Source organism: Lonchura striata, chromosome 32 (genome assembly GCF_050655825.1).
Source record: "Lonchura striata isolate lonStrDom1 chromosome 32, ASM5065582v1, whole genome shotgun sequence".
Classification (NCBI taxonomy): Eukaryota; Metazoa; Chordata; class Aves; order Passeriformes; family Estrildidae; genus Lonchura; species Lonchura striata.
The window spans coordinates 915,934-987,493 of NC_140734.1; the positions used below are offsets into that span (position 1 = coordinate 915,934).

Sequence of the window (71,560 nt, forward strand, 5' to 3'; positions counted from 1 at the left end):
AGTTTAAAAGCCTGTACTGTGCAATGAATGGACAAGTGAGTTTGTGGTGAAGCTATTGCCCTCACTCTGCTGTCAAATAAACCAAATAGCCACTCTATAGGCCCTACACTATGGAGTGCTGTTTTCTGGCCTTCTTTTTGGGTGTCATAATCACAGTATGTTGCTCATCCTCTTCTTAGAACCTTCTAAGCATAAAGTGAGTAAGACAGCAAGTTGTGTATTGACAAGGTGGAAACAGGGTAAGTCAGGACAGAAGAAACATTTCCAAGTCCCCTGCTGGGAAAGGAAAAGTTGGGAAACAGTTCTGGGGAAGAGTGTCCCTGCCACAGCCCTCAGCGCTGCCACCATGCACAGGATGGCGGCTGGGGCTGAGGCAGCCTCTGGGCTCGGGGGAGGCCTTCCAACACAGAACATTGTGCTGCTCCGGCCCCCGAGCAGCACAGAGCTGGCAGAGTCCCCCCGTTCCACCGTCTGCCTCAATGGACATGGACAGACAGCCGGGGCACGGACACAACGTGGCACCTTTGGGCTGTGAGCACAAACATGCACCAGCCAGGCTGTCATGTCCGGGGGCAGTGCTTTGATGTCAAGGCAATTCAAATAGGTGAAAGCAGGAAGAAACTCCAGGGTTTGAATGCTCTAAAATAATATATTTTATTTGCCAAAAAAAGTACCAAAAGCAGAAAGCAGCATGGCAGTCTGTCTCTTCCACGCAGGAGTCATAGTGACTGTGAGGTGATGAAGATGGAGATGAGATCCATGAGATCTACTTGAAACAGGCTGTGCAGTGGGTGCTCACCTGCCATGTGCACTCCCTCAGGGTACCTATTTATTTAGAGCACTATGCAGACTACATAGGAAGGGAAAAAAACCCACAAACTGCAGCAGGAAGTCTGTAAGGGGTTTAATGAGAATATTCAAGTTGAGCACAGACTTTCTGTTCAGCAGATGCACAGGCAGGGGCTTCTTGGGCCACTGCTTTGGCACCCATGATTTTGAGTAGGGGATTGCAGGAAAAAAGAAGAGAAGCCCATCAACTACTGAAGAGAAACAGCCACTGAGAGGAACCAATGGGTTAAGAAATGTCAGGGGAAAACAGGCAGAAAACAGTAGATCAAGACAAGTTGATTTGATTTAGGGTAAATTTGGAAGAGAACTTTTAAAGGGTTTTTGTAGAAAGCAGATTCAATTAGTGGTAGTTTTTGTTAAAGGTTTTAGGCCAGAGTTTGGCTTCCGGCTGTAGAGTAGAGTACATTTTTCACATTTGGTCTTGTATTGATTGGGTTAAGGGTTATTGTTGTTTATCTGCAGACTTAGGTTCACAGTTTGGTTTAGCTATAACCTGAGTAGCTGGGCTGTTGACTGCAGCTTGAGTTACTGGGGTAGCTGCTGATTTATCTCCCTGCCCCCTGCTTCTGTCTGCTGTTCTACAGTATTTAGCAGTCTGCGATAAGCAAAGGCTAGGGCCTAGCTTATTGCAATGAGCTTTTTCTCCTTAAAGTCATCATGGTAGCTCTTTCTAGATATTTTTCCACCTCATCTGGGTTCTGAATTTGTTCATATGAAAATCCCTAGGCTGGGGGATCAGAAAATTCTTTCAGGGTTTGACTCATTCTCTCTTTCTTTCTACACTACTCAGAATTCTCCCTGCTTGGGTCTGCTTCTGGGTTAGGGGACTCATCAGCTCCACTGGACATCTTAGCCCTCAGTCTCGAGAAGCTGTAGACTATATAGAGGAAGTTTACTAGATTAAATATGAGAAAAGCGGTCTCTTTAACATTCAAGGGAAACCAAACATTTTCAAAAAGGGACGTAACAGATCCTAAGGAGAAGGAAAGGGGAAGGGGAAGGGGAAGGGGAAGGGGAAGGGGAAGGGGAAAGGGAAAGGGAAAGGGAAAGGGAAAGGAAAAGGAAAAGGAAAAGGAAAAGGAAAAGGAAAAGGAAAAGGAAAAGGAAAAGGAAAAGGAAAAGTTCATCCCTTGTTTTTCCTCAATTAAACTGTGTGTAATTTCTAATAAACCCCCAAAACATGCTACTGGAACTGGGACATAGGGTAGGATGGAGAAACTATAAACCCAATATATCTTGAACAGACTTCAGTACTTTTGTAAAATCCCTATATATTATTATTACTGCACCTAGCACAATAGCTATTCAAACCCATGCCCCTCTACTGTAAAAGCTATGTATTAGAACAATAGTAAAGCTGTTTTTGGATAAGAAAATAATCCTAGTGACTAGAAAGCTATTACAACTTCAAACAGCCTTGGGACTAGAAACACATGAAGGCCCCCACCCCGACAGACATTACCACTTCAAGTAACATGGTTACTGACAGCTTTGCACCACTACAGAGTAAGCACAACCAAAATGCAATCATTACAGGTTTTTTCTTCTTTCTCGGGCCTCACATGGGGTGCCAAAAATGGCTGGTTTAGGGTAAACGTGGGAGACAACTTTTGCAGTGGTTTTTTTAGAAAGCAGATTTAATTGGGCCATCCCCCAACTGGTATGGGAAAAAAAACTTCTTTGGAGAGAAGTGGCAATAAGAGAAGGAGTTAACAAGAATGCAACTTCTTTATTGCTAATGTTCAATACTAAATTCTGTAATCTTAGACTAACTAATCCTCTTTTTAACAAATAATCATCTACTCAATCCTAACATGAAGAATCCTAAAACCTTAACCTTCTTTTAAAATAAAATAGCCCGAGTTCATAGATGTTTCCTTGCTGAAGCAGACAACTGGTGCCAGGACTCCACTTGCTGCTTGCCAAATTCAGATACTCATTGCTGAATGTGGGACAGCTTTTTGTGGAGGTACTGGCATCTGCTCTTCATCTCAGAGTAGCTGGGGCTACCCTAGGAAGGAGAAATCAAAAGAAAATTAGGGCATGTCAACATTTCTGCAGAGTTTAGAATTTCATGACCTTTTCATTAAAATAGGCTTGAGGCAGGCTCAGAGGCTACCAAGCCAGGCCAGTCTGGTTTTATTCATGTAAAAAAATAAAATTACTCTCAGTTTGACTTTGGAGGTATTTTTCTTTGTGAGCCACCATCCTTCTGGGAAATTTGCAAACTGAGGCTGTTGTGTATTACAGACCTAAAAACAAACTCTAGACAAGTCTGAAACCACAACGACAACAACAACAACATCTCAAAGCACAGCAGCTCCTAAAGAGGGCAAAACTCATTAATGCTTAAAGCCATTGAAGGGAGTCAAACCTTCTTCAATCCCTCTCCCTCAAATCAACAGGTGTGAGGTTTATCAAGCTCATGATACAAACCCAAGATGAGGTGGCAATGAGAATAATAGATGCCACATCCCAACACTGTCACACCAAAGCTTTTGCTCCTCTGGGCCTGAAGATCTGGTTCTCTTTGCAATGACAAAAACTCATTCCACATGGGAATAAACACTTCAAACCATCCTGAGATAAATATTTACAAGGAATAAATCTTTAACAAGTTAAAATTCAGTACAAGGACAGACAACAACATATGCCAGGGATGCATCCCAGGCCAGATGCACCTGACTGGTGTGCAGGATAAGTTTGAAAATAAAACTCCAGATGCCTTTCAGCATTTTGAGAGGTTCCCGAGAAGCAGTAGCTTCGTCCACTGGCCTCTGCCCAGTGACATTTGCTAGCAAGAGCCCGAGCACAGGCCTCACTGCACTGCTGCCCTGCAGGGCCGGGCTTGCCCTCAGCCTTCCCCAGAGCATCCCTGGCTGTACCCAGCGGGGCCCAGGGCCCTGCCTGCTCCAAAGGCCACAGCTGCCCCAGAGCCCCAGAGCTGCAGGAGCCTGCCTGCCCTTGCCAACATCACTGCTCTGAGACAAGCTGGGAGCAATTCCCAGTGTTTTATACCACACACACCCACACACATTTCTCCCTCCCCTCCTGCACTGCAAATACGATGAGGGGATGCAGCAGCACTGCTGCAGCTGAGCCTGTGCAGCTGCACTGCAGGAAGGGAGGGCCCATCCGGGCCTAACCCACCTCGGTGTTCATCTCAGCACTTCTCCCCACCTGGCCCATCTCCTCCTTTAGCTTTCTACCTCCTTAGCTGACATTTACTATTAATAATCTCTGTACTATTGACTCTGGAATATGGTCTTTCTTGCACCTTGATTCATGCAGAGGCTTCTCTTAATCATCAAATCTTTACTCCATTATTATCCACACTGGAGTTAGGAAAAGCTGCACATTGGTACCTTCATTGAGATCCAAGGGACACTACTGCTTCAGCCTCCTGAATTCTCTTCACATTCTTTTTGACATGGTAGTCTTCAACACACGAGTGCTATCATTGTAGAACTCAGAAATTTGTGTCTTTCTTGAGCCTAAAGGTTGCGGGGGAAATGAAGCCGACATTTGGAGACAGGTAGGAAGTAGAATGGGATGTCACAGCCAGCACCCAAGAAGAAGAGTGGCCACCAGATGCTGGCTGGAGGTAACTGAGCTACTGCTCAATCCTCCGCTTCTTGCTCATTGCAGGACTGGTCAAGCCAGGAGCCCAAGGCCGTCTCTACAACAATAACAAAACAGTTCATTAATCTCTGACCCGGATCAGGTTTTGCTCCCATTCTACAAAAGCAGGATTTGTGAACTGGCAAAGGTTGAAAACACATGTTTTTTAAATAAAAAGACCTGTCAAACATGGAGGACCTCCAGGTAAATATCTGCTCTATTGCATTCCGGGCTTCTCAACTTAGGACTTAGCAAGTCCTTCTCCAAGTCTACTCCTAAAAGGTTTTGGGAAGTAGACACTCCCTTCAGCAGCTCCAGCAAAGCCTCCCCAAAGGGGAGGTCCAGTAAGTTTTATCTAGGTCCCAATTTCTGCTTGCACACACCAGGAAAAAACTCAGCTTTTGCTGTCAAACATCCACATGATTTACTCAAGAGGCACCTGGCTAGAGTTTTATGTGTTAAAAATGAGGTTAATGCTTCACTCTTAGACTCCAGGAGTACAGGGTGTGATGGTTGGTTGTGAATTCTCATCAGGATGAACAAAGACAGCAGCCACATGTCAAGGAACTCTTATGCTTTTAGGAGCAGCTGTCTTAAATCCAGCAGGCTACCTGCTGTGCAGACTCAAAAGCTCTTGGCTAACAAGCCCTTGAATTCGTACAAGAGTGTCACAAGTGGTTACCAACAAGCCCTCACTGTTGCTCAGTGCCCTTCAATCATCTCTCAGCTCCTCCCAAGGACCTTCTCACAGCTGCTGACTCACAAGCCACAACACAGAGCCACAAGCTCCCCACACCCACAGCAAACTTCCAAACTGAGGATGGAGCAGAACAGGACAGCCGTGTGTGCCCAGGCAGAGTGAGGGAGGAGAGAAATAGAGGCAGAGGAGGGACTGAGGAAATATCACCATTCTGTAGCTCCTGTGGTGGTGCAGCCACGTGGATAGTGCAGAGCTGGAGTCAGCAATGAGAGTGACAGACAGACAGAGGGACAAGAGAGTGAGAAGGCCCCATCTGCCCCACCCTGGTGCGGCCTCTTATTTACAGGAGATTTTTCCTGCAGAGCCAGCCCTTTGAGGCCTCCTCCAGGGAATGAGTTGAGGGTGGGGACTGAGCTCAAGTCTTCAGGCAGAGCAGAACTTTGGCTCAGGACAGTGCTGCTCCAGCCCTGCAGGATCCTCTCTTCTCATCACAGCCTTCCTGTCACAGCACTTGGAATGTCTGAGGCAAAACATGCTTAGGCCTGGCCCTGCACATTCACATCACCAGCATTTTATACCACCAGCAAGTCTGCTGAAACTTAATACAGAGTACAGAATGTTAAAAATGCACAAAATACCTGAGCAGGTCTTGCTGGAGCATCTCTCTCAGAAGGCCCAGGAGATGTTGCTTGGCTGCTGCTGGTGGGGTTCTGAGATGGAGCTGTTTTTCTGTAAGGATGGTCCAATATTTGAAGTTACAAGGCCTAAATATCAACTGTCATAGTCCTTTGCTTGCAGACCTTCAGTGCCAGGACTCAAGGAAACAGCATGAAGCCGAGTTGAGGGAGCTTTAGGCAGGATATCAGGAAAACATTCGTGCCCCAGAGGGTGCTTGAGCACTGCAACAGGCTCCCCAGGCCAGTGGTCCCTGCAGCAAGGCTTCAGGAAGTGTTTGGACAGCACTCTTGGGCACCTGGTGTGATTCTTGTGGTGTCCTGTGCAGGGCCAGGATCCTGGCAGGTCCCTGCTGCCTCAGCATATTCTAAGAACCTAGGCTTCATTTCCCAGGGCTTTCTCCTGAAAAGGCTCTTTTCCTTCCCCAAAAGACTGAACTTACCTAGAAAGTATTAACTTCAATTTCACTCTCTCAGTTTTGCTGTAGCCAGGCCAATCAGTCTGAAGGGTTTGAAACAGATGTTCCTTCAGACTGAAGGAATTATCCTTTGTATTCAGGTCAGCAACCTACAGGCAGACATTTTGGAAAACAAATGTTCATTACACCTGTATGTGCAAACTACGGAAACCTAAATGGGTTACTTCAGTTGGGATGGCAAAACGTGGCTCTCATTATATTGTGAATGTCTTCAGGGTGAAAAATCCCTGCCACTGCCCTGGGCAAACACAGCAACAGACCTCACAGGTTCAGGGAATCAGTTCCTTAAAGTCACTGTAGGATCAATTGAAAGTGTATCCATGTTGAATTTGAGTCCTTTGACTAGGTTCCAAAATGCTTTTTCCTAGCTAAAGAGGAAATATTCCTATTTGATATATTAATGCTTGCATTATTCAGCAAAAGACTATGTGGATGGGGAATATTTAAAAAGGAAGGAAGGATCTACTGCATCTTTCAATGGGTGTGCATTTTATGAAAGCTGATGAGAAAGACATCCCAGTGGAACTTAACTCGAAGGAGTATTGGAAAAGTCTCTAATTTAAACAGGTGAGGAAGTAGTAAAATTATGAGCAGCAGAATAGCATGGTGGAAGAAGTGCTGGCACAAGCTCCACAATCTCACCTCCTGAAGGATTTTTCCAAGGGAATCCTTGTCCTTTTGCCTGACTCCATCTCTCAGCAGACGAGCAAGTAACTCTGGCTCCTTGTAATCCCTCAGAGCAAGTAAATGAATCACCCTGTCCCTGTAGGGTTGGCCGTAAACAGCAGCGCAACCGCTCCAGTCAATGTCTGCAAGTCTCACAGACATCATCCTCTTCTTCTCAGGCACAGGACCTGAACTGCTTTGTTGGGCTCCTCTGACCTCTGCTTTTTCTCCTAAAGAGAGGGAAAACCAGAAACAAATAGTTCAGACTGGAGGTTTGGAGAAGGCAAGGAAGTTGATTCAAAAGAATGTACCAAGACTTTTGAGCCTCTATTTGCCCATAATTTACAGATCTCCAAGAATACAAACAGTAAAGCATTAAAAAGAAACAGTCATTAAAAGCTGGTAAAGGAGTGATACTGGATGGGAAGTTTTTATGGAAAACTATGTTTATGCATTTTGCTTTTATATGATTTCCCCAGTTGGTAAGCTCAAGCATTCAGCTATGTCTAGAATGACATTAAGTGCACCCTCAGCAAGTGCATCCTCTAGAATGGATTAGGTGCACCCTCAGCAAGTTTGCCCAAACCAGAGGCATGGGATGCCGTCTGGAAGGACCAAGAAGTGGGGTCTTTGGAACCGCATCAGATTCAACAAGGCCAAGTGCAAAGGGCTGCATCTTTGGGTTTGGGACATTCCCTGACACCAAGACAGGCTTGGAGATGAAGGTGGGGAGGACTGGGAGATGCCGGTGGATGGGAGGCTCGATATGACTAAAAAACCATACAGATATCCAGTAAAAAATGAAATGGAAGCATATCTAAAAGTGGTCCATCAGTTTAATACCCTTTGCACTTGGACTGTGTGACTCCTTTTCTGCTTGTGTCCTGCACTCTCTGCTCATCTCTTTGGCGTTGCTCATGGCAAGTATTTTATCGAAATCCAAAGGATGGGATTTTTTCACCCTGTCTAACTCTGGTTTCTCACCTTTGGAATAGGGAATCTTCCCCTGCACCCTGACAGACGCAGGGATTCCAGATGGAATCCGAATTTTATCTTTCTCTTGTAGCTGACGGGTGGATGTGGAAATGGAGCTGACACTTGGAGACAGGTTCAGAGTTGAGCAGGATGTGGAAGGCAGGTCCAAGGAAGAAGGAGAGTGGCCACCAGGTGCTGGCTGGATACCACTGGGCTCTTGGTCAGTCCTCTGCTTCTTGGTCATGACAGGATTGATAAAGGCAGAAGCCAGAGGCCGTTTCTGCAAAGATGATGCCAATTAGTTTTGCTCTGAAAAAGCAGCATTTCTGGCCTGGCAATGGTTGAACACACACCTTTCTTACCTAAAACGGCCTGTCATATAAGGAGGTGCTGCAGCTCAGTATGTTCTCTATTTCATTCCTACTTTCTCACCTGAGTATTCCATAAGTTCTCCTCCAACTCTGTAGCTAAATGGCTTTGGGAGAAAGACATTCCCTTCAGCACCTCTATCAAAGGCTTCCCCAAAATGAGGAGCTCAGGCTGGTTTTATCTTGCTCCCTATTTCTGCTTAGACACACCAGGAACACACTCAACTCTTGCTGTCACACAGCCACACGATTCACTAAAGCGGCCCCAAGAAGCCGCCGGTGCGGTGCTGATCACAGCGTGTCCAGTGCAGAGATGATAACAACAGAGAGAAGCCCCAGCCTGGCTGCAGGTCTCATTCCTGCTGTTCTCCAGAGGAAAGCCTGGATCACAGCCTCTTCCCTACCAAGCACACACTGCTCCCACCATCAGCAGCTCAGAGCAGGACTGCCAGACACAGCTCTGTGCCAGCCTGCTGACACAAGTGCTGTAGGCATGGAGGTAGGACATAAGAGGATGCTGGGCCCTGCAGCACTTCCTGCTCTGGCTGGGAAAAGAGCTAGGGAAAACCAGGGCTGTTTAAAGAAAATTCTTTAAGGTACAGAAAATATACCTTGCATGCAGTGTTTTCCAAGATTCTTTCAAAACATTTTCCTTGCCCTCTTGTATTGGCCATCTCTGGATGTTAAGCCTGGCAAGCCCAAGGTATTCCCTAATGATTCTGAGTCCCCTCCTCACACATGGGATAGCCTGAATCAAAATGGGAGCCTAAATGCTGCTTAGGACAGAAAAACAAGGTTCCTACAAATGCCTCAGTACTGGAATTTGTCCTTATGCTAGACTTCCCTAAGGTTTCTCTTCAAACAGTAGCACTGGCATTACCATGCATGATTTAGGTACTAGAGCTGCCATATCATCAAGAACCCTGCACAGACACAGCTAGGTACCAAAACCATGTCCACATCTTGTCCTTAGCAGAGTTTCCTATGCACCATGAGAAACAAATCATGGGTGCAAGCTTGTTGCAGGCTTTGACATTGTAACCGTCTTGAAAAGTATACAGGAATCCCCTTAGAAGTTACACACTTCAGGTTTATATGATGTACAGACAGCACTACTGCTTCATATCACAGCTTGGACACCAAGAACAAGTGGGATAAAACATCATATATGGTAGAGAATGTTTAAAAATTCACAAAATACCTGAGCAGTTCTCAGTGGAGTATTTCTTTCAGAAGGTCCCAGAGACAGTGACTGGCTGCTGCTGGTGGCATGTGGAGATGAGGCTGTTTTTCTGTAAGGATGGTCCAGCATTTCAGGTTACAAGGCAAAAATATCAACAGTCATTGTTCTTTCCTCAGTGCAAAAACAGACCTTCATTTCCCAGAAGGTTTTTTTGAAATGGTTGTTGTCCTGGCTGAACTTACTGAAAAAGGGTCACCTCCAATGTCTTTCTATCTCTTTCACTGTAGCCAGGCCAATCAACCTGAATGTCTTTGAAGAAATGTTCCTTCAGACTGAAAGAATTGTCATTTGCATCCAGGTTGGCTACCTATGGGCAGACATTTAAAACATCAATATTCATTACACCTAAAGGCAGACTACAGATGTAAAACTGGTAGTACAAAGCTAAAGCAAAGCTGAAAAGAAAATCATGCACCGTTTTTCCAGGACTTTTGTTTGATGTGAAGAACAAAGCAGCTGTCATGTTAGAGGCAGCAATATTAAAGAGGTGTGGTCCATTTGGGCTGTAGAAATTTGGATGTAAGTAAATGCCAAACTGCTGCAAGCATGGAGGAAATGGACACTATGAAAACCTCTCCCTGCACCAGGGATCCAGGTTTTTGCTCCTTTAACGCAGCTTTGAGAATCAAGGTACACTATGCCAGAACTCTCAGTCTTCACCATTTGAAATACATGGAGAGACCAGGTTTTTCCTTTCTGTTTTCCTTTTCTTTTGAGGAGGACCTGAACAACATCATCTCCATGAGCAAGTCCATATTTTTCCACTCTCCAGAGGACACCTGCTGCGCTCTTCTTTCACCCAGCTACATTGCCATGGCAGAACACAACCTGGACCTGTAACATGGCATGTTTTCATCATCCCATGAAGCACCACAGGATGTTGGCATTTGTCTCTGCAAACAGAACTGCTTTTCTTTCTCAGGTGTCTGCTCAGAGGAAACTACAGCTTCCTATGGAACACTTATAGGAGATAACCTACCTAGAGCTACATTTCAACAGCTTAAAAGTAGAAAAGGTACCCAGAATCAGGAATTCACTTTTTAAAAGCAGAACTAAGGCTGTGTTGGAAGAGAAGGAAGGTTGTGAATAGAAGAGCTCAGCAAGTTCTCCCTACTGGTTTTTCATGTATAGCAAAAAACAACACCACCTCCCTATGAAGTTAAGAGAAATGTGAGTAACAGTTTTCAGGATGTAGTGCTGGTCACACAGCCCTTTCAGAATGCAAACCAGTATCACCAGGCAGTTCACACTGCAAACAAGAAAATACTCCTTCAAAATCTCCTTAAACATTAACAACAATAAACAGAAAGGAGACATTTTTTTCATCTCTTACCCTCTAAGGAGCTGAGCTTTGAAATCTTATCATCACCTTTTTCGTAGCTAAAAAGGAAATATTGCTACTTGATATGTTAATGCTTGCATAATTCAGCAACAGCCTACACTGATGGGGAATATTGAAAAAGGAAGGAAACAGCCACTGCATCCTTCAGTCCATGTGAATCATATGAATGGCTGTAATAAAGAAATACCAATGGCACTAAAAGGACAACTGGAAAATTATGAAAAATAATAGGTGCCAAGGAAGTCAAAGACTCAATGCACACAACAGGAATGAAAATCTGTGTTCAAAGTTGGGCCACCATCTTTATCATGTAGGATTTGCCTGGAACACCCTTCCCTGGAAGGCAATCCCCACAGACCCCAGTAGAAGCAAATACCATTGAGAGGCCACCAAGTCCCTTCAAATGAAATACTGCCCTATGCAGCTACCAAAATTCTCTCCTCTGACACTTGTCCCAGGATATTTTAAGGACCTCAGTGAAGTGTTTCACCCAGTTGAGGGTTTCACCCTTTGAAGTTACTTCATGAAGCAGTTTACCAGTGCAAGGAAAAGAGGGAGGATTAAAATAATGCATGAGAAGCAACAAATTTACAAAGAATTTACATTGTAAGCTATTCTAGAAAAACAGCAACAAGGCCTCCAAAGTTTTGAAGATTTCTTTCTTTTTGTCACATGGACTTGCAGTTGGGTGGAAACTGGGTAAAATGGATGGAAAAATGCAAACAAAGAGCATTTCCTAAACTTCTCATTAGATTCTAATTGAAACCCTGAAGTAAGACTGCTAAGAGTTAGCATTGCTGGCAGCAGCTCCAGGATCTCACCTCCTGAAGGATCTTTCCAAGGGACTCCTTGTCCTTTTCCACAACTCCCTCTCTCTCTAAGCAGGCGAGTAGCTCTGACTTCTTGTAATTCTTCAGAGCCAGTAAATGAATCACCCTGTCTCTGATGGATCGTTGAGAAACAGCACTGAAAAGTCTCCTGATGTATTTTGCAGGGTTCATGGGCATCGTTCTCTTCCTCTCGGGCACAAGATCTGGAGAGCTGTGTGGGGCTCTCCTGAGCTCTGGTATTTTCACTTCAGTAAAGGAAAAAACAGAAAACAAATTGTCAAATGGGGAGTAGGAGGAAGCAAGGTAGTTGATGCAAAAGGATGTACCGAGACTGTTGAAACTCTATTTGTTCAGAATTTATAGATCATTACGAATCCAGACAGTAAAGCACTAGGAAGAAACAGACATTAAAAATACCATGTGAAGGAGTGGTACTGGAGGTGAGGTATTGATGAAAAACTCTTTCTATGCATGGTGGTTTTCATTTGATTTCTCCAGTTTGTAAGCTCAAGCACTAAGCTATGTCAAGAATGATATGGACAGTGGGATTAAATGCTTCTTTGGCAAGTTTGCCAACACCAGAGGCCTGGGATGCCATCCAGAGGGACATGGAGAACTTTGGCAAGTAGGGCCCTGGGTACCTCATCAGATTCAACAAGGCCAAGTGCAAAGTGCTGCATCTTTGGGGTTGGGACATGCCCTATCCCAGCTGGGCATGGGTGCTGGGATGGGATGAGGAGCCTGGGATGAAGGTGGGGAGGACTTGGGGGTGCTGGTGGATGAGAGGCTGGGCATGAGCTGGCAGCGTGTGCTGGCTGCCCAGAAAGGCAACCGTGTCCTGGGCTGCGTCAGGTGAAGCGTGGCCAGCAGGTCAAGGGAGGGGATATGACACAGCAAGCACTGTTTTGAAACCAGGAACTCCTGCTTAGTGGCTGATGGAGACTTGATGCATATTGGTGAGAAATCTGGGAGTTCTGTCTCTTCCGTCACACACACAGAGACTGACCTTTCTTGACACGCTCCTTCAGTCTTTCAATGTAGCTCAAATTTTTAATGCCCTTCTCCACTTCCTGTTCCTTGGACCATGCCTCTCTGATATTTGTCTGCAAACCTAATTGCACAAACATCACATGCTTCAATTATTTAGAACACGGTGAACATGCCAGTTGTCGAGTGTAGACACTGCTAATGTTCTGAGAAGTTCAATCCAATGTGGATAGAGAAACTTCCCACAGCATTTAAACAAAAAACCTCCTAAAACCATACCCCTGAATGACTTCTAAAGAAAATTACCTGAAGCCATAAGCAAGCATTAAGATGGAAATTAGGTAAGAGGTCTTCACCCAGAGGGTGATCAGGCATTGGGACAGGCTCCCCACAAGACTGCTCATGGTCCCAAGTCCACTAGAGCTCGGAAAACATTTGGACAAGTTCCACAGGCACCTGGTGGGATTCTTGGGGACAGAGCTGCACTTGCAAATGCTTGTGGATCCCTTCCAAGTCTGATTCTGATTCTCTGATTCTGTGACAAAGCCCAGTCCCTAACTGGTACAGCATGGAGCATGTTGCAAAGGCACCCTGTACCCTAGCAGCAACCAGACCTGTCTCACCTAAGTTTCTCTGTGCCAGCCTAAAGCCAAAGCGGTGCCAAGTTGCACAATTGTCTCACTACTGCCAGTCCCTCAGTTACCGAATGCTAAATATTCCCTTAGGATCTGTGCACACCACCACCAAGAATCACACAAATCATCATTCACATGCGAAACAGAATGTCCCCAATGAGAAATGTGAAGTTTAGTTTTGTCTCTGCAAAAAGCCACCATGGCGCTGGTTTAAAATGCTCTGCAGTAGGCTAAGGCAGAGCAAGAGCTGCACTTGCAGTGGCAGGGAAGTCCCAGCTGGCAGGTGCCTGCAGCCACAGCCAGGTGAGAGCCTGCTTTTCTCAGGGCAGCTGGCTGTACCTGGCTCAGCTCACTGCTGCAGGCAGCACCACTGAGTGCCTGTAAGGGGAATGTGCACCTCGAGTCTGCCTGAAGCCAGGCTCCTTGGGGAAACAGCATTGAGAACAGATTAATAACAAATGACATCACCTAAGTGCATTGTGCTTTGGGGGAAATGATGGAATCCGTGGGGAAGATGACATCAATATCTTCCTTTCAATTTCCTTGACAAAAACCCAACACAGTGTTGTGGCAACACTCATGTATTAATGACCGAGAGAAAAAAATTAAATCAAGCAAAGTTTCCCACACTGACCTTATGAAATTCTCTATGCAACATTCTCAAGGTTGCATAGGTTTACCCATTTAAATTTAAAGGATAATGACAGTGCCTAGATTCTCCAAAAGCAAAACCTTAGCTACCAAGGCTGTGAATTTAGGAGTAGTCTAAACCTTGACCTCAATGTTCCAAGTTGCATCCCATCAACCAATATGCCAACAAGGAAGGACTAGCAGGTTTTCACAGGGCAAAAACAAACCAGTGGCTAAGTGCAGTGACAAGAGACTGCAAGGTTGACCTGAGGGCATACCACCTCCAGTTGAGATCTCTGAACACAAGAGATCCCCTGTCCCAAGAATATGCTGCAAAAATGAATTACCAAGTTGAAAATCTTACAGACATTGAGCAAAATGTGAAAGGCAATCATACCTCCAGCTGGGTTATACAAGTTGACATTCTGTGCACTTCCATTGTGCGATGCCTCCCTGGCATTTGGCTAAAAGGAAAAAGATATTTTCTTTAAAAACTTCAGCCTTCTCTCCATTACTGCTGATTAACTAGGCCCTTTGTTTTAAACAAGAGCTGTATTTGCAAAGGTTTGCTGTCACATCACTAGAAAGGGCTGCTTTGACACAGTTCTCCCTCTGCAAGCAGCCAGCTACAGAACTGCCCTGAGAGAGCAACCCTCACCTGGCCTCTAATGCAGCCAAGTGTTCAAGTAGCAAGTCACCCTTTCCCAGTTGCTGGAATTTATAGGCACAGGCTTCCCTTGAAATCAAGCACCTGAGTAGAACTGAACTGGCCAGTGTTCAGCTAACAATCCAGGTGAGAGTGGTTCACAAAAAGATAAGAATTTTGGACACGACCTGATGCTGGGACTTATTTGGTACTAAGGAAGCACATCTTGGAGTCAGCTCCAAGAAGAATTTAATCTGCATAAGGTGAATTTTGACTTGCAATAGGCATGAAAACCCTTGCTCTTGTCCTCAGCTCTAGATGCAATTCTTGGCAGCTGTGAAATGGAAGCAGTTTATCCTAGGTTAATCAGATATAACAAAATTTGTGTTGCTTGGCCGATCTCATAATTTAATACAGATTGTATCACATTCTGCGGGAGGTTAAAAATTACTAAAATGTTCATCAGCCTAAGTACATTTTTTAACGAAAACAACTACTGCCATCCAACTGCTTCATTCTGTAGGCAAAATTGTCTGAGATAAAATCTAAAAAGCTATGATGAATGGACTGAAAGATGTGAATGAATTACCACCAGAAGGGAGACATCAATACCAAAGAGAAGATAGAATATTACTTAATTGAAGAAATTATGTAATTTGGAACCAATGAAGATTAATATTTTGTTTTCAAAAAATGCTGAAATTTCTTTGTTTGGAATAGCTGTGTAAATGGTGTGCATGTGGCTGGAGTTCTCCACTATGCATCACAGCTGAGAATAAAGAAATGGTTATTCGTAATGCTAAAAAATACTGTTAGAGAGTTTCCTTTATCCTGACATGTTTGGTGAGTGCAGTGCAAACATGGAGCAATGAGAAATCCATGCATTTTGACCAAGAGCCATGCCCAGAGCATGAATTTCCTGAGTGTCCCAGCATTGAGAACATCTGACTTTCACTGGCACCTCCTCAGTGTCATCCCTGAGAAACACATCCATCAGAGAACTTCCCCCTTCCGCTGGCACCTCTTCCATGTCATCCCTGCGAGTGGCTTCCCCCGGGCAGCTGCCTCAAAGGGGCCCTTGGAGCACCAGTGGGGCCCCAGCCCTGCCCAACAGGTCCCGCGGGGTCGACAGCACTGACACCAACACCATGGCCAAGCCCCCACCCGCTGGCAGCCCGCAGAGCCCGACACCTGCCCCTCACCTCTTGGTCCTGGCACCTCTGGGTCACCCTGACGGGCACGGCAGTGCTGTTGGGGGCCCTGCGGGACGCAGTGCAGACCGGGGCCCTGGGGAACGCTCTGGATCGTGCCCAGGCCCACAGCTCTGCCATCCTGCTCTGCCTCGGCTGCTCCAGCTCCCACACAGCCACTGGTCCTGCTGGAGAATCTGCAAAATGCAAAATGTTTGTAAGGAAAATGTGCTCTTTGATGTTTGTCCTTTGTGGCTTTCAAGGCTCATCAACAAGAAGGGAGATTATTCCCATGAAACAAGAAGTAGCCAAGGAGTGATGGCCAGGCCTTTGAAAGGCAGGTTACTTCTTGTCTGAACTGCTTGGTTGAGGTGTAGGGCTTGACAGGCTTCAGCTGCCTCAGAGACCGGGGAGGTTAGCAAGGCTTGGGAAGAAGGATGTACCACTGATGGTGGGCACAAAGAATGCAGAATTTAGGGGCACAAGGACATTTGGCAGAACCCCCAAGGAAAGGAACAAACTGATAAACCAATGCGGAAACTGTGCTGAATCACCTCCTGTGAGACAAAAGGCCATTCCAGCAGGGGCAGACCATGGCCATGCACTCAAGAAACCATTGACATAAAAGAAGGGAGAGACTGAGCATGCAGACTAATGAACATGACAAGTGAGAGGATCATTACCCAACAGCAGACAAAATACTAATTATGAAGAGAACTTGGGAACTTGCAGTCAATGAACACTAATTCCTTTCTTTGCTAAAATGTAGAAATACTAAAGACACTGTACTTCTTGTGGTGCTGGCTTGGTCAATTTGTCCCTGAGCCCCCCATTTCTGCACAGAACTGTAAATAATTACCTCCACTCAGTGTGTGGATCAGCCTCTTGACCAACGTGTGCTAGAACCAGCTAAGCTGGACCAACACTTGCTGTCGCTCTGACACCTCCGCTCTCACCGCAGCTGCCGAAGGGTCTGAGCGGTCCTGCTGTGTGCTGGTGACAATGGCCACGTGTCCTTGGAAACGGGGAGTTCCATGTTCCAGGCTGGGCGGGATGTCACTGAGGAGCGGAACGTGACACAGTCGGGGCACAGGGAGTTCAAATGTGCACACGTGGGGAATGCCCTGCCTTAGCCCATGACTGACTCAGCTCATTTCCAAGTGCAGAAAGGGCTGCTCTGGCCACACCAGTTGCTGCAGTAGCTTTGCAAACCAGGGCTAATGAAGTGTTTCTGCACAAAAGTGCTGCACTTGGCTCTCTCTGAGGCAAAGGAGCAACTTAACACCCCTAACCAGGGCAGCAAGGTGCTGTCTCCCCAGCACTGGGCCATCCTGTCATGGGCCAGTCAGTCTGTGAGGCTTCCAGCACATGCACAGTCACTCAAATATCATCTCTTTGACAAAACCCCTGGACCTTTCCTCATCCCAGCCTCCTAAAAGGAAACAAGCCAGCAGCATGCCCAGGCCCCCATGTGCTGTGCAGGAGGAGCTGACAAGGAAAGGCCCACACTGGCCCTGAGCACAATTATAGGCTGATAATTGAGCTGAATGCAGCTGGCCATTGAAATTATAGACACATGTAGATAAACATTTTATACTCAGTTTATGATGGTTTTATTGTCATTCTCCCCCTACCCAAGATTATTCCTGATTTGAGTCAGCTGGCACCAAAAATAAGTGTTGTCCAGTCATTACAGGGAGAGAAAAGAAGAGCATGTAGTTGAGAATGTTGAATATTACCATCCAAAGCACATTTTCTATGACATCTTGTGTTTGTTTTCAAGACCATGTCTATATCTACCCATGTTTTATCTCCTGGCTGCCCCACTCACAAGGGAAAGAAAGTTTGGGGAAAGAAAGGGAGGAAGCAAATTGTCAAACACCAGAGCCCACATCTGTGTCCCTTTTTGGGAGTGACTGTGTAGTAGATAGGGACAGGCGAACGGAAGATTTCGGGATGTGACGGAAAGAAAGACCCCTTCCCCCTCTCACCCTGCAACATGTTATCCATTACCCCAAAGAATGTAACCACACCTAACCCAGTAGTTTTCCACTCCTGACTAACCCTAGAGACCCTACCAACCCCCCCTGACGTAGCAGAGTCCCCCAAGACTATTTAAACCCATGAGATAAGATAATAAACGCTTTTCGACCGTCCACCACATTGGTGTCCAGCGCGTGTTCTTAGCCCGAGTGGCCCAGGGGAGACTGGGCTGCCGTGCTGTTCCTTGAAACCAGGTCGCCTTGCCTTCCCCTGAAGGCAACATAACTGGTGCCGAAGCCCAGGAATAATTCGCTCGGGTTGCGGGTGTCACCTGGACAAGAGCAGCGGCCAGACCGGTAAGACCGTGTTCTCGGCAAGGGAGACGTCCCAGGAACCCGCGATCATCATGGACACCATCGCCAGGGTCGTAAGTGAGGTTCATAAGCAATGGGTAATTGAGTGTAAGCTCAAAGACTTTTATCTTGCTATAGCAAGGCTGCTTGAGCTTGGGGCAATTGAACGCCCTGTGGATGTTTTGCATCCGGAGATATGGGAAAAATGCACAGCCGTGCTGGCCGAGGACACAAAATCCTCAGGCAGCGGCAAATGCCTTAAGGCGTGGGGCAAAGTAGAGAAAGCCCTGCGCAGAGCAATAGAAGAGCAGGAGACATGGAGCGCAGCGCGTACGTGTTTATTGGTTACACCCAAGCTACGGGTAGGAGCGGCAACGCAAACTACCCCTGAGGACGATCCGCCCGGGAGCCTGGATCCGGGGGGGGCCGGCGCGTCGCCCCCCTCCCCGGGCCGGGGCCCGGGACCCCCCGCAGAGCCTTCCCAAAGCTCCGCGGCTTCTCCATCCGCCCCGCCACCGCCGGTCAGTGACCCGCTGCCGGAGGTGCAGCAGCGCGCAGAGCTCTGTCGGCGGAGGCTGGCGGGGGAAGCCAGAGGCGCGGGAGCCGCGGCTCGGGGGGAGATCCTGCCAATGCTGCCTCCATACCCCTTTGAATATGGCACCGGCAGCCAAGGGGAGGGGCGGGGCGTGGGCAGTCTCGGCGCGAAGAGCCCAGAGGCGCGGAGTTTTGCTAATGCGCGTGTGCGGGAGAAACAGGAGGAGAGCGGCAGAGGGCTCGGAGCCGATCGGCAGCCGCGCCTGACGCCGCTACCATGTAAGGGAGAAACCCTCCCCTGCAGGAGGCAGGGCGAGCCCGGGGGGCGGCAGCGGCGCCACCCCCGGGGGGAGGAGCGGGGTCGGAGCCACACAAAACGGCACCGAGCCCCGGAAGTGTGCTGGCATTCGACTTCAGACTCTGAGTCCAGCAGCAGCTCCGGCAGCTCAGAAGAGCTGCCAGGAGCCGGCTGGGACTCTAAGACGAAGGGAACAGAGCTAACGCAATTTAAAACAAAACCAAGTAAAGCTTTAAGCCGCACCGAAAAGCAGCCACAATACGAACCAGCCCAGTTTACCGACTGGGGAGAAATAAAAATAGCCTGTGCCGAATGGTCCCCAGCGGCTGCCATCCAAGCCTTCCCAGTGAGGATCACCGGCCCGGAAGGGAACCAGCAGAGGGTATATGCCCCGGTAAACCCTAAAGATGTACAGTCAATTGTCAAAGCCATTGCAGAAAAAGGAATCAATTCGGCCATGGTCTCCACATGAATTGATGGTCTTTTTAGTAATGACGACCTGCTTCCCTTTGATATCGAGCGAATAGGTCGCATGATACTTGATGGTGCGGGAATGATTGTGTTTAGACAAGAATGGGAGGATAATTGTACAAAGCTATTAGCCCAAGCATCTGGCGCGAGGCAGCCACTAAACAGATCGACTTTATCCAGGCTTATGGGAAAGCACGATGATATGATCACGCCTCAGCAACAAGCCACGCAGATGCGGGCTGAGGAGGTCAGGGCGACCACTCGGGCTGCTAGGGAGGCTATTCGTGCGGCCTCCCAGGTCGTAGCCAAGCCGTTGCCGTGGTCCACCGTGAGGCAGGCAGAGAGCGAAAGCTTCACGCAGTTCGTAGATCGCCTGCAGGCAGCAATAGACTCCTCTACCCTGCCGGCAGAGGCAAAGGGCCCCGTGGTATCTGACTGCTTGTGCCAGCAGTGCAACTCTGTCACCAAAGATATCTTACGTTCCCTGCCAGCCGGAGCCAGCCTGGCTGACATGATCAGACATGTAGTGAGGGAAGAACACCTGACACCCATTCAGGCAGCCGTCCACACCCTGACCAGTGCCATGGCGTGTTTCAAGTGTGGTGAGGCAGGTCACATCGCGGTGAGCTGTCCCCAGCCAACACGGCAGCCCGCCGCAGCGCCTCCACCCCAAACACGCCCGAGAGGAGCCTGTTGGAGCTGCGGGAGGAAGGGGCACCTCGCTAAGGAATGCAGGTCCCGGCCCCAAGGAAACGGGAGAGGGAGGGGGCGTGCGGGCTGCACTCAGCCTCCTCCCGCTGCGAATGCAAGGCGGCCCATCTATGCCAACCCCCAGTGGGGCGGGGTGCCCTTATACCCCACACCCCCACAGGAGACAGCCAGCTTCGTACCCTCGCCAGCGAATTTCGCAACACAGCCTGTGGTACCTTCGTACCCACTACCGCCGCAAGCAGCGCCTGTGCCGCAGGGTCAGCAGGGGACGCCCCAGAACGGGACCCCTGGGTGGCCCTGGCCATGAAAATAGGGAAGGAGCCACCGAAGGTGTGGGGGACGTGCCGCCTTTATGGCAGTCAGGACCCCCATGTCATAGGGCTTCAGTTTTGGGCAGACACAGGAGCAGACTGCTCGATTTTTCCCCAAGCACTGTGGCCCCAATACTGGCAATACAAAGAAGTCCCCCAGTGAACAGAGTGAGAGGGCCGTCCCGGACTTAAAAATCACCAGACTCCATATGGGTCGAGCAGTGGCCCCTGTCAAAGCCTCGAATGGCAGCCTTGCTGGAACTGGTCGACCTCGAGCTACAAAAGGGTCACATAGAACCCTCCACCAGCCCGTGGAACACCCCTGTGTTTGTATGCTAGAAGCTACCTTTCTAACCCTAAACGAAACCAAACCAAACCTGACTAACTCCTGTTGGCTTTGTTATGATGTTAAACCCCCTTTCTACGAAGGCATCGCTTTAGACACCCCCTTCAGTTACTCCACAGCCAGTGCCCCCCACCAGTACAGATGGGACACTCCCTGCAGAGGAATCACCCTGAGTCAAATCACAGGACAAGGCAAATGTTTTGGCAATGCAACTTTAGCAAAGCAGAAAGGCAACTTCTGCACTAAAGTTGTCAAGCCCAACAGAAAGACCAATAAGTGGGTGGTCCCATCCGCATCTGGGATGTGGGTTTGCCAGCGATCCGGAGTGAGTCCTTGTGTGTTCCTTGCCAAATTTAATGACTCTATTGACTTCTGTGTCCAAGTTCTGATTGTTCCTAGGGTCCTGTACCACTCAGATGAAGAAGTGTACCACCTTTTCGAAGAACCTGACAGACTGCACAAAAGAGAAATAATCACAGGTATAACTATCGCAATGCTGCTCGGCCTGGGAGCAGCTTGTACAGCCACTGGTGTCTCAGCCATCGCAACCCAACAGCACGGACTCTCTCAGCTGCAAATGACCATCGATGAAGACCTGCAGAGGATTGAGAAATCCATCTCCTATCTAGAGAAATCAGTCTCTTCGCTTTCAGAAGTAGTTTTACAGAATAGGCGAGGACTGGACCTCTTGTTCATGCAACAAGGAGGACTGTGTGCAGCTTTGAAAGAGGAATGCTGCTTTTATGCAGATCATACGGGAGTCGTTAAAGACTCCATGGCAGAACTCCGAGATAGACTGGCTCAGAGAAAGAGAGACAGGGAAACCCAGCAGAGCTGGTTCGAATCCTGGTTCAATCAATCACCTTGGCTCACCACTTTAATTTTCCGCCCTGGTAGGTCCACTGGCAATACTGCTTTTAGCTGTTACCATAGGACCATGCCTGCTGAACAAGCTGCTCTCGTTTGTTCAGGCCCATCTAGAACGGGCAAACATTCTGTTTGTAGGCCAGCAACAAATGCTGTAAACCAAAAACTGCGAACACAGTCAGCTGCAAAAGCCTTCAAAACTCACCTTGCGAGATTTACTCAGGTTTACCAAAAACCCTTTTTCCTTACCAAGTTACAAGTTTGTACCTCACTCCAGTGCCTATATCTACGACTACCTCATTTCACTTATGAAAAGGAGGGGGGAGATGTAGTAGATAGGGACAGGCGAACGGAAGATTTCGGGATGTGACGGAAAGAAAGACCCCTTCCCCCTCTCACCCTGCAACATGTTATCCATTACCCCAAAGAATGTAACCACACCTAACCCAGTAGTTTTCCACTCCTGACTAACCCTAGAGACCCTACCAACCCCCCCTGACGTAGCAGAGTCCCCCAAGACTATTTAAACCCATGAGATAAGATAATAAACGCTTTTCGACCGTCCACCACATTGGTGTCCAGCGCGTGTCGTTAGCCCGAGTGGCCCAGGGGAGACTGGGCTGCCGTGCTGTTCCTTGAAACCAGGTCGCCTTGCCTTCCCCTGAAGGCAACAGACTGGATGGTGTTGATGATGGATCCCCAGTTATGAACTATTGGAAAAGCCTGTGTATGAATCATGAAAGAAATCCATGGAGGTGTTACACTGGACTCCAGAATGTCCAGCAGCCTTTCTATATATTTTTTAGGTTATTGATGACAACCCCTGCTCTGGAGGAACCAGGTTTGACTGACCCCTTTGCACTGTTCATATGTGAGTGCCTTTGCCTTGCACAATAACTCCATCTTTAGCTCCAAGAATGGGAGTAAGGGAAGTAACCCTGTGGTATTTTGAGCCTATTTCTCAAAAGACAACCAAACAATGTACTACAGAAATGGCCAATGCACCTCAGAGCAGGAGCCACCATGGTCCTGATTGATAGGATATGGTTGAAAATAAATGGGGAAAAAAGTGACAGTTGATGTGCCACACATGGTTATGTCTCATGTAGAACAAAAAGAAGGTCACTGGTTATCCCTGAGCAGAATCTGAAAGTAACAGGTGGTACTCCTGGAACAAAAGACCTTGAGACCCAGGCCCCTCAAAAACTTTCTTTGTCCTTGCTGCACGTGTGCCTAGAGTGACATGTGGGTCACCTTCCTGCCAGTTCAGAATGTGCAGAACTGCACCTAAGTGCTACTTCTGTTCAAAGTTTTCTGGAGGCAAAAAGGGAGCTGGGACAGGGGCAGAAGGGGGAATGTCCATAAGTCATAGGTTGTCCTGAAGTCCCTTTTGCCAGGCAGATGCCATGGGGGGCTCTCACCCAGAGGAAGAGCCAGGACCCGCAGGGCAGATCCCGTGTCCTGGATCTGGCCAGGACAGGGGTAATTTTTGCAGCAGCCAGGAGGAGCACGGCCAGGACCTTGGGGTAGCTGGATATCACCTGCCACATGGCAGGAGGAAATGGAAGGGGCTTGTTCTTCCTCCGCCGGTGTGCCGTAAATCGTGGGGTGTGCCCAGTTCTGTATGGTGAACAATCATGTGTGACTCGTTCACCTCTTGTACACTCTCCTTTTAGTGTTGTTATTACCATTTGTGGTTTTTTTTTTCTCTGCTGTTTCTAGTAAATTGTTCTTAGCTCAACCTCTGATCTTTACCTGCTTGTGCTCTTCTCCTGCCACAGGAAAAGTGGTGGGGAAGTCAGTGAGTGGCACATGGTCTGAGCTGTATCAGGGTGAGCACAAAACTGGGGAATACCATTCCTACACTGCAACAATGTGGAAAAATCAATTTCCTAAGTTACTTTCCTTGTCTAGTCCTACAGGAAAATTAGCCTGCTGAAAAGCAACTGCTGTAATTGAACTGAAAACCTGCTAGGTAATGCTTGTTTTAAAGTACAGATTTAATAAAGTTACACAGAAAGCAAAAATTAAATATTGATAAATAGTCTTTATAATGGCGTTTTAAAATATTTTAAAATCTATGATGGGAGAAATTTCTGTGATCTTTTTCCAGTCCCACAGTGACTAAGTATTCTATAAAGCAAATTACAACTGAATGCTTTCAGCCTCTAAAAATAAGTTAAGCAAAATAGTAGAAAGAGTTACATTTGAGTTGCATTTCCAAAGCAGATGCTTGACTTTAATGCTTAAGGCTAAAGAAGGGGAAATCAGAGAATCTGTGTGCTGAAAAAAATATCCACCCATAATGGTGTCCTGGTTTGCAAGATAAGCTTGTATTCTATTTGCCATCTCTTGGAGGTTGGGTAGGTTTATTATCTCTTCCAAGAACGATGGTTTGCTCCGAAAAGGTAATGGTTTGTTAATGGGCCATTGACTGACTCACTGCAGGGCTGGTAACGTTACACCATCCCATTGTGAGATGCTCCACCCAGAGGGGGAAGCCAAGCACTCTTTTATTGTATAAAGTGGCACCTTTTGGGAGACAGAGCAGCTCTCTCTCTTTGCGGGACTCCCAGAGAAGCGGCCCCTTCGGCGGGATTCCCAGAGGAAGACTGGCCCAACTGCCACCAGATCTTCAGAGAAAACTATACCCTTCTAAAGATCACCACTTCAGCTGCAATTCATCAGCCACTGCAAGAGGAGCAGCTGTCATTTCAACTGGACTGCTACCAACACCCCGACTCCTCAGGGTGTCAGGTTGTGGACTTTATCACTAGCTCTGTTTGTACCAATTGCATTTGCCTTTTTAAATTGTTATTTAGTTTTCTCCTAGGAAAGAATTGTTACTCCCATTCCCATATCTTTGCCTGAGAGCCTTTAACTTTAAAAATCCTGGTAATTCGGAGGGAGGGGGTTTACCTTCTCCATTGCACAGGAGGCTTTAGCCCTCCTTCACAGACTCCTGTCTTGTCAAACCAAGACAAATGGAACTGTGCAAATGCATTCTGTTCCTCCCTGAAATGGAAATTCTCATATTCAAAATGTCATTGAAAGTTGAGGCCATAATTTCAAGTGATTTAATGGCAATCAACTGTGTTAAATCATTAAAGAGAGCATTACTGATCTGGCTTCACAGGTGTCTGAATGAATGACAAACAGAAAATTGATACATTCCATATTATGTTTTCTTGGATAAGTCAGATTTTCCAGAGGATTCAGTAAACAGGTTTGGGTTTGGTGTTTTCTCCCTCTAAAAAATGGCCAAAAGAGTTCATGCTTTCCCTTAATTCTGAAGGGTCACTCGGCTAGTATCAGGGGCAAAGATAGCAGATTCCAAAAAGATGTCCTTGATTTTCAGACTTTTCACATGCAAAATACCATGAAAGAAAAAATTAAAATCAATTGAATGCAGACACCACTTTGCTCTCCATTTAACCACAAACCCACACTCTAACCTAACCCTAAACCCACACTCTACCCTAACCCTAACCCTTCTCATTAATACAAACACAGAAACACTGACAGCCTTGGTTGGCAGAAAAAGGAAAACTGTAATTTCTCGACAACTCATTGAGAGCAGTCCATGTTAAAGCCCCTGCCCTGGGTTTCACTGCCACTCCCCACCTGTGCCCATCCCTGCAGGGCAGGACCAGTATCAGGAGGACCTGTGGCCAGAGGTGGTGACAGCAGCAGGTCCCTCTGCCCGGGGCAGAAGGCACAGCACCTCTGCTCCTGGCTGGAACAGGGGCTCCTTGCCCAGGGGGACATAGTGTCCCAAAAAGAGGAGGGGCCTCAGCAAGAGGCCAATCCCCCAGCAGCTCTAGCAGGGTTCTTGCAATTCTTTATTCAAGGAAAAGGAAATAAATTGTTATTTCCCTCACACAGTCCCTAGACGCTGGATTCTCTCCCTTCTAATGCCCTTCACCTTCCCCCCATGCCCCGCTGTGGGTGACACCCCTGTGCTGGAGGGCATAGCCACGGGCCCCTGGAGTCCCAGGGCTATGTCAGCAGTGGTACCTCTTGCCACAGGAAATCCTGCTGCAGCTGCCATACCCTCAGTAGAGCAGATGCCAAAGGCAGAGCAGGCAGCAGGAGCAGCTGGTCTGTCAGAGCACCAGGCCCCTAGACTTCCTATCCAAATATCTGGATACGCAGTGACTCCACAACCCGATGTAATCGAATTGGGAGCACTCCTCTCTAATGTTTCAGCCCAGAAAGTAGAACTAATTTCAGTCACTTGAGCTTTGGAATCGAGTAGAGGAAAATTAGTTTACAATTGAAATTATTCAGAATATGCCTTTGGAGTGGTACATGAACATGGGACTTCTGGAAAGAAAAAGACCTTTTGACATATCAAAGCTCTGATCAAAAACAGAGAACAAATCTTGGGTTCACTTGAAAGTATCCAGAAACCAGAGGAAGTTGCCATCAGGCATTGCAGAGCACACCAAGTGGATAAGACCAAACTGGAATTGGGGAAACATTTAGCCAATGAGAGTGCAGAAGAAGACATATTAGAAAACATGTTAGAAAACAAAGTTTTCCTATGCTGCAAAATGAAATATAAGTATTAAGAAACTAGTTCCCATACGGAAGTGTGTCTCAGGAAAAGGGGGGACTTGATAAGGACCATAGAACAGATTGTAAGCGTTCAGGAACACACATAATCATGGGATATGATTATATGCAGGTGCTTTTATTGAGAGCTCTGGGAATCAGGGATACAGACCCAAATCTGACTTCACATGGCTTTTGAGCTGAATTTATTTTATATTCTATCATTATATAACTTACATATTAATGATTCACTTTATATTGTTCTATTGTATACATTGACTTTATTCAAGCATGAGTTTCTCATGATCTTTCTGAGGCCCCTGACCACAGTTTCTCATTTTTATTCTTATGATTAAACAGTAATTATATTTAGTTACTAAACAATCATCACATCTAACAAGTATATCATTTATCATGTACTAGCTACACAGGTGCAGTTCTAGCAAGGTACAAGGCCTACATGTACCTAGGTTTTTTTTTTTCCAGGGCTTACTAAGCTTAATTTTCCTTTTAACCCTAAATCCCCAGGATTTAAAAACCCTTTTACTATGAAAACCATCATCAGCACTTGGGGGTGGCACAATTCCAGTAGCACAAACAGTGCCTTGAGGCCACTTCACTCTGTTAGAAATGCCTAATGCAATGGTTGGCTCTTGCAATTCAGAGATTAATATTATATGTATGTTAAGGAAAGTTTATTGACTTATAGTTGCATTGTTGTGATTTGTTTAGATGTCCTCTGTTCTCCCCATAGTCCATCTTCCCCAGCCCGTACAGTTGCCAAGAGAGGGCCTCAGTAGTCCAGGCATGAGGAAGGAGGGTGCGTACCTGTGCCTTTGCAGAAAACATTTGAGAAAAGGGTGAGCTTGTTACTAGGAAGTGCAGCATGACAACACCTCACCTCCCATCAAGTGGCAAGAAAGAAACCTCCACGGATGAACGGCAAAGAAGAGTCGACTGACAGAACTTGGCAGGGGCCAGGGTTGCCTGAGGCAACCCCCAGGGGTACAAAAATGGGAGCAGCCAATTTATAGATGAGCTCATGGCTGCCGGGGTTGCCAACTCCCAGCATTGCACCGTCCTTTTTCCTTATTCAGACCTTTGTTGTATTTTGTTAAAGTTTTTAGTAAACCTTTAAAATCCTTAAAAGTGAACGTCGCTTCTCACAACTCAGAGAGTATCATCCTCTGGGAAACCACCTAAATTCTTTCCTGCAATGTGCTGAGGGCTGCATGGAGAGAAATATCCAGGGCAGGGAGGCTCCAGGGGAAATGCTCAGGACAGCCATGGACTGCACAGAGGGACATTAGAGTGGTGGGTCTGCAGGGAGAAGTCACAGCTGCCTCCCTTCTGAACCACCCTGAGGACCTGGACAGGGCTGTGCCATGCCCTGGGTACTGACCTGGAACTGAGGGATGTGGCAGAGGCCTTTGGTGTCAGGGATGTTGAGAAGGCTGGGCAGTGTCACGGTGAGACCTCTCTCAAAGCCCCTGGAAAGGCCAGAGCCATCTCAGAGGGTCCTGGGCACTTGGGAAGGGCAGACATAGAACCAGTCTGCAAACAGGGCAGGGAGGGGATTGGTACAGTCACAGACTGGTCAGGCTCAGCAGGGAAGGGGATGTGGCAAATCCTCCTGCAGCCATTCCACGCACTGGCAGCACAAGGCAGGGACGGCAGAACCCACGTGGGAAGGAAAAGAAGGGGATGTTGTTTGCCCAGACCTTAGCAGGGTCTGTGACATGGTCTGCTGGGTCTCCTCAAAGCCAGATTGGAGAGAGATGGGCTGAAGGAATGGAACATGGGGTGAGTGGGAATTTGGCTGAACAATGAGGGTCAAATGCTGTCCATGGAACAGAGTCCTCCTGGCAGCCACACCCTGGTGACATCCCGCAGTGACCAGCCCTTGACTACAATGGAATATTCATATATTCCCTGTGCCATGGGACAAAATGCACTTCCAAGTCCTTTGTGGATGATGCCAAATTGCTGGAAACCCTTGCGCAGCTGCATCTGGTTAATGCTGCCTGTTAGAGAAAAGCTGAGCAGAACAACACTGGCGGGTTAAATGTGTGCGGCCATCAGGGGCCCAGCGAGCCTCTTTCTCCCTCTCTCTCTGTGATCTCCCAAACTTAAGGCAAAGGAGACACCCATGTTTTGTAGATGCTCGTGGCTGAAAGAAATTAAAAAGCTCAGAGAGTCCACAAAGGCCTATAAAGTTTTATTAATTCATTATGCATTTGGCATAGAAACTGGGATGTCAGTCCCTGAGCTATAAAAGGGCATGTCAGTATGTTTTGTATAAAGGCACAAGAGGAAAGGTGAAAGGGAAGAGAGACACAGACAGGAGAGACACAGAGATGTGAATCAGAGGGGCAGAGAGAAAGGAAATTAGAGAGAGAGGAGATCCCCAGTCCTAGTTCCAGCATTGATCCAGCCAATGGGATGTCCAGGGTGCTGGGGCACAAATGTGCCTGGGCTTGGTGGGAGGACCTCTTCACTGATCACTTTTCCCTGCCCTGGCAATAAGTGTCTCACTTTCGGTGCAAATGACTTAGCACGTGCAGTTTGTTCTGCTGAACCTTTCTGGAAATGGCTCAGAGGCTTTGGGGGTCTTTGGTGGTGTTGATCCCCCCACAGTCCATGCCCACTTCTCATTCCTGCACTTGGGCCATGTCCTGCATATGCCCAGGAGCCAGAGCAAGGATGTTTGTCCTGGAAAAGTTCTGCCTTTATCTGCATGGCCCCTTCTGCAGCCACAGCCTGTTCTTCCTCACAGTGTGTTATTGCCAAGAAGTCTTGGCTGTCCTTACCAATCCTTGGTTGGTCCCACAGCCATCCAGTTTTTGATGTTTGGGATACGCAAACCAGGTCCTGATCTTATGGGCTTCTACACCCTCCTCAGCAAGGGCTTCAAAAGGCAAAGGCCACAGGTGGAAGCAAAGAAACAACAAATGAAATCAATCCCCTATTGCTGATTCCCATCAGCAGACAATGTCCAGCCACCTCCTGGCAGGACAGGATCAAGAACGTGTACTTTGTGTTTTGTGTGAGAAATGTCTTGGTAGAAAACATCCACAGCTCTCCCTGCCAGCCCTATCCCCTTCCTTTCCCTCAGTTTATTGCTGACTGTGACATTGCATGGAATGGGAGATCCCTTGGGTCAGTCCAGCCCAGCTGTCCCCTCCCTGTGCCCTCGGGAACACTTGCCCACCCCCACCCATTGGCTGGGGGGACTGCAGACATGGCCTGGGCATGGAAGGGGCAGGGCAGGGCTGGATATGGCAGGGCAGGGCCCGGGGGCAGCGAGATGGGAGTGTGCAGCCTTCAGGGACACAGCAGAGCTGTGGGACAGCGCAGGACAAGCTGTGCTGGACATGGCCAAGGGCCCTGGCAAGGCTGGCAGTGGCCAGGAGAAGCCAAGCCTTGGTGCCCTGGGGCCCAGCAGCGTCTTGCCACCAAGGGCTGTGAGGAGGAGACACCTTGTCCTGAGGCACTGGGGCCTCCTGGCACAGCCCCAGCCAGGCTGGGCACTGCCATCCCTTGTCCTGCCCTCAGCACCCCTCCATGTGCCAGTGCTCCCGGCAGAGCCCTGAGCAAGCGGGTAGGGACAGGATCTGCCTTCCCTGGGCTGGGGCTCAGGCCTTGGCCTTTCTGCTGCCTCCAGCCAGCCCAGGCTCTGCTCAGCAGCTGAGCTGCCCACACAGAGCCTTTGCCTCCCTGCACTCCTGGCCTGGGCAGCCTTGGGCAGCAATGGCCCTGGGCCCTCCTTCATGCTCCCAGGGACTGCAGCTTCTTCAAAGGACTTGGGCTTTGCCTTGGAGTCCTGAGAGCTTTGTGCAACCATGGCCTCCAATTATCTGCTGGAATTAGTCCCTGGAGATTCTTTGTCAGTAACAACACTCAATGGGGATCATTAATGCTTCAAGGTAGTGCAGTTCTTTTAAGGTACTTCCCTTTTTCCTTCCCACACTGAGTCTCTGAGAGGTTTGTGCCATCCTGGCCTCCAATTCTCTTCTCCAATGAGTCCATGAGGGGTCTGTGTTGTGGATGGACCTCAGGGGACCCATTCATGCTTTGAGACACTTTGGGTTTTCCCTCGGACTTTGACTCCTGGTTAGGTTGGCGCAATCTCCTCTCAGGCCCTGAGCTTCCAGGGCTCAGCTCTAAATGCACCACGGGACTCACTGGGATCAAGCACGTCCTGACAAACCATGGCTCTGCCCAGATCTCCCTCTGCTCTAGTGCAGTCCATTAGGAAGTTTTCCTACAATACTGATGGAAAACTATTTGCAAGAGCTTCCAAAAAATCCACATTCCTCTTTGAAGAGTATATTTTATGATTGTTCTATTTAGAGCAGAGGTGGCTGCAGCATTCAGCGACTGATATTGGCCCAGGGACTCTCCTGAGGATGTCTGGCCTAGTCAGAGAAGCTGTGCCTTGAGGTCTGAGGCAGTGTGGACAACCTTGCTCCACATAGCCCAAGCCCGTCCTGTCTCTGCTCAGTCACCTGGGACCTGCTGTGCTTGAAGAAATGGCTGCGCTCAGGCAAAGAGGGGTTTTCTTATTTTATTTTTTGAAGCAATCTAAAACTCCTAAGCTTCCCTATTTAAAACAGACACACTCCTCAAGTGTGTGCCAAGTCCTAGGCACCTCAAGGAGGTTCCCCCTCCGCAAGGCAGAGCCCTGCAAGGAATGCTGTAGACACACAGGAAGTTCTGCAATGAACACAAATCCAGAGTTGGCTCAGGGCAGAATGAGAGCAACTCCTGAAGGACAGACCAGCTTTGCACTCCTTGCAGCTCAAAGCTCCCAGTGGGTCCTTGGGAGGTGTGTGAGTGACTCAGGAGTGAGCAAAGGGAAATGCAGAGAGCCCTGGAAGTGCTTCTGTGCAGACAGGCTGTGGGGAAGGGCACTGCACACCTGCCCTGGGCTGGCTGTGAGGGTGGATCATCATCCCAACCTGCACTGGCCATTGCAAGGGACTGCTGCCATGGACACTGCACCGACCCCACTGTGCCAGCCCATTGCTCAGGGCTGCTGTCACTGCCCAGAGCCAGAGGGGAGCCCTTGCTGTGGGTTTGTGCCGTGGACGCCTGCCCTGTGCCGCGTGGGCCGGTCAGGCGCCGCGGAACCAGCAGCAAACACCAGGGCCAGGGCCAAGGCCGGGTCAGGCAGACAGAAAGGGGCAGTGCTGGGCACTGTTTGCATGGCAGCCCTCACTGGGACACCACACCTGGGTCACCTGGCCTGGCAGGTGCCATGGAAACCCCTGGCAGGGACTGATGGCACAGACCCTGGCACTGAGACGCTGCTGGGCCGGGTGCTGAGCACAGGGCTGGGCACACAGAGATGCTTTTGCCCTTGCTCAGCTCCCACTGAGCCAAAGCCTGGCCTGCCCCTCCTCTAGCCACGCTGGAGAGGGGCTGGGGCTGCGGAAGAGCTTGGGAGGGGACACAGCCAGGACAGGTGGCCCCCACTGACCCCGGGGATACCACAGACCATAGGGCATCACGCTCAGGGTATAAAGTGGGGGGAACAAGGAGGAAGGGGGGACATTTGGAGTGATGGCTTTTCTCTTCCCAGGTAACACTTAGGCTGGAGGGGGCCCTGTTTCACCAGTGGGCAGGGTCAGCACCAAAGACACAGACACCAAGTGAAGGAATTGTGTCATTTATATCATGCACAGCTGCAAAGAATTACAAAAGGATAAGCTCAGCAAAGCACATCATCATTATCAAAGCATTACAAAAAAGCTCAGCAATGCATCCAGTCATTGTTACCAGAGATTGCCTGGAGTGATTAAGGAAAGATCCATCACCAGTTAGCCTCAGGTTTTAGCATCATCCACAGCCACACACCAGCTGGGGGAAGGCAAGGACTGGAGAGCCACTCCCAGACACTGGGAATTCCTGCAGGTGCCTCCACCTCTGCAGCCAATGAAGCTCCAACCCCAAAGCTGGGAGAGGACCCAGCTTTTACACTGTTTAACAAACAAGCTGGCATCACTGCTAGTGTGAGAACATCTGCTTTCATTCTCCTGACTGCTTTCTCCCAAAGCCTGGCCAGGGCTGAAGGAGGAACCAAGGGAGTTGACTTTGATCCTTCACCCCCAAACAAGGCCACATGGGGCCTTGTCTGTTTCTAAATACAGAAAGATAAATCCATGTTTTATCAAGGAACACATACATTGATCATGTTGTTAATCATGCTTCTTAAATGAGTGGATACAAATACAACATTTGCTTGGAAGGTTCATCTAGAGGTGAGCTTTGCCTCAGAGCCTGTTGAGGCCTTGGTACTTTGACTGGTCCTGAGACCTACAATCAACTACAACCTTTGTAACAATTCTTTCAGTAACACAGCTTACATTTAAGTATTAAGCAAAAAGGCATCTCCTCTTGTTCTACAACTAAGTACAGTTTATTACTCAGAGCTATTCACATTCCTTTTAAAACATGCCTAAATTGTTGCTCTTCTCTCTTATTTACCAAATGCCTCTCTTTTCTTGACACTATCTTTTAAGAAAGGTCTCAATACTCCACTTCCCAGCACAAAGTGTCCCAGCAACTCACCAAGTGCACACACTGCAATGATGACAGGCCCTGCCACGAATGCATTTCACAGCAGCCTCCAATTTGGCAGCCATGAAGCCAATCCCACCCAGAAGAATTTTCTTCTTTCTGCCACTCTTCTACTGCTCTTTCTGCCAAGGTGATTCCTGGCTGTTGGCCTTCAAACCCATCACTGCTAGCAGTGCAACATCCTCATCCCCTGATAGCCCAGGTTCCTCCTTGGCCAGCAAGTAGATAATCCGAGGCCGTATAGTTCTCTGGAGTCCCCATTTGTGTTTGTTGGAGCTCATAGGATGTGCTATTGGACATTTTAACAGCATCATTTGCTACCTATTCTAATAATCCATTCAGCTCCTTCATGTCAACTCCACAGGACAGGGCAGCACACATGGGGCGCAGGGCGAACCAGAATCTTTTGCTTTCTGAAACCCAAGACATTCTTTGAGTGGAAAATGTTCTCTGGGCCCTAAGTCTTCCATGTGCTTGTTGCTGAAGGAGCCTAAATGGTGGCCCTGCAGCTGGGAGTGGTGTGACACTGACACTGACCAGCTGCAGCACCCCAAGTTCTACTGACATTGGCAGTGATGGTAAAGCACAGAAATCTTCTGACACTGTTGCCTCTAGAACTATAACAGGGTTGGGTTTCTCCTGACGGGAAATCTGAGTGAATCCTGTCTCACTGATCATTGTATTCCTGTGTCCCACAGCAGAGTTTTCTGTAACTGTTCCTTCACTGACTCCGTTACGAGGCAGAGCCCATTGACAGAGTTCTGGCCACCACACAGGGTGGGCCCTCCAAGGGAACCCCATTCCTCCCAGCTTCAGCTGAGAACATACCCAGCAATTAGTGACACTGAGTGCTTTGGCTACCTTGGTCTTTACATTTTCAAAACATTTTTGATGACTGATCCCTTGGTGAAACTCTGTAGTGTTTTGGCAAACAAAGGTTCTGGCTGACTATCAAGGTACAAATTACAGACATCTGTAGTACTTTAGTGACACAATTCTTCATTCTTTTTGCTCAATCTCATTCAAGTTAGGAACAATAATTCTGTTGTCCATGGAGCTGGCACCTTTTTAATTCCAGAATAATGCCCACAAGGTCCTTTAGTGTTCAGCTTGACCATGTTATCTGTGGGTAACAAGGCTTGGTGGGGCCCTTTCCCCTTTGGCTGGAAGAGGGCCAGGACCGCTATTTAGGGAAAAAAAAAGGAAAAAGAAAAAAAAAAAACAATTAGATGAATTGTAAAAGATAAAAATAAAATCCAAGTGTTAGTGAAACATCTTCTGTAACTTTGCATTAAGAGGTAAATGATCTTTTTAAAAAGAGAACTCAGTTATTTACATTGTAAATGTGCTGATTGCATGGATCCATCTTACTGACCTCAGCAGCCTTTTTTAAAGTTTTTGGGGGTTGTTTCCAACATTGTTATTTTAAATTGTGGTCAAAGCAATAGGAAATTGATTGGGGCCCTTCCAACTCCAGACAGGACTGGGAATCTAAACTCTGTCAAACCCCAAATCCTTTAGAAGATGACCTTCCTTCTCACTCTGTGAATGAGCTGCACATTCCCTCTGAAATTTTGAGGGGTTTCTTATGGATGAAAAATCCCACTTACGGCCTTTTGCTCTGGTTTGGAAGTGGGAAGAGCAACTCTCCATCCATCAGCTCCAGACTGCACTGCCTCAGGAACACGGCTCACTTGCCAGCTTTGGCCACTCATGGCACTTCTAGAGGAGGAAGAAAGTGCAACTGCACAATTCCAGCCAAAAAGAAATGAAGAATGAATAGTGGAGATCCAGGCATTCCTGCGGAGATTCAGGGGTTCAGCTGGGACTGTGGAGAGTCTGGATCCTTGCCAGTTGGAAGTGTGTCCCCAGCTGCAATCTCCTGGCCTGCAGGAGAGTCTCACTCACCTGCCAAAGGAGAAAGCTCAGGCACTGTGCTCAAACGGGCTCGTCTGATGCAAAGCTGTCAGAGCAATGTGAGGGCAGAGCCAGCCCAGCTGTGCCCAGGGCAGAGCCCAGCAGAGCCCTGGCAGAGCCCAGGGCAGCCTCAGCACCCGCAGAGCCTGGCTGCAAGGAGAGAAACCAGAAACCACCCGTCAGCTGAAGGCTCCTGTCCCCTTGTCCCAGCTGCCCACAGAGCCCAGGCCATGCTGGCTGTGCCCAGAGCCGTGCCCAGAGCTGCCCATCACTGCTGCCTTTGGGAGCAGAGCAGGAGGGCAGGACATTCCCAGCCTGCAGCCAGCCACAGCACATCCAGCCCTCAGCAGCTGCCCAGAGCAGGAGCCTCCTTGTGCTTGTTGCCATCTCCCAAAAGCTCTGATCCCACCATGCCAAGCAGGCCGGGACTCACCTCACGCCATCCTCCACTGGGAGAAAAGCTGGTCCCAAATGATGTCCTCAGCCTTCTCCAAGGGCACGGCCCATCCACGCTGCAGCTGCTCCCGATCGCTTCCCAATCCTGACTGGACCATACAGAGAACGCTTCTTCGAGAAAAACAAACAACAAACTGTTGAAAAGTGATTAGAGACAAGGGGAAGCAATAAAAAAACTCTTATCTCTGTCAGGGATCTGAGGAAGGCCCAACCCCCTCATGCTAGGGAAAATCCCACCCATGGGGGAGAGAAGCCCACACTTTCTCTCTTCCCTCCTGCACTGCCTCCCAAAATAACAGTGATCCCAAAGCAAACAAGGGCAGTGGAGCAGCCCAAGCCATTCCTTGCCTGCAAAGCACAGCAGCCCCTGCACAGGTTCTGGAGTCCCACCTCTGCTCCCACCATGGGGGTTTGTTTGTGTCGGGCTGGCTGCCCCAGCCCCAGCCTCAGCCCAGGCCATGCTGGGTGGTGGGGGCTGTTAGCAGGGCCAGGAGCCAACTCCCATTTTGTATCCACCCCAACCCATGCCCCCAGCCCTGCCAAAAAGCAGCTGGGCAGCCGACTGAAGTTGCATCTGCCCAGCACAGGGGGAACCTTTTGTTCCAAGCCAGTCTGAGCAATGTACAAATCTGGGAGCATTTCCCCGGCTGTGGACTCATCTGCAAATTCACTGTGGAGCCTGGCTTTGGAGAAGGTGCCAAAAGTTCATCATCTTCAGCTGCCAGTAGCCAAGTTGAGGAAGAGGTTATCATCCTTGATGTTGTCCTTGCTGTCTCCAGCAGCCCCACCTGGTACAGCTTCTCCAGGGGCTCCTTCTCCTTCCCTGGGGGTCAGACCAGGCTGTCAGGGTTCTGCCCAGGGCCCCAGCTGTCAGGCAACTGGGACAAGCAAAACCACCTTGGATGGCAGCCACCAGTGCTGGGTAGAGCAGCTCAGCTCCAGCACAAGGGCTGCATACTCCCACCAAACAACCCCAGTGCATTGATATAGGCAAGGAAAAAAGTCTGGGTTTCCTTGCTTCTGATTGCCAGGGCATGTGTGGAGCTGTAACTTACCAGGGCCCTGCAGCAAAGTGTGCATGAGGCTCTCTCCCTTCATCTATGACAGGTGAATATCCTGTATCCATGGTTCACAGAACAGGTCTTCTAAGGAAGGTCTGTCCAAGAAGTGCATGGATAAGCACCACCTGATAAGTTCTTGGCACTCTGGGCAGAGAAACCAGAAACCACCAGTCAGCTAGAGAAGGCTCCTGTCTGCTTTGCCCCACTCTTCCCATGCCCAGGCCATGCTGCTTTTGTGCTCCCAGCTGGGCCTAAACTTTCCTATCAATTCCCTGTTGTGGAGGAGAGCAGGAGAGCAGGACATGTGCCACCTCCTCAGCGGCTGCCAGAGCGAGATGCTCACGAGCCCGCTGCTGTCTCCCAGCACTGGTATTCCCCCGTGGCCAGAGATGAGGATCCACCTGGAGAGAGCCGCTGTGGCAGCGAGAGCTGATGGTCCCAGCTGATCTTCCGGCCCCTCCTGAAAGGGTGCTGCCCGCAGACCATCTGGTGCAGCAGGATGCCCAGGGACCAGATCGTTGCTGCCTCGCCATGGTACCAGCCCAAGCGGGTCCATTCTGGGGGGCTGTATGACAGTGTTCCTGTGGAATACAGATGGAGTTCATCAGGGGGATGCTGCTGCTTCCAGAGCTTGGCCCCAGCATCCCTGGGCATGCAGGGGCTGCCCCAGTGGCACATGGGATGACTGCTGCACTCTCGCCAGCACCTGGGACTTGTGTACAAACTCAGGGCTGGACAAGAAGCCACTGGTGTTGGAAGAGGGCAGCAGAAGCCCCAGCAAGGCCTGACCATGACATATAAAGAAAAAACCCACTCAGGGCTGGGGGAAAAAAACAGGTCCTTATCTTCCCTACCTGCAGTGCCCCAAAGATATTATGAAGGCAATATTTTATGTTTTCATAAAATATTATGAAAACAAGGTGAGTGGAGCAGTCCAAGCCCTTCCTCTCGCCTGCACACCAAACTGGCTGGTGCACTGGTCCTGGCCCCCTCCTCTGCTACCCCCACCCATGGGTGCTTTTGTCAGGCTGGCAGCTGCTGCTCCAACCCCAGCCCCAGGCAGAGTGCTGGGCAAAGGCCGCCAGCAGGGCTGGAAGATGCCTCCCCACCCAGCCCTGCTCAAAAGCAACTCAGGTAAAGACTCAGTACCCTGACTGGCAGCAAAAGGGAGAATCCTCGCTGCCACACCCAGCTTGGCCTGTGAGATGTTGGCCCATGAGATGGTGGGACGGGGAGTACACCCCTGCCCGGGCTCACCTGCAAAGTCAGTGTAGGCTGTGTCCTGCAGGTAGGTGCCACAGCCAAAGTCGATCAATTTTGCCTGGCCAGTGGCCAGGTCAACCAGGATGTTCTCTGGTTTTATATCACGGTGCAGGACCCCGCGGCTGGTGCAGTGCCGCACGGCCTCCAGCACCTGGCGGAACAGCTCCCGTGCCACCTCTTCAGACAGGAACCTCCGTGCCCAAATGAAATGCAGGAGGTCCTGAGACCGCTCCGGCCGCTCCAGCACCATCACGATGCTGTTGGGGAGCTCAAACCACTCCAGCAGCTGGACCACACCAGGGAAGCCGGTGGACACCTTGTCCAGCAGGACGATCTCCAGGGGTGCGCTGGTGCCGTCGGGCTGCGGAAGGACCACGGTGCCACCAGTGGGACTGATGTCGTGCCAGGACAGGGGAACCCCTCAGCCAGCCCGGGATGCTCTGCGCCCTGCGCTGGCCCCACGCCCGCTCCCCATCGAGGCGTCCTGGTGGCTTCCCCCGTGCCGGGCCTCGCCTCATCCCCGCCCGGCACGGCCCGGCTGTTCCCGCTGGCCCCGCTCACTCACCAGCTCGCCCCAGCGCCGGACGCGGTTCCGTGGCACCCTTTTGATGGCCACCTGCAAGCCAAAGGCAGCAGCGGGCTGAGCTCGCCGCCCGCCCTGCCGAGCCCCATCCTCCTGCTTCCCTCTCCTCCTCCTCCGCCTCCTCCTTCTCTTCCTCCTCCATCATCCTTCTCCTCCTCTCCCTCCTTCCTTCTCCTTCTTCTCTCCCTCCTTCCTTCTCCTCCTGCTCTGCCTCCTCTTTCCTCCTCCTCCTTCACTTCCTCCTCCATCCTCCTCCTCCTCCTCTCCCTCCTTCCCACTCCTCCTCCTCCTCTCCCTTCTTCCCACTTCTCCTCCTCTCCCTCCTTCCTCCTGCTCCTTCTCTTCCTTCTCCTCCTTCTCCTTCCTCCTCCTCCTCCTCCTCCTCCCTCCTCCTCCTCCATGCCCGCCGCCGGCCCCGCCGCTCACCGGGGCGCCGTCCGAGAGCCGCGTGGCTGCGAACACTCTGCCGAAGCCGCCGCGCCCCAGCAGCGAACCCACTCGGTACCGCTCCTGCAGGGCCTCCTGCGCCTTCCCTGCGGGCGGGACGCGGCTGTCAGCGCTCGGCCCGGGGCCAGGAGCGGCCCCCGAGCGCCCCCCGAGCGCCTCGGGCCGGCCATCCCCAGGCCTTCGGTCTCGGCAACGGGACACGGGAGGCTCGGGGCCGGCGGCCGCGCTGCCGAGCGGCGGAGCTCGGGCCGGGGAAGCCGCAGCGGGGGCGGCGGGAGCGGCCGTGCCGCGTGTGTCCTCCGCGGGGCCCGGGAGGCGCCGGCGCCGGGGCCGGACCCTGCGGCGGGGCCGGGGCCGGGCTCGGGCCAGGCGGAGCCAAAGGGCGGCGATGCCGGCCCAGCCCCAGGCACTGATGCCCGCCCGGCAGCGCCACCGCCAGCACGGCCAGAGCCGGGCGGAGGCGAGACCGCGGCGGGGCGGGCGGGGCCGGGGACGGGGCAGCCCCGCCCGGGGCCGGGGGCGGGCCGGGGGCATGGCCCGGCCCGGCATGGGGAGAAGGAGGCGGGGAGAGGAGAGGGACACCGGGTAAGGACACCGAGGGGAAGGTGTCCGACAGCGGGAGAGGGAGGAGAGAACGAGAAAGAAGAGAAAAACTGCTTTTGCTGCTGCCGCTGCTGCCGCCGCCGCCGCTGCTGCCTCTGCAACTGAAGCACCGAGGCCGTTTGTCCGCGTGTCCGTTCCCCGCTCGCCCCACGAGCCCCACGGCCGAGCCCCGCGCGCCCCGGGGACAGCCCCTTCGTCTGACCAGACACGGGAACTTTGCAGTGTGGAGCCCAGATCCAGAGTCCTGACTCCTGCACACTGGCAGAGGAATCCCCTCTGCTGTGTCGCTGCTGTGCATTGTCCTTGCTGAGGCTCAAACACCCTTGGGGCACATTCCCTTGCTGTAGGATTCCTACCTGACCCAAGCACTGCACTTATGTCTCCAGCGTTGCTTTCCAGTAAAAACAGGGGAAGGAAAACTGCGTGTAGCTCATGGTATTTTACAGTGTTTATAACTTGCTAAGTGACCCATCTTAGAGGTGAGATCCATTTGGAATTCATGGCATGAAGTCGTGCAACATGGAAAAGGAGAGCATAGAAATAAAGAGGAAAACATCTTAGATACTTTCTTTCATTTTCATTGCACTTCTGCAAAGCTGTTCCACTTCTCCCGGAATTTTCTCCTGTCTGCTCTTGACAAGAACCTCTCATGGAGAACAAGGTCGAGCTTCTGTCCCAAGATTTGCCACCTGCTCCAGCTTCTCTTGGCTTTCCACACTGCACTGTGTGTGCAGCACGACTTTTGCAGCAAAGCAGGCCAAATCTTTGGAGAACTTTACATGTCCTTTCTTTTCTTGGTGGGCTGGGGAGTTGTGCCACTGGTGAAGTGGCACAATTGTGACTGTCCTGGTTTAGGGCAAATTTTGTGAGGAAACCTCCAAAAGGAGTCCGTCTACAAATCAAGTTCAAGCGGCCCCTCTCCCTACTATTTCAGGAGATGACTTCCCTGGAGAAAAGTGAAAAAAATCAGTTTATTTAACAAGTAAAGTGTTCCCAAGCATGAATAATATGAAATAAACCCCCTCAGAGTTCTGAAGAGATGGCAATTCAGAAAGTCCTTTTTGTGGGTTGTAGTTGGCTCACTCGGTCTCTTCTCAGTCCCTCTGGCACTGGAATGCAGGGTCCCAGACCTCGGTGGGCCACAGGTGTGAGCTGACGGTGTTTTTCTGGGTTTTCAGTCCAGAGCAGGTTTAAACAGTTCCAAGAAAAAGGAAAGTCTGTGATGGTTATTAAATTGTTCAAATGTTCAACTCCTGTTTGTTGGCAAGAAACCTTTCTGTGCCTCTGAGTGTCACCATCCCTGAGCCCAAAGGACACAAACCTGATGAGTTGTGGTTCCCACTGCAGGGGCACTTGGACCTTGGCTCTGCACAGGAGAGCTCTTCATCCACTTTCTCTCTTTTCCTCCCTCTGGGCATGGAGGGAGCTTCTGACTTCAGCACGTGACTCGTGTGTGGAAAGAGAAAATCTGGGCAGAATCGGGGCAGGGAGGGTTTGGGGGGACCTTGGGATCTGTGCTGGGCACAGAAAGTGTTTTCCATTGCTCTGAGACTGGCTACTGTGCCAAGTGGATTTAATAGCCAGCAGAGGAATGACTTCTGCATTTGATGGAGCTGTGTCTTCCCTTGGCTTTGTTGGCTGACAAGAAATGAACATCCCTCTGTGTCTCAGGCAGCTCTTACTCCAAGGAAAGCAGGTGGGGGTTGGAGCCAAGGAGCTGAAACCTGCAGGTGCAGCCTGGGCTGGAGGGAGCTCAGATTTGCACAAGGCTGCTCTGAGGGCCAGGCTTGGATGGGGGAAATGGTGGGGTGGGGGTAGGGACAGAGTCTGATGGATTGTCAGCCATCAAGGGTCTTGATTTTCATATCTATTCCAACTGCATGAGGAGGTACTTGGATTCAGTGTCAAGTGGAGATTGCACATATTCTTTTATGTGGAGTAAAAAAGTGAAACGGGACCTAACAAATTTTTTCTGTGTCTTTGTAAAATAAAGCATTCACTTTGAATACACTACTAAAGCCTGCCTAATTAATCACAAAAGATTTGAAAACTTAAATCAAATTATTCCCAGAGGCTTGACTTGTTCAAGTATTCTGAATGTTAATGAGCTCTGGGGCACTATTTCTCCAGTGAATCTAACTCAGAGTACACAAATAATTGTAATTCCTTTTAAATGTCTCCTTGAGAGAGCTGTTTGGGGGGTGAGAGTAAGGGCTTGTGTGTCCTGCTTGGCACAGCCCAGGCAGGGCTTTCACAGCCCCATCCCACACTCCATTTCCCAGCTGGAGCCGCTGGTGCCTCTGAGTTCTGCTGCCCCAGCCCCAGGGAGGACTTGGGGTCATTTGGTCACTCAGGAGCTGGGCTGGAGCTCCAGAGGTGGCTGTGGAGCATTGCCTGTGCTGTGCCAGGGACTGGCAGACACTGCTGGGCTGGGATAGAGGCTCTGGGGGGATTGGGGTTCCAGGGCAGGGCAGGGCTGGGGTTCCAGGGCAGGGCAAGGCTGCACCTGCCCCTTCCTCCCTCATACACAAAATGTTTCCAGCCAACAATCTCCTCCAGTCTTTCACACCAGGCAATGTTGGAGGTGAAATCCCAATTCTGGACATGGGCACCTGGATGAGAAGGAGAGTTCTGTTCCATAGGAAGGAAAGCACAGAGGCCCAGTGTTTGGAAGGCGGATGAGAGCCTCACAAAGCCAAGGTCAGCCAGACTTGTCAGGAATGGCAGGTTTTGTCTGCAGGAAGCTTCTGGATATAGGGAATTTTGGAGACAGAATCCCAATTTTGGCCATGGGCACCTGGAGAAGCAGGACAGTTCTTTCCCATAGGAAGGAAAGCATGGAGCCTTCCCCAGTGTTTTGAGGACAGATGAGAGGTGACCCTCATGAAACCACTGCCAAACAGATTTGTCCTGGCAATATTCCTATGGCAACAATCCCTGGATAAAAGGACATTTGGATGTAAAATCCCAATTCTGGCCATGGGCACTTGGAGGAGAAGGACAGTTCTTTTCCATTGGAAGGAAAGCAGGGAGCCCCAGTGTTTCCTGTCCCAGTGAGCCCCAGTAGCAGAGGAGAAGAGACCTTTAACATGCCAAGGTCAGCTGGACCAGTCAGGCAGTCCACGGGAGGCCAAACCAGCCAGACCTGTTCTGTGTTCCTTTGGTTGCATGGGGTCCCACAGTGTTACAAATAGCCCCTGGGTTCCATGAGACCTCCTAGTTTCACAATGGTTCCAAAGATTCCATGAGGCCATGGAGTGTCCCAATGGTCTCCATGGTTCCCCAGGCCCCACAATGACACATGAGTCCTCTGATCCATGAGGCCCACAATGTCACAATGGACCTTTGGACCATGGGGGTTTGCAGTGTCACAATGGTCTCCTTTGGCTCCACAGTGTCACAATGGACCACTGATGACACGAGGCCCCACAGTGTCACAATGGTCCTCTTGGTTCTGTGGGGACCCCAGGGTCACAATGGTCTCACTGGTTCCATGAGGCCTCACAAGAGTCACAATGCTTTGCTGATTCCATTGGGCATCATAGTATCCCAATGGTCTCCATGATCCAATGAGGCCCCCAAGTGTCACAATGGTGTTCATTGTTCCATGGTGCCCCACAGTGTCACAATGGCCCCTTGGTCTCACAGGCCCCACAGTGTCACAATGCTTCCTTGGTTCCATGGTTCCTGTGCTGGTGCATTCCCTCCTCCCCTTCTCAGGCTGCCCTGCCGGCTGAGAAATGCTCACTGGGCCTTGGCCTTGGCCAGCAGCCCCTGGGCTCAGCTCCTCTGGAGCTCATCACAAACACTGTCTGCTCCAGGCACTGCTGCTGCCCAGCCAGCTCCTGGTTACTTTAGGAGCAGCCCTGGGAACTGTTTGTGTCCCCTCAGTGGCACAACATCCCTGTTCTCACCCTGCCAAAGAAAGCTGCTGATGCCAAGTGCGGCCAGGATGAAACATGGCTGGGACTGCAGCCCCTCTCTTGGGGCCCTACAAACAGCGCTCCAAAAGGAGCCCTTGGAGCTCTCCTGGGCCAGCGACTCCCTCTGAGTGGGGCCTCTCCGAGCCGGGAACTCTCCCGTTTGCTGAATTCGGGGATCCCGAAACAACGAGGGAGCCTGGGCCGATCCCCCCACTCCTCCAGGCTCAACCCTTCCCTGCTGGGGAGATGCCAAAGCATCCTCAGGGAGCATTTCCCTGCCCTCAGGGGAATTTCTCAAAGGTGCCTTGCACTGACTCTCTGTGTCTGTGTGCACACAGGAGTGCCTGTGCTGGGGAATGTGGCAGAAATGCTGCTCTCTGAGGGCTCTGAGTGCCCTGGATAGCTGAGCCTGTCAGGCCTGTAAGTGAGGTCAAGTGATGCGGCCTAAGCTAAGTTAAATGCTGCTAAGAGTTGTTCTTTTGCTATAAGTTATAAGCTGAACTAAATACTGTTAAATGATATTCCTCTGTTAAATTGAAAAGTCATAGGTTATAAGTTAGGTTAAATACTGTTAATATCTGTTCTTTTGCTAAATTTTGAAGTTGAAGGTAGAAGTTAAGGTTAAGTTAAGTCCTGTTAAATTTGAGCTCTGTTCAGCTTTTGGCCCATATTCCCTTTATCCTTGCCCTCACTGTCCTATGTGTCCCTATGCCACACATAGGGACAGTTCTCTGATCATTTCTGGTTTGATTACCTGGATTTTGTTTGGATTTGTGGTTGATTTGTTTCCTAGAGGTGCCTGAAGTGTTCAGTCAGGAGCAGAGTGACTCTTGCCAAGGAACTTTGTGGTGCTGTCGCTTAATATTAAATCTGGTTTTTGCTGCTCCCTTGCCGGGGACTTTTCAGTGCTCTCAAGCCCTCGTTGGTAACAGGGTGAAGGAGCCCTGGCCAAGGCTCTGGCCCTGGTGGACACAGGAACACTGCCAGGGGGTCCCTGTCCCCCCGTCCCAACCCCCACAGCCCCAGCCCCCGTCCCTGTGTCGGGCTCTGGGGTTGATCTCGTGGAACATCCTCTGGGGGAGGCTGCGGCAACGGGGGCGGGGGGACCCGGGGGGACAGGGGACCCCCCTGTGCATGAGCAGTGTTGGACTTCTCTGGGGGAAACTGGGGCAGAGTGACCTCCCCATTGAAATCACACAGCCCCTGTGATGTCCCAGAGCCCCAGTGATGTCACACAGCCCCTGTGATGTCGCACAGCCGCTGGGATGTCACAGGACCCCTGGGATTTCACACAGCCCCTGTGATGTCACACAGCCCACTCTGAGATGTAACAGACCACCTGGGATTTCACACAGCTGCTCTGTGATGTCACAGCCTGCTCTTTGAGGTCCCAGTCTGCTCTGTGATGTCACAAAATCTGCCCTGTGGCGTCACAACCCAATCTGTGATGTCACAGTCACCCTTTAATGTCACAGCCTGCTCTGTGATTTCACAGTCAGCTCTGTGATGGCACAACCCACTCTCTATTGTCTCAGCCTTCTCTGTGACATCACACAGCTGCTCTGTGATGTCACAGAGCCCTTATCTATGATGGCAGAGTCTTCTATGTAGCCTCACAGCCCCTACTGTGATGACACACAGCCAGCCTGAAATGTCATAGACAGCTTTGTGACATCACAACCTCTTCTGTGATGTCCAACCTCCTCTGTGATGTCACAGCCTGCTCTGTGATGGCAGAACTCACTTATCATGTCACACAGCACCTCTATGGCCTCACAGACCCATCCTGTGATGTCACAACACCTTCAGTGATGTAACACAGCCTCCCTATAATGTCACAGCACACTCTATGACCTCACAGCTTGCTCTGTGATGTCATACAGGCATCCTGTGATGTCACAGCCTGCTCTGTGATGTCACATAATCACAGAAACACAGAATTACTGGTTTGGAAGAGACCTTTAAGGTCATCAAGTCCAACCCATGCCCTAACACCATCTCAGCTAAACCATTGCACTGAGTGCCACATCCATTCTTTTTTTAAACATATCCAAGGATGCTGACTCCACCACCTCCCTGGACAGACAATTCCAGTACTTTATCACCCTTTCCATAAAAAACATTTTTCCTTATATCCAATCTAAATTTCCCTTGGTGCAGCATAAGACTGTGTCCTCTGGTTCTGTCAGCTACTGTGAGGAGAAAGAGACCAACCCCCACCTGACTGCAACCACCTTTCAGACAGTGTAGACAGTGATAAGGTCACCTCTGAGCCTCCTCCAGTCTAAACAACCCCAGCTCCTTCTGTTGTTCCTCACAGGACTTGTGTTCCAATCACCTCACCAGCCTTGCTGCCCTTCTCTGGACACGCTCCAGGTCCTCCATGTCCTTCCCAAACTGGGTGGCCCAGAACTGGACACAGCACTTGAGGGGCTGCCCAACCAGGGCAAGTACCAGGGAAGAATCACTTCCCTGCTCCTGCTGGGCACACCATTCCTGATCCAGGCCAGGAGCCATTGGCCTTCTGGGCCACCAGGGCACACTGCTGGCTCATGTTCAACCGGGCTTTCAACCAGTGCCCCCAGGTCCCTTTCTGCCTGGGCACTGACTAGCCACACCATCCCCAGCCTGCAATGTTGCACGGGGTGTTTGTGGTCAAAATGCAGGGATGGGCACTTGGATTCACTAAGCTTCATCTTACTGGACTCTGCCCATCCCTCCAACCCTTCCAGGTCTCCCTGCAGAGCCCTCCTACCTTCCAACAGATGGACACACGCTCCCAGCTTAGTGTCATCTGCAGATTTACTAATGAAAGGCTCAATCCCCACATCCATGTGGTCAATAAAAACATTGAACAGAGCTGGCCCAGCACAGAGCCCTGAGGGACACCACTGGTGACTGTCCCCAGCTGGATGCAGCACCGCTCACCACCACTCTCTGGGCCGGCCATGCAGCCAGTTCTGAGCCCAGCACAGAGTGCTCCTGTCCCAGCCGTGGGCTGCAGCTTTTCCAGGAGTGTGCTGTGGGAGGTAGTGCCAAAGGCCTTGCTGGAGTCCAAATAGACACATCCACAGCCTGTCTCTCATCCACCAGGAGGGTCACCTGGTCATGAAAGGAGACCAGGTTGGTCAAACACTACCTACCCCTACTAAACCCCTGCTGGCTGGGTCTGACACCCTGACATCAGAATGCGAAAGGGTTACAACGGGAGTTTGGAATATCCCATGCAGATGCTACTTCTATAGTGAGAGCTTGTCCTATATGTAGTTATCATAATGGGGGTCATGGCATGGGATGGGGAGTTAAACCTCGAGGTCTTTCATCTAACGAACTTTGGCAGATGGATGTTACTCATGTAAATAGCTTTGGTCGCCTAAAATATGTTCATGCTACTATAGCTACATACAGCAAATATCTCTGGGCAACGGCTCAAGCTGGGGAAAAGGCATTACATGTTATAAGGCATTTGTGTAGTTTTTTTGCAGTAATGGGAGTGCCAAAGCAGATCAAGACAGACAGTGGTCCTGCATACATTGGTGGCAGGGTGGATAGGTTTTTGAAATCATGGGGGATCAAGCACATTACAGGAATAGCACATTCTCCCACTGGACAAGCAATAGTAGAAAGAGCAAATGGAACTTTGAAGAGATATTTGGAAAAACATAGGGAAGTTGGAGATGTGCAGGAAAGGCTAATGAAAGTGCTCTTTGTTCTTAATCATTTGTGTATATTTGGGGATTCGGAGGTACCAACTGCAATGGTACATTATGGACAAAAAGAAATGAGCAAAAAGGACAAGGAAGTATGGGTCAGGTATAGGGACCTAAAACAGGTATTTGGCAGAACCCAGCAAAGGTCCTATATTGGGGAAGGGGATATCTTTGTGTTTCCACCCCTACAGGTTCACTCTGGGTGCCAGCGAAGTGGACCAAACTGGCTCTGGATGATTCATCTCGCAGCCCCCCTGGCGGATCAGGATCAGAGGAGAATTGAAGAGAAGCTGATCCACATAGTGGGACACCTTCTTCAAGAGATAAGAGGACTTTCCCCAGTGATCGATCAACTTTTGCCTTCAGAGTCAACTTTTCTGGCAATTGTTATGAGTGTTGAAGCTTTACAGACTGCTCATATACCGGGACCAAAGAATCCCGAGTGCCTTGGTTGTGGGAGTTTTAATTGTAACAGTTGGGTTGCTTTTATTTGTGGGGGTTGTGGAAAAACGTACTGGGAAGACCAAGTATTTTTGAAACTACATTTGTGGTGTAGAAATTGTGCCTTTCAAGCACAGGGAGAGACTTGGAAGAAAGATTTAATACAAGATACAGGCTTAGGAGCTGCTTTAGCTTTGCAGTTATTTGAAGTGCCAGAACAAAATATATTAGCTTTTTCTAGGTGGGAAGCAGAACACGCTCGTGATAGGTTGATTAGACAGGCAAATTCAAAAATTTTATCAACAAGGTGCCAAAAGCAGGTGAAGGTTTCTATAAGACCTTATTTAAGAAGACCAATAGTAGGAAATCCAGACCTAGAGTTAGATAGGCTTATTGAAAATGTGCAGGCATTAAAATTAAAATCAAAGTGGAAGTAATCATGAGGGTGATAAGGTGGATAATCTATCTTGTTCCTTTGACTAATCTTTGTTGTGGACTAATACAATTTAATCATTCCAGAGAAAATATTTGGGTAACCTTGGCTAACATGACTAATCAAAGTTTGCTATGCCTTAACTCGGGAGGGGTGACAAGTCCATTTCGCACCTGCTTAACAGGTGTTCCTGTCTGGAGACCAGAGGAATTTTGTGGGTTGATAAAGAACCAAACGCTTTGCAAGAACTTTGCAAAGGTGAAAGGGCCAGACAAGAGCATGGGTTACACAGAAGCTCAGAGAGATGGCTATAGGCAATGTTTGTTGGTACTTCCACTTAAAGAAACATTACAATCTCCACCAGAAGAATTAGATCTCTGTGGAAGTGCCAATGCTAGTTTAGGGAATGTTTCAACAGGAGGATGGTTTAGCTTTGTTCCATTGAACTTGCAGAATTTAAATAACCCAAGAGACAAATGGGCTTCTCTGGACTCTTCACTGGACTAAGATAGGGTAGCATCACAGTTATATTCCAACTGTGATGGTTCCAAGATAACCAAACCCTTAAGGTTGTCAAAAGGTGTATTTTTGATCTGTGGAGATAGAGCTTGGAATGGAATACCGGTAAAACCACAAGGGGGACCCTGTTACCTAGGAAAACTAGCACTGTTCCATCCTAATATGTCCTTGCTAATGCAATGGGACAGGTTAGGGAAGACAAGAAAAAAGCGTGGCGTGCACGACTTACAATGTGATCAAGTTGGACAACCTCAGTTTTGGAGTACCTTTAAACAGGTAATAGTGGCAACCCTGTTACCGGGAGGAGCTGCCAGAAAGGCTATGGTTTTAGCTGAACAATTGGGATGCTGGGCTAAAGATGAACTTAATAAAACATCAGAGATTTTAGCCATGCTTGCTATGGATGTACAAAGTGTAAATCATGCAGTACTGCAGAACAGAGCAGCCATTGATTTTTTATTATTGGCCCATGGACATGGATGTGAGGAATTTGAAGGTACGTGTTGCATGAATCTCTGACAATTCTGTATCAATACATGCTAAGATTAAAGAACTACAACAGGGCCTTCATCAATTAAAAGAAGAAGGTGGTCTGGGGATAGAAGAATTGCTTAAAAGCTTAGGAATTGGTCCTTGTCTAAGAACCTTTATTATGTATGCAGTGGGAATCTTGATTGTTGTTTTACTGCTCTTGTTAATCTTGCCCTGCCTGTTTAGCTGTCTTCAGCATCTAGTAGATTCAAAGATGTGGACAACTAATTTAATGGTTCAAAACAGAAACAGGGGAAGTGTGGAGAGTTTTGTGGATAAGTGTCTTCAGGAGAGAGGCCATGACTATGTGCAGTTAGTGAAGCAATAGCTGAAAATTGCATAGTGCAGCAATAGTGGATGTAGCAACAATATCATATGTCCTTGGGTAAGCTAGTTCCCAGCAGCAAAACGGTCAGCAAAAAGATAAGTATAACTGAAGGTAGAAAGTCCCCCCCAAAAAAACGAAGCAAGCATAGAAAGTTCCCAAAGGCGGGGTTGACCCCTTTAGATACACCAATAAGGAGCTTAAATTTTGCAATGTGTATGAGCTTGATTATAACGGGTATAACTGTACATACGTGCTTGGAATAAACTGAGATTGTTGAACATTATAAAATGTGCTTGTCTCCTGTCATTTTCCACAAAAAGCTGTGCAGAAAGAAGTAGTTTGTACCCGGGGATGGGAATGAAGCACTTTCTAGAAATCAGCAAATTTAGCAGAACAAGCTAACTGCAAAAGGCTAATTAACCACTGGCTATTTGAGCAGACAGTCTTGTAAAGCATGTGCAGAAACAGAGGTAAAAAAGTTGAAGCCTGAGGAAGCCTTCTGAGCCTTCATCCAAAATGACCAGCAGGAGGCTGGCAACTGTCATCATTAAGCCCAGAGTTACACAAGCTCACCAGGAGACTGAATTGCAGAAGACGAAAGTTTAATACAGAAACTCTCTCTTTTATAGACAGGTTTGACACCTTCTACTTGACTGGCTATTTAACAAAAACATCTTTCTCACAAACAGTCCTTAAGAAGAACAGAAAATCAGAATAGAAAAACACCACCTGCTGGTTGTTTATACTAACAAGTTATCATCGTTTCTGCAACCCCCTAAAAGGTCTCACAAGCCGCTGTGTAAAACGAATGTCGTGTCTCCCTCTCTGGCCAGGCTGTCATCCACAGATGATCACCTCGTGCTGAAACTGCACATGTGCTACAAGGGTTTATATAAGGATGTAATTAGAATATATGTTGCAATATGAAGGTTAGGAAAGTATAATGTGTACATTAAGTTAAAAAGTTTAAAAGCTTGTAGTGTGCAAGGAATGGACAAGTGTGTTTTTGGTGGAGCTGTTGCCCTCACTCTGCTGTCAAATAAACCAAATAGCCGCTCTCTAAGGCCCTACACCATGGAGTACTGTTTTCTGGCCTTCTTTTTGGGTGTCATAATCACAGCATGTTTCTCATTTTCTTCTTAGAACCTTCTAAGCATAAAGTGAGTAAGACAGCAAGTTGTGTATTGACAAGGTGGAAACAGGGTAAATCAGGACAGAAGAAACATTTCCAAGTCCCCTGCTGGGACAGGAAAAGTTGGGAAACAGTTCTGGGGAAGAGTGTCCCTGCCACAGCCCTCAGCGCTGCCACCATGCACAGGATGGCGGCTGGGGCTGAGGCAGCCTCTGGGCTCGGTGGAGGCCTTCCAACACAGAACATTGTGCTGCTCCGAGGCAGCTACGCACTCCTGGTGTGGTGCCAGAGTTCTAAGAGCTAGACTGAGTTCTGGTAGTGACTTCACTAATCTACAGAATGCCCCTTCTACAGTGCCTGGTCTGGTGCTCTGCCATCTCACACACCAGAGTGGGATTCACATACTGCAGCCCAGAGTCAGGTTTTTGCAACATTGAAGTGTGTGTGGTCGGCAGGATTGCTGGGGATAAATCTCTGCAGAGCTAAAAAAAATGTGTGCACCATCCCTGGTGGCTGGATTTAAATAGGCACAGGAATTTTGGAAAGATGAGGACATGATAGCAGAGAACAAAGTAAAAATTGGCTGAAAATAAAAGGCGGAAAGGCTAAAGGAGTGATTTGTGCACGTTTGGGGGTTTATTTGTCTTGCATGCAAAGCAAAATCAGAAGGTTCCAAGTGCCCGAAAGATTGGCAATATGAATGTCCTCCATAGCAGAGTGTTGGACCTCTGGTCCTTAAAACAATTTTATTGTGCTGGAACAGTGGCAGTTTGAGCTGGTGCCTCTGGCGGATCCTGAACAAAGAACCTTTGGGCTTTTATACTCTCCCAGCTGAAGTGTGATAGTCTGGGGCCTTCCTGCTGTGTCCGAGTGGCCGGTCACTGGCTGGCACCACAGGTGCCCAGGTCCTCTGCTGAGCCATCCCTCTCCTGCAGTAAGGTTTAGTCTGTCACCTTTGGCTTTCCTCTCTCTGATCCACCACCAGGACCACAAGAGCACATCGTCCTGAGGATGTAAAAATGCCTGTTCTTGCTGGAACGTTGCTGTTGTGTGACACCCTGCAGGCAGAGCGGGCAGCTGTAGGGATGTTGACTCGTTTCCCTGGTGCCAGCCCTGCTGCATGCATCAGAGCTCCTGGGTGTTGGTGCTCGCTGGGATTTGGCCTGGCACCCCTGGGAGTTACAAAGCATCTTCAAGGAATCCCCACAGGTTAAACCACATGATTTAGCCTGGGATTTTAAGTTGTTTCTCAACTTGAAGAGAGCCTAAACAAGTCTGTAAAAGGCCTAAACAAGTCTCCTATGAATTCTCTCCCTGGCAAGTTCAGTTCCACCCCGAATGCCCCTCAGCGTTCTCAAGGCAGTGGCAGGAGCCGGGTGCTGACCCGGAGCCGCGTTGGGCAGGGAGAGCGCGGCACAGAGCGAGCCCTTGGTGCCCGGGATGGCCACAGGCCCGGGAGAGCCGGGCGGGCAGCGCCAGGGCCCCGCTCAGGGCCCCCCGGGCTCCTCTGGCATCGGTTCCGTCCCCTCGGGCGCTGAGCGGTGCCGGTGCCGCCGCTCTGCCTGCGGGGCTGTCTGTGCCCGGCCCCGATGGAGGCAGGGCCGCGGCTGTGGCCCCTGGGCTCGGGGTGCCGCCTGCCCGGCGCTCAGCACCGCCCGTGCCGTGCCCGTGCAGCGCGACCCGGCGGGGCAGCTCCGCCTCGGCCCCTCGCCACAGCCGTCCCGGCACGGCGGCTGCCCCTGGGCCGCGGCAGCCCCGAGCCGGACTGTTATGAACAAAACAGCCTGGCTGGGACACTTGGCTGGAACTAAGTACTGACATTGAAATGTTAATTAGCTAATCGCTCCTGGGAATCACCTACACCCCCACCCAAACTAGGACTAGGATGCAAAATAATCCAGTGGAATCATGGGAGGGAGTTTTGGGGATGAAAAACACCCCAAAATGAAAAAGAGGGGCACAGTGGAGGGGGCTGGATGGGTGTGCTGCTTGGGGAAAAGGGAAGCCCATCCCTAGTCTGTGTTTGACCTGTCACCATGACCTGCTGAGGACCAGATTGGACTGGGCTGTGGGAAGCAGGCACAAGGAAAACAAACACTCTTCCTGCTGTTACCAGGAGGGAAGGAGAGGGATAGCTGGTGCTGGATTTTGGCAGCAGGCTCTGCGCATCCCCGTGCCTTCGGCTACCAGTCTGCCAGGAGGAAAGGAGAGAGGATGGTCTGCTGATTGGGACTGCAGATACAGGCTGGACACATCTTCGCCTCTGGCTACCAGAGTGCCATGGAGACTCCAGGGACAGACTCTGCGCAACTTCACGCCCTTCAGCTACTGGAAGAAGCTACAACACCCCCCTGCCGAGCTGACTTTTTAATACAGAGCTGAACACTAATAAAGGCATGAAACCTGTTCATTTCAGTCCTGTGCTCAGCAGAGACCCCCAGCACCCTGCACACCTTGGCAGAGATCCCAACCCCCCTGCATGCCTCACATAGGATTCCAAATCTCATGCATGCCTTCAAGTGGACCCCAGTGCCCTCCATGCCTCAGAGGGAACCTAAAATATCCCTGTGTGTCTCACAAGGGACCCGAGCCTCTCGTGCACCTTATGGGGTCTCCAAAGCCCCCATGTGCCTTATGGAGAAGCCCAGGCCAGCAATGCCAATTGTTTTGCCCTGGAAATCAAGTGTTGGTGCTGCTGTGTTTTTGTGCCTCTGGGGCTGTTCATCAGCCCTATCAGGCCCCTAGGACACACAGCCCTTCCCTTCCCTTTCCTTCTGGCCCTTGCCCAGAAGAGCAGACCCTGTGCAGCACCCTGGATTGGTGGTGGCCCATCAATTAGGTCCTACCAAGTGTGTGTTAACTGGGGAGGAGCTTTGTTTTGCCTGCTGGCATTGCTGCTCAGGCTGTGTCCCTGGAGATGTTCTTGAGGGCTTCCCTCTTTTCCTGGACATGCCACTGGAGGATGTCCAGGCCCAGATGATCCCACTGAAGGAGATGTGCCCTCAGCCCCGGGACGCTCAGCATGGGCTCCCCCAGCCCCTCGGGGCCCCGCCACAGGTCACAGCAGCCCCTGCCTGGCTCCTGCCTGCCCTCACCGTGGGCATCCACGGCTGCTCCTGGCCATGGAGCTCAGCCAGGGCTGGTGCCGGCTGGGCTTTGCTGGTGGTACCACCCAGACACTGGGGTGACAGCTCCATCTCTTTATTGAAATGCAAGAAGGGCAGACAGGGGGAGGGGGGTCACCTACAGTGTTGTTTAGAGGGCAGGGCCAGGGGGCTCGGGGCAGAGGAAGGGCCATGTTGGCCTCAGTTGGGGCTGGAGGGTTCTGGGCTGATCCTGGGATTGCCAGAATAACTCGGGAATGGGCTGGGATGGGACAGAGGGAGATCAAAAATGGATGAGGGCAGCTTGGGGATACCCATGGGGAGAGGAAGAAGCAGTGGGATCTAGAGGGTGATAAGAGGTTTCCTCGTAGATGGTTGTTCTGGGGTCCTCTTCTCAGAACTTCTAGAAAGGGCTGACCACATCCTTACTACTGCCAAAGTTGCTGCGTCGCTGTCTGGGTGTGAGGTGCAGCCACTGTCTTTCATCTCCTGTCCAGAAGCCTGACTGTGCAAAGAGAGCAGTGGCTGAGGCCCCAGCTGCCAGTGGCACACAGGGACCCTCCTGCACAGCAGGGCCCAGAGCTGGCAAGGCTCCCCAGCACGGCTGGAGCGGCTGGCACACCTTGGCCCAGCTGGACAGCTGCCCCTCGAGGCCCCGGCGAGCAGGGGACGGCTCTGGGCAGGCTCCCTGGCCAGGAGCGGGCCCCAGAGCGCCTCTGCCTTTCAGGGGCCATCTCGTCCCCGCTCTTTCTCCTCCCCACCTTGCTGTGCCTCTGCCCTGTGCCCCTGGGGCTGCTCCTGGCCAGGCAGCCTCAGGGGGAGCCAGCACTGGCTGCAGCCCCAGCGGCCCCCAGGACAAGGCCCAGCAATGAAGAGGCCAAGGAAAGCACTGGGCAGCAGCAGAACCCTCAGCAGAGTTCTTTGCACAGCCATGGACTGGCCACAACTCCACTGCAGCCTCACTGGGAATCTTCCCTGACTGTCAGCAGCCTTTAAAGGAAGCTCTTGGAGAATGAGATCAGCAAAACACTCACCATTTTCTCATGCAGAAATACCAGATTCCAGCAGAGCACATCATTAGGCCAAGTGCTGCACCAGCCACAATGGCCATCAACTTCATCAAACAAGATGTTCCCCAGCAGAAATCTATTCTCATGCTTTTCCAGATTTTGTCAGCACGTGTTGAAGTGCCAGCTGCATCTTGGGAGCAATGGGAAGAGTGAGCCATTGCTATGCTGCACTGCTGAGCTGGCAGCACGGTGGATACGGCCAGGACGTTCTCGCTCTCTGTTTCCCCCAGAGCTGGGGCCTGCAGGCACCTTGCCGCCTCTTGGCACAGGACTGCTCAGTGCCCAAAGCCCTGAGCCTGCATGCCATAATTCCTCTCTGCTGTGCTCTTCTGCTCCCAGCAATACTTGTCAAACAGGTGGATAAAGAAAAGGAAAATGCCCAGAGTTTTGGAGCTGCTCCAAAACTCCACCCTCCAGCAAACAGCTGCCTCTCTGCATCACCCCAGAGAGCAGGAAATTGCAGGCATCTCAGGCTGTTGCCTTCAGGGGAAGGCAAGGCAACCTGGTTTCAAGGAACAGCACGGCAGCCCAGTCTCCCCTGGGCCACTCGGGCCAACGACACACGCAGGCACCAGTGTGGTGGACGGTCGAAAGCGTTTATTATCTTATCTCATGGGTTTAAATAGTCTTGGGGGACTCTGCTACGTCAGGGGGGGTTGGTAGGGTCTCTAGGGTTAGTCAGGAGTGGAAAACTACTGGGTTAGGTGTGGTTACATTCTTTGGGGTAATGGATAACATGTTGCAGGGTGAGAGGGGGAAGGGGTCTTTCTTTCCGTCACATCCCGAAATCTTCCGTTCGCCTGTCCCTATCTACTACATCTCCCCCCTCCTTTTCATAAGTAACATGAGGTAGTCGTAGATATAGGCACTGGAGTGAGGTACAAACTTGTAACTTGGTAAGGAAAAAAGGGTTTTTGGTAAACCTGAGTAAATCTCGCAAGGTGAGTTTTGAAGGCTTTTGCAGCTGATTGTATTCGCAGTTTTTGGTTCACAGCATTTGTTGTTGGCCCACGAACGGAATGTTTGCCCGTTCTAGACGGGCCTGAACAAACGAGACTAGCTTGTTCAGCAGGCATGGTCCTATGGTAACAGCTAAAAGCAGTATTGCCAGTGGACCTACTAGGGCAGAAATTAAAGTGGTGAGCCAAGGTGATTGATTGAACCAGGATTCGAACCAGCTCTGCTGGGTTTCCTTGTCTCTCTTTCTTTGAGCCAGTCTATCTCGGAGTTCTGCCATGGAGTCTTTAACGACTCCTGTATGATCTGCATAAAAGCAGCATTCCTCTTTCAAAGCTGCACACAGTCCTCCTTGTTGCATGAACAAGATGTCCAGTCCTCGCCTATTCTGTAAAACTACTTCTGAAAGCGAAGAGACTGATTTCTCTAGATAGGAGATGGATTTCTCGATCCTCTGCAGGTCTTCATCGATGGTCATTTGCAGCTGAGAGAGTCCGTGCTGTTGGGTTGCGATGGCTGAGACACCTGTGGCTGTACCAGCTGCTCCCAGGCCGAGCAGCATTGCGATAGTTATACCTGTGATTATTTCTCTTTTGTGGAGTCTGTCAGGTTCTTCGAAAAGGTGGTACACTTCTTCATCTGAGTGGTACAGGACCCTAGGAACAATCAGAACTTGGACACAGAAGTCAATAGAGTCATTAAATTTGGCAAGGAACACACAAGGACTCACTCCGGATCGCTGGCAAACCCACATCCCAGATGCGGATGGGACCACCCACTTATTGGTCTTTCTGTTGGGCTTGACAACTTTAGTGCAGAAGTTGCCTTTCTGCTTTGCTAAAGTTGCATTACCAAAACATTTGCCTTGTCCTGTGATTTGACTCAGGGTGATTCCTCTGCGGGGAGTGTCCCATCTGCACTGGTGGGGGGCACTGGCTGTGGAGTAACTGAAGGGGGTGTCTAAAGCAATGCCTTCGTAGAAAGGGGGTTTAACATCATAACAAAGCCAACAGGAGTTAGTCAGGTTCGGTTTGGTTTCGTTTAGGGTTAGAAAGGTAGCTTCTAGTATATAAACACAGGGGTGTTCCACGGGCTGGTGGAGGGTTCTATGTGACCCTTTTGCAGCTCGAGGTCGACCAGTTCCAGCAAGGCTGCCATTCGAGGCTTTGACAGGGGCCACTGCTCGACCCATACGGGGTCTGGTGATTTCCAAGTCAGTTTGATTGGCAGCAGTGGGTGTACGGCAGTGGCCCTTATTATAAATTTGTAATCCTGACTCCTAACATAGCAAGGATGTCTCTTCCTATCAGGGGTGGAGAGTTTTGCAAAATGTAGGGGTGGATTGCTACTGTTTGTTCTGGTCCCTTTTTTGTATGAAGCGTTATGGCTACTAATTGGGTGCTTTTCCAAGCTCGGGACGGCCCTCCCACTCCGTTCACTGGGGGGACTTCTTTGCATTGCCAGTGTCGGGGCCACAGTGCTTGGGGAAAAATCGAGCAGTCTGCTCCTGTGTCTGCCCAAAACTGAAGCCCTATGACATGGGGGTCCTGACTGCCATAAAGGCGGCACGTCCCCCACACCTTCGGTGGCTCCTTCCCTATTTTCATGGCCAGGGCCACCCAGGGGTCCCGTTCTGGGGCGTCCCCTGCTGACCCTGCGGCACAGGCGCTGTTTGCGGCGGTAGTGGGTACGAAGGTACCGCAGGCTGTGTTGCGAAATTCGCTGGCGAGGGTACGAAGCTGGCTACCTCCCGTGGGGGTATGGGGTATAAGGGCGCCCCGTCCCACTGGGGGTTGGCATAGATGGGCTGCCTTGCATTTGCAGCGGGAGGAGGCTGGGTGCAGCCCGCACGCCCCCTCCCTCTCCCGTTTCCTTGGGGCCGGGACCTGCATTCCTTAGCGAGGTGCCCCTTCCTCCCGCAGCTCCAACAGGCTCCTCTCGGGCGTGTTTGGGGTGGAGGCGCTGCGGCGGGCTGCCGTGTTGGCTGGGGACAGCTCACCGCGATGTGACCTGCCTCACCACACTTGAAACACGCCATGGCACTGGTCAGGGTGTGGACGGCTGCCTGAATGGGTGTCAGGTGTTCTTCCCTCACTACATGTCTGATCATGTCAGCCAGGCTGGCTCCGGCTGGCAGGGAACGTAAGATATCTTTGGTGACAGAGTTGCACTGCTGGCACAAGCAGTCAGATACCACGGGGCCCTTTGCCTCTGCCGGCAGGGTAGAGGAGTCTATTGCTGCCTGCAGGCGATCTACGAACTGCGTGAAGCTTTCGCTCTCTGCCTGCCTCACGGTGGACCACGGCGACGGCTTGGCTACGACCTGGGAGGCCGCACGAATAGCCTCCCTAGCAGCCCGAGTGGTCGCCCTGACCTCCTCAGCCCGCATCTGCGTGGCTTGTTGCTGAGGCGTGATCATATCATCGTGCTTTCCCATAAGCCTGGATAAAGTCGATCTGTTTAGTGGCTGCCTCGCGCCAGATGCTTGGGCTAATAGCTTTGTACAATTATCCTCCCATTCTTGTCTAAACACAATCATTCCCGCACCATCAAGTATCATGCGACCTATTCGCTCGATATCAAAGGGAAGCAGGTCGTCATTACTAAAAAGACCATCAATTCATGTGGAGACCATGGCCGAATTGATTCCTTTTTCTGCAATGGCTTTGACAATTGACTGTACATCTTTAGGGTTTACCGGGGCATATACCCTCTGCTGGTTCCCTTCCGGGCCGGTGATCCTCACCGGGAAGGCTTGTACGGCGGCCGCTGGGGACCATTCAGCACAGGCTATTTTTATTTCTCCCCAGTCGGTAAACTGGGCTGGTTCGTATTGTGGCTGCTTTTCGGTGCGGCTTAAAGCTTTACTTGGTTTTGTTTTGAATTGCATTGGCTCTATTCTCTTCGTCTCAGAGTCCCAGCCGGCTCCCGGCAGCTCTTCCGAGCTGCCGGAGCTGCTGCCGGACTCCGAGTCAGAAGTCGAGTGCCAGCGCACTCCCGGGGCTCGGTGCCGTTTTGCACGGCTCCGACCCCGCTCCTCCCCCCGGGGGTGGCGCCGCTGCCGCCCCCCGGGCTCGCCCTGCCTCCTGCAGGGGTGGGTTTCTCCCTTATATGGTGGCAGCGTCAGGCGCGGCTGCCGATCGGCTCCGAGCCCTCTGCCACTCTCCTCCTCTTTCTCCCGCACACGCGCATTAGCGAAACTCCGCGCCTCTGGGCTCTTCACGCCGAGACTGCCCGCGCCCCGCCCCTCCCCTTGGCTGCCGGCGCCATTTTCAAAGGCGTATGGAGGCGGCGTGGGCAGCATCCCCTCCCGAGCCGCGGCTCCCGCGGCTCTGGCTTCCCCCGCTAGTCCCTGCCAAAAGAACTCTGCGCGCTGCTGCACCTCCGGTACCGGGTCACCGACCGGCGGTGGCGGGGCGGATGGGGAAGCCGCGGATTTTTGGGAGGTTTCCGTGGGGGGTCCCGGGCCCCGGCCCGGGGAGGGGGGTGACGCGCCGGGCCCCCCCGGATCCCTGCTCCCGGGCGGATCGCCCTCAGGGGCGGTTTGCGTTGCCGCTCCTACCCCTAGCTTGGGTGTAACCAATAAACACGTACGTGCTGCTCTCCATGTCTCTTGCTCTTCTATTGCTCTGCGCAGGGCTTTCTCTACTTTTCCCCACGCCTTAAGGCATTTGCCGCTGCCTGAGGATTTCGTGTCCTCGGCCAGCGCGGCTGTGCATTTTTCCCATATCTCCGGATGCAAAACATCCACAGGGCGTTCAATTGCCCCAAGCTCAAGCAGCCTTGCTATAGCAAGATAAAAGTCTTTGAGCTTACACTCAATTCCCCATTGCTTATGAACCTCACTTACGACCCTGGCGATGGCATCCATGATGATCGCGGGTCCTGGGACGTCTCCCTTGCCGAGAACACGGTTCCACCGGTCCGGCCGCTGCTCTTGTCCAGGCGACACCCGCAACCCGAGCGAATTATTCCCGGGCTTCGGCACCAGTTATGTTGCCTTCAGGGGAAGGCAAGGCGACCTGGTTTCAAGGAACAGCACGGCAGCCCAGTCTCCCCTGGGCCACTCGGGCCAACGACACACGCAGGCACCAGTGTGGTGGACGGTCGAAAGCGTTTATTATCTTATCTCATGGGTTTAAATAGTCTTGGGGGACTCTGCTACGTCAGGGGGGGTTGGTAGGGTCTCTAGGGTTAGTCAGGAGTGGAAAACTACTGGGTTAGGTGTGGTTACATTCTTTGGGGTAATGGATAACATGTTGCAGGGTGAGAGGGGGAAGGGGTCTTTCTTTCCGTCACATCCCGAAATCTTCCGTTTGCCTGTCCCTATCTACTACATCAGGCCCATGGTGCAATTTGAGCTCCCTATCAGCTGGAGCCAAATGCCTTCTTGCAGAGGCTGGGGAGAAGCTGCAGCCAGCCCAGGCTGGGAAACAGCCCTGCAGGCCGGGAGAGCAGCAGCGGGGCAGCAAGGCTGCAATGGATCCCTTCCCACAGTCCCAGGCAGGGCCTGTCCAGATGTGCAGGGAAAGATCCTGGCTGCTGAGTCCCAGGGGAAGGGGGAGGGAAATGCACCCACCATGCTGTCTCTCCAGATCACTCAGGATTTCTTCCAGATGTTTGGATTCCTGCTGGGATTTACTACTTCCTCTGTGTTTGTTCTTTCCTCTCAGGGGACCTCAAGAGAAATATTTCCATTTCCCAGGAATGGATCCCAGAAAACCCATGCTCAGCCTGTGGAGTCAGCGGGGACACACTACTCACCCCTGTGATGGGAGATGGGCTTGCGAGCAACATCCACCAAAGGACCTGGGAAAGTCTTCTCTGCAGCCACACCTGAAACTCAACAGCCACAGGAACTTCTGTCATCTCTGCAGATCTGAGTGGGCAGCACTGAGCCCCAGGAGTGGTGGGGGGGTGGCCCAGGCCCAGAGCACACACTTGCATGGTTCTGTCCTGGCACCTGCAGCGATGCCCCCCTGGCCAAGCTTTGGGCTCTGAGCTGGCAGCTCTCGCAGGGGGAAAGGCCTTGACTTACCCTCAGCATCTCCCAGAGGCTCAGTAATGGCTATGGGTTGGGAATCCAGATCCTCTTCATCCTCACGTTCAGCTGCAAAGAAAGGCAGGACAGAACAGCTCCGGTGACACTGCTGAAGATTCTCCTGCAGGCCGCAGTGGCAGTGAGAGTCCCTGGGTGATTGGTGCCTTCCAAGGCATTCCCTCAGCTCTGCCTTCCACTCAGGAGCAGGGGCAGGGGGACCACGAGCCCGCGGTGGCCCCGCACTGGGATGGAAGGAGCCCCTTGTGGGAGAGTTGGGGCAGAAAGGACTCCCTGGAGCTGCCAGCAGCTCTAAACCCAGCCCCAGCCGAGGCCAGGGCTTGGCAGCAGCAGCAGGAGCAGCTCAGGCTCCCTGGGGCCAGCAAAGGAGCTGTGAAAGGCTCAGCCCTGGGGCACAGCCCTGGGCCCGGCTCCTTCCCTCTCTGCTCTTCTCTGGGGCTGCATAGAGCACATGGAAGGACACACTGGCATTGTACATGGGTGGAAGATGGACACCTCAATGCTCCTTCCTCCCACTGACAGCGATCCTCCTGTGGGATTGCTGTTGGGCAAAGGAGTAGGAATTTGGGGGACAGGATTTCCAGAATCCATCAAACTTCAAAGGATCTTAAAGGAAATCTCACATAAATATTTGTCTGGACAATTATTTCTCTGTTAGGAAAGGGTTGCTGATAACCTACCTTCACCAGACTCCAAGATCCTTAAACCGTGGTTTACCAGTCTTTCCAAACGCTGCAAGTCACGGTCCCAATCTAGAAAGGAGCACAGATGGGAAATGTTCCACGGTGTGCTGGGATCCCCCCCTTCTATAGGGAGGTGAGCACTTCAAGGGGCTCAGGTAATGCTGTGAGCCCGCACTGCCAAGCAGCAAAGAGGGCAGCTCAAAGCTCAGCAGGGCTCAGGCCCAGAGGCACAGCAATTACCTCCTGTGACTGTGCCTGGCAGCGCCTCCCTTCCTGCAGCAGAGGCTGCCAGTGAGCCACTGCTTCCTCTGGGAAGCTCAGCCTTCAGCACAGCCTCTCCTTCCATCTCTGGGGAAAGGAAAAGGGACAGCTGGATCAGGTGGGGCTGTTCCCCAGTAGGAAGGGGGCATCTTCAGGAGGCAAAGCTTGTCTAAGTCATGGATGAGATTCAGGATAAAGACCAGGATATTGGGGCTGCTCCAGGGCCCACCCTCCTCCAAACATCTGCCCCTCCAGATGTGTTCAGTGACTGGGAAATTGCATGGGATGTCAGGGTATGCATGGACAATGGTGCAGTTTGGGCTCCCTATCAGCTGGTGCCAAATGCCTTCCTGCAGAGGAAGGGGAGAAGCTGCAGCCAGCCCAGGCTGGGAAACAGCCCTGCAGGCCGTGAGAGCAGCAGTGGGGCAGCGAGGCTGCAATGGATCCCTTCCCACTGAGCCAAGCACAGCCTGTCCAGATGTGCAGGGAAAGATCCTGGCTGCTGAGTCCCAGGGGAAGGGGGAGGGAAATGCACCCACCACGGCGTCTCTCCAGATCACTCAGCTTCTGCTCTATGTATTTGTATGCCTCTAGAGCCTTATTGTTTCCTGTAGGTTTGTTCTTCCCTCTCGGAGGACCTTAAGAGGAATATTTGCATTTCAGACAGATGGATCCCACAAAACCATGGCTCAGCCTGTGGTGTCATCAGGGACACACAACTCACCCCTGCGATGGGAGCCGGATTTGTGTTCAGCAACCAGGAAAGGAGCCTGAAAGGTCCTCCCTGCAGCCACTCCTGCAACTCAATAGCCACAGAACCTTCTGTCAGCTGGTTCCTGACAGGTTGTCAGTGATTATTCTTTTAGGAACATTACCAGTATACCTGCACGAGCCTTAAGAGGCAGGAAATCTTCATGGAGCCAAGGTGCTGGAGAAGCCTTCCTAGCATGCTCATCTAGAAGGGAGCACAGATGAGAACCAGTTCCTGGTGTGCTGGGATCCCCCTCTGCCTGTCTAAACTGGGCACTGCAAGTGGCTCGGGGCAAGGCCATGGGATCCAGATGTGAAAGGACAAGGCCAAAGCTGCAAAGGGGCCTGGGGAGCTCTGGGCTTCCTCTTGGCCAGTCTCCCCACTTTTGGTAGGCCCTGGGCCACATCCCTGGGAGGGCAGCTGGAGCAGCCCAGGGCCCAGGGGGGATCTCTCCCTCCCACAGAGGGAACCCTCCCTAAAGCCCAAGGGAAAACCATCCCCAGCGCTTCCCGGGGAGCAGGGAGCGCTGTCCTGGGAAAGGGCAGCCAGGCTGCCGGCTCACCTGCTCCCCGCGCTTGCAGCGGAGCAGCCTGGGCAGCCCTGGCAGGCAGGGCCACGGCCAGGAGGAGCAGGAGGAGGAGGCGCAGAGCAAGGGCCATGGTGCCTTGCCCTGTGCCAGTCCCGCCGCTCTCGCTGCCACCACTGTCCTGAGGCCGCTGTCCCAATGTCAGCACCACTGCTGCCACCGCCGCTGCTGCCGCAGCAGTTGTGCTCAAGGACTGCCTGCTGGGGCCTTGTGGTGCTCTGCAACCACGGGGCTCTGGGACCTCTGTGACCTCAGAGCCTGCTGTGAGCTCAGCCTGCTGTGACCCCAGAGCCTGCTGTGACCTCATGGCCAGGCTGGAGTTGCCTGCAGAGTGGGTTCTGCCTTCTCTGGGAGTGAGCTCATCCTGCCCAGCAGCTCTGCCCAAGGGCTGTGACAGAGTCACAGCTTGGGGCATGAAGGGATGGAGAGCAGCCCGGCCAAGAAGGACTTGGGCTGCTGCTAGAGGAGAGGCTGGACATGAGGCAGACATGTGTATTCAAAGGAAAATGCCCAGCAGGTTGAAGGAGGTGATTGCACCGCTCTGCTCTGGTGAGACTCCACCTGGAGTACTGTAGAAGATGTTTTATATTGCTGGCCAGGGGTTTATGTACAAATGAGGAATGGAACAGGACTGCTGAGGAACACGTCTCGAGCTGTTTCTTTGCTAGCATCAGTCTCATTACATGGTTGTGACAATGGGTAGATGCCAGCAGCTCACATCCCCGGCAGCAGACAAAGAACTTAATTTTACAATGTACTTTAAAAGATTTTGACCAGTCATACAAAGCAAAAGCATGCTGACAATTGATTTATCCAACCACTATAAGCACATGTACTATTGTTTAAAAAAATGCTTGCTTCTTTCCAATACAATACCTACTTGTATTTTAAGCCTTAAAACCCAATGCCCAGAGCTCCATTAGTAAGCTTAGAACTTCCTAATATCTTGCTAGATATACTATTCTGTAGCTTCGGGAGTTCTTCTAGCCACATGTTAATACACAGACCATTGTTCTATTTGTCCTAACTTTTCTACTCCTTACATAATTTTTCTGCTGACAAATCTTACTGCTTAGCTTTAGTTGCAGTTTTGCTGTCTCTGAGGCCTGCCTTTTGCAGCTTTCCCAAAACCCTCTAATTTAAAAGATTCATGCAATTTACAGCAACTTTGGTGAGCCAGAGAGAAGTTTCATAAGAGGATCCATGTTTACCCCAAAAGAATTTTCTACCAAGGGTGTTGACATACAAACCAAGAAAGAAGGATGAATAAGGAAGACCAGCAACTGCCTATTCCAATAAGTACTTTGCTTGTCTCTTGTGACCAATGAGTAAAGTGTAAACTTACATGCTTTGTAAGAATGTAGAAAAATCATTCATGCTAGACTAAAAACAGGCTTTGAAGCCTTCTGGAAATGGAGTGTGTTGCTTTGCATTATCTCCATCTCTACAACGACAAGAGTACTGCATCCAGCTCTGGCTCCCAACACAGGAAGGACATGGTTCTGTTGGGTCTAGTCCAGAGAAGGGACAAAATGCTGTGAAGGCTTGAGCCCTTCTGCTTTGGAGATAGGCTGGGAGAGCTGGGGCTGTTCCTCCTGGAAGAGAGGAGACTCCAGGGAGACCTGATTGCTGCCTTTCAGTACCTTCAGGGTAAAACTGATGGGACAGAATTTTTAGTAGGGCCCTTTGTGACCAGAGCGAGGGGGATTGTTTTTAATCTAAAAGACAGTCGATTCAGACGAGACAAAAGAAACCCATTCTTTAAAACTGTAGGCTTTGAAACCCTGGCACAGGTTGCCCAGAGAGGTGGACATCAACCCTGCAGACATTCGAGCTCGTGCTCTGAGCAGCCTGACCTAGTTAAAGGTGTCCTTGCTCTCTGCAGGGCATGGGACGAGATGGCCTTTAAATGTCCCTTCCAACCCAAGCCATTCTGTGCTCCTGTGCAGCATCAAAGAAGTGCTGGATTAGTGCTGGGCTGATTATGCTGGCACCTGTATTTTGGTAGTTGTGCCATTTAGCAAATGGCCAAGAGAGGATTGATGGGCTGGGCAGTGAAGTCTGCAAATAACACACAGTGTGCTCAAGGAGAAACAGGAGAGGAACACGGCTTCCAGTTCAGACCAATGGCAGCATTTTGCTGCCCGTTCCATGTTAAGAAATAAAGGAATGTCCTGAAAATCCCTTTCTTGTGTGGGTGTACTCTTGGCTGTATCACTACTTGTGTTCTGTAGAACAGGTAAGTTGTTACAGCTTCTTGCCCCATTTTATCACTGGATAAAACCCAAATACTGCATTGCTCCCTGTCTACTTTCTTCCAAGTCAAGGCAAATTTTGCTCATTTTTGAGTGGGACATAATCATCTGTTCACAAGCAAATTCTTGTCGCCATTGACACCATGTTGATTTACTCTAATCAGACTGCACCTAAGGTCTACCTCTCACTAGAATTAATGCTGATGCATTGTGAGGCAGTGTCGAGTAATTTGTCTTGGTGTCTGGCACTGCAGAGGGTTTTTCTGTAATTGAATGACATTTGGAGACAGGTGTAGTCTACCATACTTCTGGCATCCTAGGATTGAAGAAACCACCTTTGAAACAAGATTTTATCCTTCCTTCCTCCTCCTCCTCCCAGGAATTTTGATCTCTGAGGTCTAAGCTCTTCAGCTGCCTCACAAACATTGTTTTAATTCAGAACAGGCATCCATGCAGTGAGCCAAAAATCAGGACTGTGGTTGTGAATCTTGAAGCAGTACAGGTTTATACCACTAAAAATAATAATCCGTTTCCCAGGTTAAGACAAGCAGTTCCCAAATAACTCCACCTATCCTCAGGGACATTTCCAAATGGATCACCATAAAAGTTGGCAGTGGAAGTTTCAGAAAGGATCACCCACTTGTCAAAGCTTGGAGTGGGGAGAAGTTTAACTCTATTTTTACCATATAGTTTTCCTCATTAAATTCCTTCCATTTTTTAAAACATAGTTTCAATAATCTTAGTTTTAAATAAACCTCCTTTTCCAGAGCTTATTCCAGTTATTTGATATAGTGAATGATGACCTAATTACTCCACTGACCTAGAAAACAGTAAGTACAATAATATGAAATAATATTTACATTCTTATGTCTTTCACAGACTCATGAAACTTATGTTGGTTTGATGTGACCAACAGAAGAGTTTTGCTCTGCTTTTAGTTCCAAGAAGAAGCAGCCCTGGAACCTGTTGACAAGAGCCTCTTCAATTCACAGCAGAAGCAAACTGCCAGGGTTCTTTTTTTTCCAGCTCTGGGCAGGAAGATAAAAATCTATTAGCAGAAAACCCTCAAGTGAAGTGACTGATATGAATGAGGGATTTGGTCTGTTTGTTCCCTAAGCCCGGAGTTCCTCAGAGCTGCAGCTCCCTGCTCTCTTTGCAGACAGAGGCTGGCTGTGGATGACGGTCGCGTGCCTGGCCTGGTGCACACCAGGTGCACACAGGAGCTGAGGGATCATCCCTGCACACCCCATCCTGGGAGAACCCAGTTCATGGATGACTCTTGCAGGGTTTTATGGCATGGCAGCAAAAGAAGGCAAAAGCAAGGCTAGAATTGGCACCATTCCAGCCACTTTACATTTTGCCATGTGTAATGGAGATAGGAACTACAAATTTCCTGTTCATGCACAATTTGCTGTCTGAGAGCACTCAGTTCTCCAATCACAGGGGCTTGCAGGTGTGTGTCTGAGATTACTTTTAAAAACAAAAACAACCCTTATGTGCAACACCTGTGTATCAAAACTTGACCATACAAATCACAAGGTCTTTTCTGCTGTTAAATGGATGAAAAAAAATCCAAAAAGCAAAAAACAAAAGTAAAACTGTGACCAAAAAAAACAGGCAAACAAAAGAAGCACAAAAAAAAAAAAAAAAACCAAGAAAAACAAGAAAAAAAAAAAAACACAACCGAAAAAACCCACTGTTGCAGAGGATAGATAGATATGATTGTTATTTTAGCTAGCCGGATGTCACTTCTACCCTTGGATGAATCCTGGAGTGAAATGGACTGTTCCATCCCACCCCGCAAAAGATTGTGGCTCATCCCGCACCTCTGTACCTGCCCCTAAAACAGAGTCTGTAACCCCATTGGCCCATGCCTTGTCCCAGCCCACCTGGGAGCCCCTGATAAGGGGGCTCTGAGCGGCCATGCGGCCTCTTGGACTTCCTCCCTCTCTTGGACTTCCTCCCTCTCTTGGACTCCCTTCCTCCCTGGGGCTTCCCCTCTCCTAAACCCTCCATTTCTCTCTCCCCTCCCCCATCCTCCTAAGCCCAGCCACGTGCTACGCCTGAGAGCACGAGGCTTGGGCATTCCTGAATTCTCCAATAAATCTCTTCCCCCAAGAGCAAGCTTCAGAGATCTCTGCCTCCCTACACCCCAACCGTGCAGAGGAGCCTACTCTTCCCTCAACTGGCGCCCAACGTGAAAGAAAAAGGAACCCACGAATGTCGACACCTCCATGCATGGTAATTACCTGTGATAGCCTCCTCTTCGCTCTGAGCACAGGCTGTCGTTGCTAAGCAACGTAGAAGCCTTATCTCTTTAAAGTTTGCCGAGGCATTTTACCCTCGAGCACCATCGCCTGTGAATAGCCGGCTTTTGGAGCTCTTGGGACTGCCCGAGCAAGGAGCTGTGAGCTGGTGGCACGTGGCCACGTTAAGAGAGCGCACCGAGCACTGCCTAGCACTGCCTGCGCTGGAAGCCCCGAGGGGGGAGGTCTGAAGGTCCCGAGCACGGAAAAGCCGTCCAGAGAGACATCTGGAGCTCTAAGGGGACCTGTGCAGAGTCCTGAGGAGAGGATCTCTGCTTTTGCGAACTCGAGGTGAGCTACACAGGTCTAAAATATGGGACAATCCCACTCTACCCAAGATAGAGATCTCTACAAACAATTGAACCATCTTTTACGTAGTTATAACAGTAGTTTGCCTAAGAAAGAGTTAAAATCCCTTTTGGAATGGGTCCTGCCCCACTTCCCTCATGCGGATCGATCAGCCGCCTTTACCAAAGAATTCTGGGACTCAGTAGGTGATAAGCTTTTTATTGAGATTTCCAGGAGAGACGCCGTTGCTTGCAGGTTACTCCCAGCTTTTAGAGCTGTGGCCGAATTGTTCGTTCCTCGAGAGCCGGTCCCGGCCATGTGGCCGGCCCGCGCGGCTGCTGACGACCGCGCCGCGATCCCCTTCCGCCCCGCCCCTCCCCCTCCCGCCGCGGCCGCGGCCGCAACCGCCGCGGCCGCGACCCCACCCCCTCCCGCCGCGGCCGCCCCCCTGAGTGACGCGGTGCCCGCCGCCCCCGCCCCGGCCCCTGCGACCCCCCACCCAACCCCCGCGCCGCCGGGCGCCGGCCCCCGCGGCCGCTCCCACCCCTGCCGCTTTTACCGCGACCGCGACCCCACCCCCAACCGCCGCGGCTGCGCCGGCCCCCGCGACCACCCCCCGCACCCCCCCGATCCCCGCGCCGCGCCGCCTGCCGCCGGGCTCGGCGGCCCCCGCCGCGGCCGCCCCCGCCCCTCCCGCCGCGGCCGCCCCCGCCCCTCCCGCCCCCGCCGCGATCAGCCCCGGCCCCGCCCCACCCCCCGCGGCCGCCGCTCCTGTCCCGGCCCCCGCGGCCGCCCCGCCCCCCCCACTGGCCGCGGGGCTCGTGCCCGCCCTGGCTCCCCCCGAAAACCCTCTAATAGCAGCGGCTGTTGCTACTTTAGCTGGCTCCTTACAAAGCGCCTTCGCCGCGCTTCTACAAACGCTCGATCCGGCGATCACCGCCGCCGCTGCCTTGCCGCCGCTGCCCGCGCGGGGAGAGCGCGTGGCCACGCCCCCAATCCCGGACGTGCAACAGGAAGCACCGGGAAGCCCGGTGCGCCCACCCCAGCCCGAGCCCCGGCCGTGGGGGGACACCCCGGGTCCCCGCGCCGCGACCCCGTCACCCCCCACCCCCCGGCAACCCCCCCGCGGAACGTCCCCATCGTCAGCATGCTCCGGCGGGGCGACAGACGCGGCCGCCATCTTGGTTCGGCCGGCGGACCACGTGGTGCGCCCCGCGCATGCGCAGTTCGCAGTGCCCCCGGTCCGGCCGGTCCCCGTCGCCTCTGCCGCGCCGCCTGCCACTCCCGCCGCGCCCCGTGCCGAGACCCCACCACCCCCCGCCTCCCGGCAACCCCCCCGCGGTGCGGCCCCAACCCCAGAGAGCTCCGGCGGGGCGGCAGACGCGGCCGCCATCTTGGTTCGGCCGGCGGACCACGTGACGCCCTCCCCGCATGCGCGGTTCGCGGTGTCCCCGGTCCGGCCAGTTCCTGCCGCCTCTGCCCCGCCGCCGATGGAGCCTGCTGATCCCCACGCCGCCCGTGCCGCGATGTGCGATCAGCCAGAACCCCCGAGCTCAGCAGTGGCGCCGGCAGGACCCCCGGAGCCGCCAGAAGGAGTTCCACTGCCGCTGCCGGGGAATTTCGAGTCGCTTCCGGGTTTGCCGCTAAAGCCCTCCGTGCCGGGTGCCCGCCCGGAACTCCGGCCAGCCGCGCAACAAGTAATTCTCGTCACCCCACCGCCGCCCCTACAGCCCCTGGATGCCCCCGCTTCCTCTCCTAGGCTGCATCCACATTCCACAGCTGCAGCCTCAGCTTGGAGAGATTCCTCCGCATCCTCAGGTTTCTCTCATGAGCCTTTGCTAACAGTCTCCACTCCTGCCCCTCTGCCCCAGCTGTTGGCAGCTACTGCATCTAATTCACAGCTTAGCATGCAGCCAGGGAAAGAGGAACAGCACCTGGCAGCTGCTTTGACGAGTACAGGATCCACGGAGAACTGTGCTAGCCCTACCAGTACCACCCCTGCTGCCTCAGTTTCCCAGGATGCTCAGGGAATCATTGATGGCCTCCAACTGATGGACAGGCATATATCCAAGCCTCATGGCCCCAGAGAGTGGACAGCTGTCCCATCTCTGGACAAGAGAGAATTCCTAGTAGCGGCAGGAGATAGTTGCTTCCCTTTCTCCTATGGTTACCAGCTGTTGGGGGGTACCATAGAAAAGACATCTAAAGCCCTAGAAAGCAGTTTATTAAAACAGAAAAGGGGAATATATAAGGCCACATCCCAAAATAGGTTCAGCAAAGCCCCATACGCATACAATTTTTCAAATTGCTGTATAGGACAGCCTGACATGCCCATTTACAGACACTTTCTGAACAACAAAAAAGTAAAAATAAAAGTCTTGATCAAGACCTCAGTCACAGGACAAATAGAAAGCCCATGCAACCTTGTAACGTGGGAGAGAGGGTTTGCTTGTGTCTCTACAGGCGAAGGACTCAGATGGATCCCGGCAAAGAATGTAAAGCCTTACCATACACCGAAATCTGGCAGTGCCCTCACCAGTGGCAATGGCTTTGCAGGTGCAAACCAAGAAGCAAGCGCTCAGATTTGAACTGTGCTAAGACGAGATGAAAACTACCTGCCAGAAACAATTCAAGATTATGGACATTTGTTTTCACATGCATGTTACTTTTATACCCTTGTTGTTACATTTGTTCTCTTATTTCAAATTTTTGTATTGAAGTTCCACCTATAAGTTAACCAAAGACAAATGCCTGGGTAACTCTGGCCAAGACTGCAAGCTCTGATACCATATCTCTAACTGATACAAAGCTCTAATAGACTTTTTCAACCTAGTCAATTATAGAACCTTCCCCAAAAGGTTTTAATAACACTACCTCAGTTAAATTCTTCCATTAGACTAAAGTATTCAAAAGGTTAAAATGCTCAATCAGTAAAGAAATAAACGCCACCTTAATTACAATTAATAATCTAGCTAAACAGTTTATCTGAAGGTTTGAGCTCTGCATCTTGGCTGAAGGAACTCTGTAAAGTAAGCTTGATTGTTTTTAGAGTAATAAGTATAGTTTCATTAGCAATATGTTATGTACCCCAAGTTGTGCAAAAATAGTAATTAAGTCTGTATTTACCTTTTCAAAAGTTTAACGAAAAGGGGCAATTGTTGCAGAGGATAGATAGATATGATTGTTATTTTAGCTAGCCGGATGTCACTTCTACCCTTGGATGAATCCTGGAGTGAAATGGACTGTTCCATCCCACCCCGCAAAAGATTGTGGCTCATCCCGCACCTCTGTACCTGCCCCTAAAACAGAGTCTGTAACCCCATTGGCCCATGCCTTGTCCCAGCCCACCTGGGAGCCCCTGATAAGGGGGCTCTGAGCGGCCATGCGGCCTCTTGGATTTCCTCCCTCTCTTGGACTTCCTCCCTCTCTTGGACTTCCTCCCTCTCTTGGACTCCCTTCCTCCCTGGGGCTTCCCCTCTCCTAAACCCTCCATTTCTCTCTCCCCTCCCCCATCCTCCTAAGCCCAGCCACGTGCTACGCCTGAGAGCACGAGGCTTGGGCATTCCTGAATTCTCCAATAAATCTCTTCCCCCAAGAGCAAGCTTCAGAGATCTCTGCCTCCCTACACCCCAACCGTGCAGAGGAGCCTACTCTTCTCACAACCCACCAACACAATAATCCCCACAAATGGTGAAAAAGATAAAAATCAGGTGAAGGAGGCAGAGATCCAGGAGCAACAAATGGGCAGAGAAACTACAGGAAGGACAAATAATAAGAGACATAAGAAGTGGCTATGGTGTCAAACTAGCCAGGGGACCTGAGATACTGTTCTCACCCTTCTGAAAACAATCTGACATAAAAATGAACAGCAACATAAATGATGATGATTGTGATAATGGGAGTCTGCATGTTTAGCTTTAATATATCCACTGTGTGTGAGTTGTGTTTTCCTTGTTACGTCACATCATCTGGCAAGGGGTTGTTTCTGTGCAAAGAAAAATACTGCAGTGGAAAAGGAGGCCAGCTTGGAAAACACTGAAAGCAC

General features: G+C 50.8%; 1 pseudogene; it reads right to left on the reverse strand.

Annotated features, from left to right (window-relative positions):
* Window positions 1-35,667: 35,667 nt before the first annotated feature.
* LOC146764599 (serine/threonine-protein kinase pim-1-like) lies at window positions 35,668-57,745 on the reverse strand (annotated as a pseudogene).
* Between the last annotated feature and the right edge of the window lie 13,815 nt (window positions 57,746-71,560).